This window comes from Poecilia latipinna, unplaced genomic scaffold, assembly GCF_001443285.1.
Source record: "Poecilia latipinna isolate Pla-1442-1.1 unplaced genomic scaffold, P_latipinna-1.0 Scaffold1275, whole genome shotgun sequence".
Lineage (NCBI taxonomy): Eukaryota > Metazoa > Chordata > Actinopteri > Cyprinodontiformes > Poeciliidae > Poecilia > Poecilia latipinna.
The window spans coordinates 124,095-187,643 of record NW_015113891.1 but is presented as its reverse complement, the minus strand read 5'-3'; the positions used below and the strand labels follow the sequence as shown (position 1 = coordinate 187,643).

Sequence of the window (63,549 nt, the reverse complement as noted above, 5' to 3'; positions counted from 1 at the left end):
TGCTAAAACTACACCCTCATAGATTAAAATCCTGGAGGTTGTGTAAGGTCCTCCTGTTCAGGCTACCACATGTCTAGGCTCGTCTGGAGTTTACCAGACATCATCTGATGATCCAATCGAGAAGGTCATGTAGAGAGAAAAGGTAAAAAATAATAAATAAATAAAACAAACAAAAGGAGGAGGGATGCTTTGGGGTAAATTTTCAGCAAAGCTGACAGGATGACTACACCGCACTGAGGAGAAAATGGATGGCGCCATGTATAGTGAGAATTTATGCTAACCAGATTGCCACTGGTTTGTAAAGCCATTACATTATCAGGTGCACTTAATCCGTGTGGGTCTAATACAAGGTATATTTGACCAGTTCCAGATGAATTACTGTAAGTGTAGATTTATTTAAAAAAAAAAGAATAAAAAGCACAACACTTTTTCCAGAAAGCTTGTGAATTTAAAAAAAAGTATTTTACATCAATCATGAAAGCAGCAACAGAAAAAAGAAAAACATTCAACATATTTTTAAAATATAAAATGTGATGAGAATACAAAATACCATGAAATTGTACAAATAATCCATATCTGCTCTTTCTCTCTGTGATATATAATTGCTGATTTTTAATAGCAAATAACTGACAAATAAGGACTTAATTCTTTCTCAAGTGCACTGTTAGGAAATCCTGTAATATCTAACATGACAACACATAACTGTACCGTTCAGGTGTTAATGAAAACATGACACATGCTGCCTGTGAATCTGATTGTCATGTTGTCACAATGGAAGCCTTGACCTAAAATGCTCTAAATATGTCTTTTCTCTTATGAGAACTTTTCTAAAATAACATGCACCAGTCCCATTTCTGTAAAGATTTTTTTGTTGTTAATACCTTATAATATAGGTGATTTATCTCGACTGTCAGGAAGTTGATCAGTTCATCTGAAACCCCTCCTAATGTCAACATAAATTTAAAAATCAGTGTTGCTATTCCTCTCTATTATTAGAAGTTCGATCCTTTGTTGTTCTGATGGCCAGTTTAAATCAGTACATCTGTAATTGATGATTTTTGTTTGACCCTTTTGTCATAATTTAGTTGAAAACCCAAAAGCAATGAGGAAAGCAGGCAAGGTAAAATTTGTGAAAGTTTTCACTCTGTTAATGAGTGTCACATCTATTTCTTCTGCCAGTAAGCAATGATGTGTTTGCAGATTTTGGATTTGTCTTGATCTCAGTAAGTTTATTCTTAAACCTTTTGCAATAGATTTTCCTACATTTAGATCCTTATTGTTTCCTGTTTTAGCTGAAATGCTGGAGTAACATCTTAACAAGACTCGGCATTTCTTTTCTTCCCTTTATCAGTTCCACACTCAATTAAAAGCAACATGCTTTCCCTGTTGTAGAAGCTTTGACATTTCCACTTTCAAACAATTTATTTCTCATAGGCTCAATTGGTCTCCGAAGCACAATACCTCTGGAAAATGTTATGCTTTAAAATAAATGTAGAAAGTACAGCATTGAACTCAGCAGCTCAGTTAATTGAACCTCCTTTAACGATAAATTAAACCTTCACTCTTTTCTCCTTTTTCTCCCTCCATTCTTTCATACTTTTTTGGTCTTACTTCTTGGATATGTAGAAACTATTAGTTGTTCTGTCTTGCTCTGTGAAAAGAAATTATAATCTTATGTGCATTTTCAATATACATCAGTAAGCTAATTTACTTGAATAATACACGTGAACAAATGAAATGTTACAGTACTTTAAAGCTTTTTACACATATTTTCCAGAGGTTCAATTAACGGTTAAACATTTCTTATTTATCTGACCTGGTTGCTCTCCCTCTTGTAGTGATTCATGCAACTGCTGCACGGAAAAGATTGAGAAAACTAAGAACTAAACATTAGAAAAAATTTTGATATTACTATATTTTTACCACTTATTTAAATCCTGAAGCTTTTTATCTCAACAGTTCAATAAATATTACTTACATTTTCAGATCATTAACTTATTTCCAGAGAAACAGGATGATGTTGTGAAAATGCACAAAGAAAATCTATTATTCTACTCTTGTCTTTGAATGTCTCGTGTGTGGCTGTTTCTAAGTTAACACACAATTCAGTAATAATATTTTATTCCTAAAACCAATTATTTAATTAAAATATGTTTTACTTTTAAGCACCTCAACAAAAAACAGAGCCTATAGCAGCAAGAAGTATAGAACACAAACGTGCAAAAAATAGCAAAATTTCAATTTTCACAGACTGAAAAATAAAATACTAAAAGATGAAGAGAATGTATTTTGTAGTTAATGATAAAAACAAAACATAGAATACATTGTTCTGATATTAATCATGATAATAACTGTAAATCTCTTAGGTCCACAAATTCCACCTGAGTTTGTGGAGGATAAAAGAATTTCATGAATTTTACAGTTTTATCAGTAAGTAGATGTAAAGTTAAATTTGTAAAAACATTTAAAAGCTGGTTCAGAGAGGCAGTTCGTGATCATTTTTGCCACAGTTAAAACAGTTATATACATTGTCCATTTTGATTTTCTTTCTCTGTCATCTGCTGGCTGCAGCAGGCTTTGAGTTGGACTTGGCAGCTCTGTCAACTTGAGCATAAATAGTTTCAGGCTGTGGGTTTGTGGAGGTTCTGGTTTCATTCAGCTGCACAGGAGGATTGGAGAACTGCACCAGTGCATACGTTGATGTTGGAGAAGGAGTTTCAGTAATTTCTGTAGGATTTGCATATGGGTTATTCTGTGGAGGTTCCTATAAAGACAGATAAAGAAAAAAAAAAAACATCTTTATATCAACATTCTCTGGGTGGCATTTTGGGGAAGCTCTCACTAAAATGTGAACACAAAGATCAGAGTAATGTTGAATTTGCTGCAAACTGTTTCTGCTAAAAATGTGTTTTTCTGCTCCTTTTAAACTTAGATTATTTTTATCTCAAGAGAGAGTTATTTTGTAAACGTCTTGATTATTTTGACAAGCAAATAGGGAGAGTTTTTCTTTTCTGCTTACCTGAGGAACTTCATACACTGTATTTGCGCTCCTCTTTCTTTTACCTGCAGGTCAGTCATAAAGAATAAAGTTGTGTAGTTTGAAGTGATTAAAATCACAATTTTATTTTAAAGTGATGCTCTAAACAAACTAACATCACGTAATAAACAAAGTAATTTAAGTGTTAAATTGGAGATTGCAACAGAATTTTATTGATTTGGGGGTTTTATCTTTTTTGCCAAAGTTAAAAATCAATGAATGAAAGGAAAATTGTTATAAATTCAACATCATCACAGAATAAAAACATTAAATCACAACTGGCCTTCAAATTGTTTTTCAAAGCACTGAAGTCATTTTACAACAGATGTTTCTTAAAAACAGGCTTTGGTGCAAAGCCTCAAAAATAAACTACCTCATCGATGTTGATGTACCACCTAAAACTAAACACACTGATCGTCACTACAGCAAACAGAAACATGTTAACTTGCCATCTTTTTGCCTTCACAAAGCCAAATAAATGAAAGTAGATTTTTCATCACCAGTGTTTAACAATGTTTTCCCACAGAATAATGAAAATAAATGAAATATTCAAGGAGAGTCCCAGCCCAACGTAAGGCAGAAGGACAGAAACCAAACCAGAGTTCACACTAAGGCTAAGACAGGCAGCTCTACTGGAGGCAGCAGGTAGACAGTCAAGACAAAGAACTTGGAGGGACAACGTTTCCCAGGTAAGAAAAGTTTTTGTTGTTGTTTTGTTGTGTCAGGGGAATAGATGGTGGTCAGAACAAAAGCAGAAAACACAATGTCAAACTAAATTCTGCCAGAATAGTTTTGAATTTAAATGGTTTGTTTGTTTGTTTGTAGTTGTTGTTGTTGTTGTTGTTGTTGTTTTTACAATAATTCATTCTCCACTGTGAGGAAAATACAAAGGGACTGGGCTAACCATGTAGTGTTTTTAAATCTCTCTGTAGAGTGCCAGTCTGTTAGGTGTCCAGGCTGCTGCTCTCAGACATTTCTCCTGATTTTCTTCTCTTTACTGGACAAATCCCACTAAACTACAGGCTGGAACACTTATTTAATTGGTAAAAAAAAGACTTACAGGATGATTTTACTTTCACAAATAGAAAAGTAAAAGTCAAACTAATAGTCTTAGACATATATATTTGAAAATGTATACACCTAACATAATGATGTTCAAGAATCATAAAGCAAATTTATTTGGTCTTCAAACTAAATGTGCTTAGAAATTGCTAAAGAAAAGAAAAACTCATCCCATTTTGCAGGCAAAATCTATTAATCTATTATTATTGTTATTACATAGTGTATGTGAATAATTCATTTTAAATAAACACACATTGTGATTGTTATAGCCCAATATTTTTCATACCCCGTGGCAGATTTCAGTTTAAACATTTTTTTTATTCAAACAGGAAGTTGTAAAAATGACAAGCTCAAAATAATTTATACCATTCTCAAAAAAATAGTTATTTCTATTGACAAAATGGCAATAAAAACCTCCTTCAGACCAGCTTTTTGCTTTTTGTTTTTCTGCTGGTGATGAGCTCCAAGTCTTTGAAGTTGAAAGGCCTCCTTGCCATCACTATGATCTTTAACTTGTTCCACAGATATAAGTTGAGACTCCAACACTTCAAAAAGTAAATATAACTTCCAGCCAGAACGAAGCATCATGATCAAATTAAAAGATTAGTTTAAACCTAAATCTGTCAAGGGGTTGAATCAATTTGTGCTTCTCTCTGGGTTGATGCTCTTACAGACAATAATCTGATTGTGAGAGAAAATTAAGAAGTACTTACACTTTATGACCACAAAGATTATAGATACCACTAACAGCACCACTAATGCTCCAACTGATATCCCAACTTTGGTGGCTGTGTTGGAAGCTGTAGAAAGACAGAAAACAGAAGAAAAAGAAACATCAGGAATGCTTTGGTCAAGTTCACTTTCTATTTTACAACTTTAATGCTAGGATGTCAAATATTCTGTCTGTCTGGCAGCCCAGATAAAATATAGTTACTAAAAACAAAAACTATATAGGCTATTTATATTTTCTCCATCCAATAACACTTTAATATTTGGATTTTTATACTGAAAGGCAGCATTAAAAAAGCAAAATAAAACTAGTTTTATATTTCTACACATTTTAATATACTCAGTGAATGCAGATTTGCATAAAAGTGCATTTAGTGAATGGTCAGTAGGCCCAGTAAAGAATTATATCATTTCAGTCCATTCACCATTTAAAGAGAAAGTGTCCATAGATCAGAACAGCAGCACTTTGAATAACTTTGCTTTTCCAATAAAAGTCTTTACACTTTCATCTGGGTTTTCAAAAATGTAAAATAAGAAGAAATTAAAAATAGGGAGTATAAAACTAGGGAAAACTCCTGATTACCTGTTAGATATAAATACCATTACTATACCAGTCCAGGTTAAGGTTGGGTAGGTATTAGGGTTATGCACAAATGAAAGAAAATGAACCTAATTAAGTTTCTTAGTGGTTTAAAATAGATATTTGTTTATATACATGCATGTGTGTGTCTACTCATACTTATGATGAATTGCTTTATGTTTTACGATGTAAAAGCACCTGGGTGTTTTCCTTAAATCTTACCTGGTAGATTTTTACAGAGAGAATGAAAAGGCTTTTCATCCTGTTTCCAGCTCACTTCGTTGCTATGGTTACAGAAGATAGAGCTTTCCTTTACATAGACGTTCAGAGATGAGTCCTTCAGGTGTGTTTGGTTCAGTAAATGGCAGGTTTTGTTGTCACATTGATAAGTCCCATTAATTTGAGAATCCACTGTTATACACGTTGCAGTGAAGTTATAGAAGTTAGGATCAATGCAGGTCACTGTTAGTTTCACTGGAGACACTGGATCTGAAGGAAAACAAGATTTGATTGGTTTTAAAATGGGATGCTATAAAAACATTTAGAAATGATTTCGAAACGGGAAGCAAATAAGAGAAAACTTACCTTGAACTATAACTGTGTATTCAGCTACAGTTTTTTCTGTTTTTCCATTTGCTGTTGCCTTATAGTTTCCAGTGTTCTTGTGTTGCACATTTCTCAATAGCAGAGAGTAGTTGTGTTGAAAGAAATCAATTCTTTCTACAAACAAGGTTGTAGTATTACTACTAGGAATAAATCTTACAAGATTATCACTGTTATTAAATTTCCAAAAAAAAATGTAATCTTCGCCAAATTCATTTGTCTTTACTTCCAGTAGGAGGTTCGATCCAGATTTCACAAACTGACGTTCAGAGCCTGAAAGACAAGAGTTTGGTTATGTTTCGATAATAATAAAAAATAATATCATGATAAGTCTCTGGAACATCATAACTTTCACAGCAGCAGAGCAGAGAGGAGGTTTAAAGTGTAAGTTACTATAGAGCTCTACAAGTTTGGTCAATTAGAATCAACACATAATTCATCTAACCATTTCATTATTTACATATGTATTGAATAGATAATATGGTGTCCGACTATAATTATATGTGAATTGATCGCTTCACTATAGTCCCTTATTTTATAATATGCCTACATAAACATAAGAGAAACCAGTGATAGTATTGACTTAATTGAATAAGTTTTTTTTTTTGTCAGTGCATGATAATCTTCTGTTATCACAAATCACTACATTTCCAGTCTTTATTTTCCTTCCCAACAGAAATCTTTACAAATCTAAAACCTTTCAATGATCAAACCAACAGATCCGTCTCAAAATGATTTTATTGTTGGTTGTCAGTTTCCTCTCCCCCAGTGTCTGTGAACATCAACTTTCAAGTCTTCTGCCAAAGTTCCCAACCGGATTTGGCCTGTACTTTGACAGGGTCATTTTAACATTGATATGTAAATTGTAGCTCTGTATGTTTAGTGTTTTTCTGCTGGAAGGTGAACCTGGACATCAGTATCAGGTCTTTCAGAGCTTCTAGCACAGGGCTGCTCAAGTCCAGTGGTTTAGAGCTACCGACCTGCAACTTTTAGATGCGTCCTTAATCCAACAGACTGGGATCAAATGGCTGAAGTCCCTCACCAGCAGTCATTAAGTTGTCTTTTCTCATAGCTTTCAAATTTCTGCTTCTCCATGATTTTATTTTTCAGTCTGGATATCTCCCTCATTCATCTTCCTGGGTGATCATGTTCCTGTTGGCTGATTCTCTTATTTTTGCTTTATTTGAAAGTCCTGTCAGTTTAGACTCCCATTTCTTGGCAGGTTTACAGTTGTACCACCTACTATTTCCATTTCCAATTTATGTATTGAGCATTGTTCCAAGAGATGTTCTGAATTTGACATATTGTTTTATAACTTAATCCTTTTTAAATTTCTCCACAACTTTATCCCTGTTGTGTTCCTTGGTCTTCAGTATGTTGTTCACTGCTGTTTTCCAACAAACCTACAAATAATTAGTAGAAAACCTGCATTTAAACTGAGATTGAATAGGAAACAACTGCTCTGCTTTACAAATTTAGAAACATCTAAAGTAAATGGGCTGCACTAAATTTATATAAAATTAAAAGTGGTTGAATACAAATGCACACCACACCTTTCTAATATTATTTGTAAAATATCACTTTTGCTTATTTTCCTTAGCCTACTGTTTTTTGTTATAATATGATTAATTGTGAAGACGCTTAAGGAGTATGAGTACTGAGTGCTTCCATTGAAGGAGTGAGAAGTGAAACAGTTTTTCTACCTCAAGATAACGTTTATATTTGGAATTTGTATGAAGTCAGCCCAGAGAACGTTTCTGTTCTGTTAAACTGAATTCTTTTTTTAAAACTGAAACTTCTCCGCAAGAGCTTTTTATTATTAGTCTGCTAAGAACCTGCTCCTCAGAAACCACTCTGACACTCTTTATTCAGCTAATTATGATGCAAAAGTAGCCATGACAGAACTAAGTGTGATCATGTACTGCTTCACACTATTATCAATTAATTTATTTATTATTTACCCAGGGAAAAAACTAAGATCAAAAGTCTGTTCTGGACAAGACAGCAGGACAAAACACAAAGCTGCACAAAAAAAGGCAAAAGTACATCAAGAAATCTCTGTGAGGCAGCAAAGAGCAGAGTAAGAAACCGCTCACTGATCTGAACCTGATCTATGAGGCTCAGTCAAAGCTGCGTCACAAACATCATCCACAGCCCAATCCTGCTGTCCTGCTTTCAAACACTCCGAAAAATATACAGAAAAGCTTTTTTTTTTATCCCAATCTGTGAAACCCATAAACAAGCACGTCAACCACCTCTTGTTTTCTTGTCTTCTTCTCCGTCTCTCCACTGTGTCTTAGCATTTTAGAGACAATTAAGAAAATTATACTTTGGTTGTACTTGTCCTGTACCTCAGAGAGAACAAACGGATGCTTATTAAAGCATTTTGAAAACTGCAAAAGGACAATAATAAATCTAAATAAACTAATCCAACACAGTTAGAACATGAAAAAAGTAGCGTTCAAGGTCTTTGCGTTGCGACAAGATGAGGCTATTACTGCATCAACCTGCAGTCCTAAAGAAAACTACTAGACTTCAATACAAGCCCGCCAAAAATAACCAAACAGAAATTAAACATCCATAAAGAGCATTTAAAGGTTTTCTCAGAACTTGAGCCACCTAAAAATTACTTGTCAGTGCTGAGTTTTGTAATTTTCAAAAACAAACCCTAATCAGTCGAAGCAACAGTTTTATAAAGCGTAAATAATTTACTGCCTTATCAGACAAGCCGAAGCACGGTGGTTAATATTTATATTTAACATCTACTTTAATTTTAAGTTGAAACAAATGAAGGGTGTTTCATTCACAACAATGTTTTATCAGTATTAACTTCACATTTATTCATCTGTTGCGAACCACAGACGTACATTTATGACTGATGGCAGCAGAAATGTAAAATCTAAAGCTATAATTAAAAAACACACCTATTTAAATGTTATCTTTATTTAACTTTGTTTTTTTATGTTTGTTATATTACTGAAATGAACTTTTCAGAAAAACTTCTACTACATTTTTCACAACACATTTTGACAGCTGAACTTTCTTTCATAAACGTTTTTTTTTCTACAGCTCCACATTTTTGTCATGTGAAATGTTAGAATGTTACAGCAGCTGTTAAACACTTTATGTAAGAAATAACATAAATTTTACCTTCAATTGAATCCACCAGTGCAAGGAGGAGAAGAAGCAGAACTACCGCTGCCATCGCTTTGTGTCAACTCTGAGGAAGTACATCTATCACTGAGCCACAGTTTCCTGAATTCAGGCGGAACGTTAAATAACATTTCACACAACCAGTAAATGTTCTCATACCCCCCACCCACACAGACATCTTGTGTCTTTTACTTGTAGAGGAATTTTTAGGGTTGAATAAACTGAAGTTGTACTACAGGATCACAATTGGATCCAGATCTGAACTACCTTCATTTTATTTTTTTTATTCATTTAATTTATTTATTTTCTTTTTTTTAGTCATTCAGAGATGGACTTGCTGGTGTTCTTTGGATAATTATCCTGCTGCACAACCCAACAGTTTAGGTCATATTGATGGCTGGACTTTTCCCCTTTAGAGCAGAATTAATGGTTCAAGTTGTCCAGGTAGAGAAGCAGCAAAGCAGCTACAAAACATTTCATTCTGGTTATTTCTGCAAACAGCCAGGGACAGGATTTTAAATCTTAAGACATAATTTCCAACTAGAAGGATGAGAAGATCAGATATCCAATTTAACTTCAGTTTTCTTGCTCAGCCAACAACAGCGTCACTGAGTTCATCCACCGATATTGTTTGAAAAGAACTTTGGGAAACTTCAGACAGATTTTAACTATGTCAGAAGTTTCAGACATAAGTTTATGTCTGAAGTGTGGTGTTGCATTATTGCAACACCACACTTCCTGTTGTCTTGCTGAACTTTCAGGCATCACTCCTAAAAAAACAGAGTTCTATGTGACTCAGTGATGGCTTGTGTTTGCGGGTTAATAATAGAAATATTTTGCACATGATGCTAATGCTTCCAATCTGTTCTTGAACTTCTTTTGATCTGGCCATAACTTGCTGCCGTTTGAGATGTTTTAGTTCGCTACATGTTGCCTTGCAGGTTTTACTCAAGAGATATTTTGATTCTGTAAGTTTGGCAGTGATCAGCTTTGGGTGTTGACTGTCCAAGGTGGGTGGAGTAGCCACAAAGGAGTCAACAAGTCATTTTCTTAAAAGGGCTACTCAAGAACTGAGTAACAACATCCGATCTAATATTTAAAATTATCAGATAAACAAAAATATAAATTATGTGCAAATTCTGGAATTTTCTAAATAAAAGACTTCAAAATTACAAAATAAAAATTTGGGCAGATCAATTGTTTTAATCTGAACTCCGTTTTCCAAAAAGCTGTGGTTGTTCATGTTCATAATTGACTGTTTTGGCTTTTCTCCTCCACTCTTAGTCTGTGAAGTAGACATAATATCTACTTTTAAGAGTAGATTTAAAACTTTACATTTTGTTAAAACTTTTAGTTAATCTTACTTATGTTTTCCTGAGTTATCTCTATAGTTATACTACTAAAGTCTTAGCCTGCTGACCACATTTTCTCACTCTGCTACATTTTCCTACCACTCTCTAATTTTGCATTATTTACTTTTATTTAAACTTTTAACTTTAAGTTATCTGTTTTTCTCTCTGTAGAAGCAGCTGGATGTTTCTTCCTGATAAAGGAGAGTTTTTCCTCTCTACTGCCGCTGCATGCTTGCTCCGCCATATGAGGGATTGCTGCAAAGTCAACAACGCAATACCAGCGATTATCCACTTTCACTACATTCTCATCCAGGAAGAATGAACCCTACAAGTTAATGACTTGATGCGATCTGATAAAGTCAGCACAATTTGAAAACCAACAGAATTATGACATTTTAGTGAATTGCTACTATAAAATACAGAACTGGATGATGATTTTATCACTTATACTTCACTTATACTCATCAGAAACGCATCACAGTTTTAGATATTTACTCTTTTTTTATCCTTATGCTCATTATTATCTGTTTTTTACAATGTCATTAGGTTTTGGATTAAATTGAAACTATTTGGGAATTCAGTTTTTATCAAATTAGAACAAAAGACACAAGCCAAATGTAATATTTCACAATAAGCTTTATTAGACCAGTTGTTAAAGAATGACCTCATTTGAAATATACAATTCAAAGAACTAAAAGAAGACACACCACACCTTATTTCTCATATCAGTCACAACCACCTTTTCTTTACATGGCATTCTTATCTTTACATTCTTATATCTCAGCCGTTATTGTTCAGATACTTTCACATTTATATGTGTAGAAGGAGCTTTGATAAGATGCTTTTGATTTTATTTCACAGAATTAGAAACTCCAATAATTCTTTATGCAGTGATTGCACCCAGCGCTTACAACAATCAGACTTACTTCACTGTTAAAGGCACAGATACAACATCTCTACATGAGTATTTACATCCACTGGAGTTTGTTCATTTGCATGTCACAGACAAAGGAACAGCAGGTTTCTGACTATCTTTTTAAATTTACAGCAGCTGTAAAGAAGCTGGTCTATATAAATTCAGAGTGCTTTCAGTGGAATATTTTACAAATGGTAAGGTTTGACAAATTGTCAACTAATCTACTGAAGGTGCAAATAATCATTATTTACTTCAATAAAGTGCTACAATGTTCATTTGATACAGAAACAGATGTCATATTGTAGTTTAACAAAAAAATTACATTCAGCACTAAAATGCACAATGAGAAACTCTAAAGTTGAGATACAACATTTCTAAATAGTTTCCACTGCAAACTTTGCAACAGGAAATTTGAAAATAATCTGATTTTCGGGAGGAAGTTGAGGGTGAGACTTTTGAGCTTGGTGCTATTTTTTCTTACCATGTAAGAAGAAAACACTTAAAGTCATATGACTTTCTGCTCAACAAACCGTAGCTGTGTGCATCTTAAGCAATTTCCCCTTTGGGATTAGTAAAGCACTTTTAAAGTGCAGAAAATTGCAACACATTCACTTGAACAGAGGAGGGAAAAATGTTTTTCTTTGAAATTGGGGGTATTTTGTGTTTACTTCCTTACTTCTGTTTTTCACATTTTTAAAAATACACATTCAGTTTGTCTCGCTTTTGAGTGAGTAAGTCTCTCACAAGGTGACGCTTCAGTGCTCTGGGAAGTACCTAAAGAGACCAGAATAAGTTTCTGACCTTTCAGCTTTTCCACCATTGTACCTCAGATAAATGAGTGTTTACGTAAATCAGCTTTTGTTGTCTACATTCACAAAACAGTTGTTTTCATGAATTGTCTAACAGCTATGTCACACTTCACATGTATGCAAACTTTGTGCTTCATTTGCTTTCAGAGATGTCTAGAAACGTCTTCTGACCCCTAGCGAAATACCAGATTTTTGTGACATATAAAAATTTGGCCAGGATAAATCCTTTCCCCCTTGGAGGTAACATAACCTTACACTACTGAAAAAGGAAAATAGAAAAAATAAAAAAGTTGCTGACATGTGCATAACCTTAATGAAAACCTTTAGGCACTTTTTTAAACAATCAGTCTTCTTGGATAAACAAAAATAGTTAAGCAAAAACTCATAAGCATTTGTCAGGAGGATTGTAGATAATAGATGTGTCATGCCACCGTAACGACAGTCATGCTACAAAAACAAGAACACAGAAGTATTATGGTCTACATGTGACGGCAACGTCAGGGACTTCTCATATTCCTGGGTAGAACTGCATGATAAAAGCATTTCCTTCAAAAGAAAAGTTCTGGCTAAAAGCCCGTTGTGGTCTGATGGAAACAAACTGGAACTTTTAGCCACAGTTACAGATGGAAAGTTTGGCACAAAAACACCACAGATCAGCAAATGAACACCAACCAAAGCGAAACATGGTGACCGAATCATTCTCTAGAGTTACTTTTCCCACAGATGATATGAGACTAGACTGCAGTTAAAGACATGAACATTTCCTCATGCTAGTTACATTTCACCCAAAACCTTCAGATGACAGAGAGAAACATGACAAAATCCAAAACAGAAACAATAAAACAGCTGATCTGACACAAGGGATAAACTAAGATGGCAAGAAGGAGAATAGAAGTAAAGAAAGAAGCAACAGAAACATAAAACTAAAAGTCCAAAGATCTATGGATTATAACAGAAAACTGAAGATGAAGAAGAATTTTATTTTTCACCATCCAAATAAATCAGTAAAAGACCAGCTTCACAGTTTTGCACGGTGTGAAAAATCAGGTTCTACTCGATTTTATAAATTGTGAGACTGTGAGCACAGAGGGCCTGGGAATGTTTCCAGGACAAAAAGTTGGATGATATTAAACTCATATCAAAGAAAACTGAATGCTAGAAACGAATCAAGAAGAGATTCAACAAAGAGTTTAAGGTTGAGCACACTTATGCCTCAAGGTTGTTGCAGATTTTTTAAATTCTCTCAAGTTCTTAGTAGGATCACATAGAAAATTGTCACAAAAAAGGTGGAAAAAGCTTCAAAAAGCTTTTTTTATACAAACATTATGTGTTAAAAAAGTTGCAGTTTCAAAGGTTCCAACATTGAGGTGATGTTATGACTTAATCTCACGCTATGCCATGCAGACACTCTGTCTGCTTTGATAAAGATTCACAGTGTGAGTGAATGTTTGGAGTGACTGACATGGTAGGGAGGAGGGAGACATTTTCTGAATAAATAAGATGAAAACAATTTAAGCAAATTGGAGGCACCTATAGACATGATATGGAGCTCTGAGCATTCAGCCCTGGATGGTCAGATCATCACAAAGTATGCAAGGAAAAATGTGATGGTGAGACAATGGCAAAAAGTATGAAGGTAGAACTTTATAGATTTCACATCAGACAGTCTAATCTGAGATGAAATATATTCGACTTACACTTAATTTCTTCCTTTTTTGACTCTTTTAGCATAGATTTAGCATAGATTTTTTTAGATTTTCCATCATAAGTGACAAGATGAGAATGAACAACAGCAGTTTTAGCAAATATTTCCTTACAAAACGCAGTACCATACGTATTTGCTTTAAGTCATTTTGATAAAAATAAAAAATAAAACAATCTTTGTCTTACATGTGTGAAAGGCTTCACAAACTCTCATGTTGTTTTGCTACAAAATGTTTGACTTTCAGCCAGTTTAGCTGCTCAGACGTTGCTGATGCGAACGCTTACGGGGCCGTCTCTGACTCGGCCTCGGTCTTCGCCTCGCTGCTCCCTGTAGCTCTGCTCCAGACGAATCTTCTCCGGGTCTGTCACCTCAGACACGGGTCCGCCTCCGTTGCTCTGGTACTCGTGTTGCGAACTGGACGATTTGAAGATGGGGGTCGTCTTGGTCTTCGCCACTTTGTCAAAGAAGGAAAAGTCCGCTACGTATTTGCCAGACTGGGAGAGAGAGACGACGGGGGGGAACTCGTAACCCCAGAGGATCTCGTCTGGCAGGTAGGAGGTGCGGACCTGGCAAGTGGCGGAGGTCGGCTCTATTGTGGCACTCATGATCACCAAGAGTTCAAAGTCAGCCAACACTGGATCTGTCCATCCACCACCTGATAAAGGAACATTAGCAGGTTAGCTAAAAAGGATGAGGAGAAACTGGTAAAGAGACAAGAAGGAATCAACACTGATCTTAGGGTGCTATGGATTTTCTCCAACTTCCTCTCAGAGTCCAAAGAAATTTATACTTATATTTGTATATTTTTACCTTTTAAGTGTCACTTTTGCAGGCAGCAAAAGAAGCTTTTCATCATACAGGAAAACATGTTTCTATTGTGACCAATGAATATTAAACTTTAATGCAAGGTTCATGGCCCATCCTAAACTGTCATTAGGTCTGAGTTTGTGCATGCATGATTGTTTGCTTTTGCTTTATCCTGTGAAGGACTGACAACCAGAGATGACTTCTGGCTCTACAAACCCTGCAAGGATTCAGCCAGTTCAGAAATGCATGAATAAGAAAGCAAATAAAAATGGGAGTTGAAGTAAATCTAGGAACATCCAACATGTAAAACGTATCAATAGATCTCCTCTAAATTCTTTTCCCATAAATGGAAAGATCTTCTACAAAAATGTGTTGCGCATTAAAGAAGTGAAGAGTGAGATGAAGTTTATATATAAAACACACTAACAGAGGAAGTCAAGGCTGATGCACTTCAACAGTCCACTAACCACCAAAAAAAGATTATTTTTATCTTCCCTTTTGCAAGTTCATTGCCCAACTTCTTCCTTTTGAACGCTTGCATCTGGTAGTAAATACAATCATTTAGTCATGTGTCACCCATTAATCAAACTCAAACCATCACTGCACAAAAACTAAATTTGCAGAGCATTGTGTTAAACAGGCATAAGGCAGGTGTAGGCTTAGAGGAAAAGAACGTCGGGACAAAGTTCCTGATCAGAGTACAGGAATGAAGGGTGAATCCATCTATTGGGGTTTAAAACTGAATTAGAGATCAAGGTTACCAATAAATTTACAAAACTGGCAACTTTTCTTCTGTTCTTGGCAATCACATATTTATAGTTGTTTTCTTCAGTATGTGAAGGCTGGTGAACATTCATTCACTGCTACTTCAATATTGCAAATGTTTCAGAAATGAAACAATAACGCTGTAGCTTAAACTTAATGTTATGCTGTGCAGACACTTTAAGTGTCACACTCTTGACCAAGGAGCCCTATTAAAATTTTGGTCTACTTCTGCTGTGAATGTAGCTTTTGAGAGCGTAGCAATGTTCCTTTCAGTTCTCATTTCTTAACAGCTAATGGAAAAATGGTTTTGTTGCCTAAGCAACAGGGTTTCTTAAGAGCACAGCCCTCAAAAGCCTCGAGACGTAACAAAACACCCTCAACATGTGGTAATACCAACAAAGTATTTTTTTTTTGACCAAGCTCACCCTTGGCGGCCCAGGCTCTCAGGGGGCTGGTGTCGTCGATGATGTGGTAGAAGATGAGGGGAAGGATGAGGAAGGGGCTTTCGCTGGAAGTGTCCACCTGGAAGGGCACGTTCCTCTGGTCCATACGAACTGTTTCACCTTCCTTTGTCAGGGACGTCTGCAGGAGTTTCCCTGTCACCTAAATGAAATGGCACACACTGCTTGTTTTGGTTTGACTCATTCTCATTTTGAAGAATTGCACAGCAAAAGAATTCAACTCTGCATGGAAATATTTGTTAAAAATCCACAAATCCAACAGTGAGTCAACGAAATATTAGTCTTTGACTCATTTTGTTCCTGTTTGTCTGAGAGTTGCATGTGCACCGACCTGGCATCCGAGAAGAAGACTCTTGCGCATGTTGGCCACCCGGATCATCAGGCAGGGTTGGCCTTCATAGGTCGATACAACAGCATGCTGGCTAAACTTCACCGTCTCACTTCGTTTCTTTGGCCGTGCAATCTGACCGGGAAAAGCTCAGTTTTTATTTTTCTCAGGTATTTTCAGTTAATTGTCTTCCTCTTAGACAAATCAGGATTCAGTGTCTTGCAAACATATTTACACTCCTGGAACCTTTTCTTATTACCAGGAGAGTTTACAGAGTTTACATGAAGTAAAAATTATACATGTTTTCGAACTGCAAACAGCTCTGGTCAGATGAGACCAAAGGAAAACTGCAGAGTCAAGCTACTTTTTTCTATCGAGCTTCTCACACTTGGAATATGATGCAGAGTGACATAAGGGACATTTCATTTCTAATCTCATTTAAAAAAACATCTTAAAAACTCTTGGAAAGTCAAAAATATCAGTGTTGATTACATGCAAATTTGTAAAGATTTTAAAGTTGTTTTATGCCTTTCTTAATACATCCACATCTCAATAGAAATTCACCTCTTGTCTATAATTGTATGCATTTACATGAAAATTTTCATTAATGCATATTGTCCCATTATTAAAAAATAAACTTTAATTTGAACTTAAAGTTCATATATGTGGCCCAATAGTGGCAAAAATGAACAATACGCATTCATTTGTTCCATTGAATGGTGGCAATGTTATTCTATGGGACAACTTTTCTTTATCAGGGACATTGAAGCTGGTCAAACTTAATCAAATGGAGCAAAGTGCAGAAAAGATTCGCGATTGGGCCAAGAGTCGACAAAAAGTGGAAAACTACAAGGGGTATGAATACTTTTGGCCTGTGCATCCCAACTGTTTGGATCATTGGATTGGACACCTTGTCATCCCACATTTCTCTATTCAGTTAATGACCTTGGCCAGGAAGCTGCCGGTGATGAAGATTTCCAGGAGCATGGTGATGACCAGCTGCAGGATGAGGAGGATGATGGCAGCCGGGCATTCCTCTGTGATGCATCGGAAACCATAACCGATGGTTGTCTGGGACTCCAGAGAGAAGAGGAAGGCTGCTGTGAGGGTCTGCATCTGCATCACACAGGGCATGTGGTTGGATGGCGGATCGAACTCTGGAAAGAAAACGACAGCTCATCAAGGCTGTGGTAAAGCAGCAGACGTTTCTTTGTTTAATGCCTACATTATCTGGTGGACTCTTGTAATGCCAAACAGTGGAAACATGAGTCATCAGAAGAGGAGGAGGAGGTGTGCTTTTCTTTATTATTTTGTGAGGATAACGTATTTGTATTGCACTCGTGTGTTTTTTGGTTTTACAGGAAATAAAACCAGAAGCTTCACTTCTTTGTAACTGTCAAAACGTCTTTATGTGCATGTATGAAGGGCTGCAAAGTAGAGCACTCTTCACACTGCAAAAACACAAAATCTTACCAAGTAATTCTGATCTGGCTTGCAGTGCAAATATCTCAGGACAATTGAAATAAGACAAGCTGTCTTAACAGTAACTTTTTAGCTACTTATAGAGGCTTATTTTAAGTAAATAAATCCTTAATACTGATGAAGAAGTACTAGTTCTATTGGCAGATAAATTAACTTATAACCTGAGAAAGATGTCTTACTATAAATGAAATAATCTGCCAAGGGAACATGCACTTTTTCATCAATATTAAATAATTATTTACTGAAAACAAGCCTCCATATCTTGCTAAAAAGTTACTCTTTAGTAAGGTTCAAATGTACTAAGTTATTTGCATTAGAAACTGGACCAAAAACACTTTGTAAGATTTTCTGTTTTTGCAGTGCACCCATGTTTTCATGTCTAATGATTTTATCATGTTAACAGTTTATCTATTTTCCGGCTTTAGATAAAAAAGTGCATCATGTTGATTCTGTTGCACAAACAGAAGGTGAAAAAAGCAGAAACGGATCAGACTATCAGTTCACACCATTCAAACTCTACAGATCTTCGTCTTTGCTTCACAGCGTAGCAACATCCGCTCTTACTTAACACAGTTTTTTACTATCTCACTTTTTATTTGAATTTTCCCACCTCTATAGTCCTGCAACAATGCTCTCAGTTTTGCTCACCTTATTTTGTCACTCATTTTGCTGAGCTGCAAAGAGACTGTTGCAAAACAAGTGAGGTTTAAACAGGAAAAAATAACTCTGACACTGAAACCATCAAGGACGGTTTTAGTGTCAAATTTTAGTGTATTTGTGTCAAAAGGCCTTTGAGTCAAAGCTGTATGGTAGGTTACAACTTCAGCACCTGATTCTCCATTAGTCATGATTTAAGGGAGGTTTTAAGAGATCTGAATCAGGGTGGTGAGTTATTGTTTCTCTGAAGTACAATCACCTTTTCCCATAAAAATAAAAAAATGAAATCATTGGTGCATAAATTTCATGGGAATTTTCTGCAAGCTATAACCATGTTCCTGTTTAGTGAACTATTATATTAAAATGACTTTGGGGCAGTGAGGGGATTTTAGATCATAGGTCAAAAGTGTTTAGATCATAGGTCAAAATTACTTTATAGTTCACTGAAAAAGATAGGTTCAAATATTTGAACCTAAGATTCAGTTCCCCTCTCTCTGATGACAACCGCTTCAGACGAGGCAGTTTTATTCTTTCTCTTCACCACACCCTTCCTCTCTCGTATTTATTCATAGATATGTGCAGCTCTGGTCTTAACTCAGCAAAACCTCGCCTTCTTACATTCTTAAAGGTGGCCTATTATGCTTCCTTGAACAGGTTAGGATAGATCTATGTGCTATCTAAACATGTCCATTACATTTTTTGCACAAAATCACTCATATAATGAGATTTTATTCTTTTCAGTTCTACCTGCTTCAATACTTAGCTAACTAACTGGTTTAATACAAACCAAAAGTAGTGTGAATGTAAAATCTAAAGCAAAGATTATCATCTATTTTATGTTTTAGGCCTGTTTTAGCTGCTAAGAGTACAAAGCAACTTCAAATGTTGGGGGCGGCGTACCCTAAAAATTTTGCATGAAAACCTTCTACCCCAAGGCAAAACAGTGAAAATGTGTCACATATGGGGTTCCCAGCTCAACTAAGAACATATCAGCAAAACCACAAAGCAAATTGAGGTCATGAAGTGGCTAAGGCAATCTGAACTTCAGACCCAATCAGTGAAGGGAGGCAACAATGACAGCTAAAGGGGGAGTGGGCCAAGACTCCAACTGAGAGGTACTCCAAGTCTGAAGACTGATTACAGGGAAGATCTTCCAGCTCTGACTGCCAAAAAGCTTGTTGTAGCTGTGAGACTAAATACCTGTTCCACTCAGCAGCATGCAAATAAACATTTAATTTTACATTTGTGTGTTAAATCTGAATTTTCTTGGCTGATATTCTTTTATTTTAATTAGATAAATAAACACCTCACCTTAAATCTGTTAGGAGTAAAATAAGATTCTACATTCCCCAGATGTAAAAACGTCCTACGGCCCTGCATACTTTTGTGAGAACTGGAACTATAATATATGTTTTATGATTAACAATAACTAAGGAATGTCTTCATCATAAAATGTATAATCTTACATATATAAACATCTATATATAAATACATATATGTAAACCTTTTCAGTTAGCTTACTTTTTCACTAATTGAAAAAAAGTACTTTTTAACTTTGATATGCATATAGATAGAAAGATAGATATAGTCTTTGTCTCTTTAAGATGCTTGCATTTGTCTGTTCAGAAGCTTCAGGTCTTGTTTTGATAAAAAAAAAAAAATTTCTTCAGTTGCATTTTCTAGTTGACTCATTATGAAACTCGTAATGACACCCTAACTGAGCTGAAAGTTTCTAGAGTACTGAATCAAAGTTTAACTGAAGAATTTGACTTTATTCACAACTTAAACTGTGCTTGTTCATAAAAAAAAGGCAGGAAATCTTCACAGAAATGTCTGAAATGTAGCCTGATACTGCGGGATAAACCCTGATGTTACTTCTTAGCAAAATCCTGCCCTCAGATGGAATAGATATGGAAACTCTGTGGTGCATGGGTGATCTGAGGGGGGTGTTAAACTGTAAAGGTACTTTTTTTTTTATAAAACCTCTGCTCTCTCACCCAGCAGGTCTCCATGCACCAAAGCCACGAGGTACCACACAACCCCAAACAGAAACCAGGTCCCCGCAAACGTTGCTGTAAACAGGAAGAACTTGTAGCGCCAAGGCATTTCAAGAAAAGTTGTCCAGAGGTCACGCATATAGAGAGCATTCCTCCCACTGACGTGCTCGATGCGCATGTTGCTTCGGCCATCTTTGGACAGGATGCGTCTCCTCTTCCGCACAGTCCCGCCTCCAACAGAAGCGCCGCCGCCCAGCAATGGCTTCAGAACATCGGTTTGGGTCTGAGAGTGGCAAACCTTTTGAGGGGAAGAGCTGCGAGAGCAGGGTGGGGTAGCAGAAGTCATCTGTGAAAAACAAACAGGGAAAAATGAAGTTGAAGTCTAACTTCCCTAGATTGATTCACGATCTATTTCATCTCTATAACAAACTTTAATGACACCAGCAGAACTATGACACATGAGTAGACACAAAAGTACTGGTTTACTGTTAAAGTTCAGTGGAAACCACAAACGTTTAACTGCACATCACTTCCCAGCAGAGAAATTCTTCCTCAAAATTAAATATATCTGTTACATACATAGAAATATCTAAACTTACCAGAACACATTATTTAAATTACATTTTGTGTTGTTGCTTTGATTTTATTTTGTTTTAAAGTCTGGGAAAACCACATTTATATTCAAGCAAAAAGTTAGATTTGGAAATTTTTGAGGTGTAAAGCTGTCATGGGAAAAAACAGTTTTTCTTCTGAATTTGATATCTGTAGCCACGATCAAATGATACCATCACAGGAAGAAGATCTCGTTCTGCAAACATTGTAAAATTTTAGCATGTACTCATTCTCTGCAAATGCAAATGTAATAGGATGAACTCTCTACAAGTTTGAAAAGTAAATTCATCCTCAGTGTTAATATATAAGATTAATGACAGTGAGACATTTTCTCAATAGGCAAATTGTGTGCTTCTGTTGACGACCACAAACATATTAGCAAACCCAAACCACACAGTCGAGATAAACAAGCAGAAAAACAGATGTATAATGTCGAGACTAAATTCTACAATGTCTGCAGAAGAGGAGACCTGGAGTTTGCATTTTTAAGAGTTTTATTTCTACTAGCATGTTAAAACTATGAAAATCCATTACTTTTACATAAAGTTTTCCATAAACCCTCTGAATACGCTCTTCAGAGGAAATGAAAAAAGTGAAAAGTAAAATTAAACAGAAAACCATGCATGGGGACACAGCTACAATGCTTAACAGGAAACATTTTAATCATAGCTGCAGAATATTTCACCTAGTTTTGCATGAAAATCAGTGAACAGTTCAAAAGCCTTTCTCTTGCATGGGTGTGGCTGTTGCATGGCGTGTGCTTTGCAGATCATTTCTTCATCAGACTCAAGTGTTTTGCTTTATACTTTGCCACCTTCTGCTTCACTAGTGGAAGTTCAAAGAAAGCCAAGAAAGTATCTTATCGACTACATGAGACCTTCACAAGTTAAAGTAATTTTGAAGATATAAATGGACAACTATAAAACTGTCAAAATGTTTAAATATTGGCTGCAGTCATTTATCTACTGACGCTGACATCATGTATCACTGTCTTTATTAATGTAAGTCTCCCGGTTTGTCCTATAGATAACTGATGGATGTACTAACTGCTCAATAGTTTGATTTGCAATTTGTGACTTTTATTTAATAAAGCAGTGCATGATAGAAGAATCTACAGATGGGAAGGTGGAGATAATATTTATATTCTGAATGTCGCTCAGTGAATGATTGGTAGATGTAGTAAAAGCTGAATGTGCTAAGGAGGATAAAGATTTACAGCTGCAGAGAGGTTTAAAACAAAAGAAAGTAACATCAGATATCTGGAGCTCAAAAAACTGCTTCATTTGTAGAAGTCTTGTTTTTTATCTTTCACTGTCATCAAAGACCTAGATTGTTATAACTAGGCCTTCTTATCATTGGTGACTCATTTCCGTTTAGTTTGGTGCCATGAACACCCTTTCTGAGGTTTTCTGTGAACTTTTGATGCTACAGTGCACAGCTAGCTGGCGGAAATATGGAAGGCCAGAAGAGTCGAGATAAATAGATGAATGAGGGACGAATGAGACAGGTGCAGCAACAGTTAGTTGCTGTTTTATTCCTGTCTTTTTAAAATAATTTTATTGTTTTATTTAATTGTACTACTAATTAACTTTTCACCAACATATTTCCTCCTGAGTTGACAAAACAGCTTGATAATCTAGCAGAAACATGTTTGTAACTTTGTAAATATAACGTTTTTCATTTATTGCATAACATAAGCCTACTTATATGAGCTGTCTGCAGTCATTAACATAAACACACCCTATATATGCTACCTTAGAATAAATTAAATATACCAAGTATTATAAAAGCAGTTTGATTTTTATGCAGTTTCTATCTCTGTGTGATTCAGTATCAACAAGGTCATAACTTAATTTGGATATGGAACTCACATTTTGCTATTTCATCACAAGTAAAAACAGTGTTTCTTCTGCTATCCTCATCCTCCATCTGTCTTCCTTTCTCTTGCACATTTTCTTAGTAAAACCACACTTTCCCTCTTAAATTGAGCTTCATGTCACAGACAGTAAATCTCTAGTTTTTAGAGCAACACATGTGTAGGACGGAAATGTTGGGGGTGAATTAGCCCACCAGGGAATGATGCTGTAATGTCATGTTCCATATTTAAGGGTAAATTGACCATGAATGACACTGCAGTGCTCTGAGTGCCACCAAGTGGTCACTTTATTGCTGAATTACACAGAAAATATAATGCCATCAGTTTCATTTTCAGTTTTAAGCATCCAGCATCCTGAGGTGAGCAAGTCGCTATTAGCGCAGCCATTGCTGTAATATATAAATAGCTGTAAAAAGCAAATAACATTTATTATGAATTGATGCTGTATGAAGTTAGTAGTTGTGTAAATTCTGCAGCAGTGGTTTAAATGTGCTTTTATGTAAAACGTAAGAGCTGCTGCTCTCATGCTGCCACTAGAGTAAATTAAACCAGGCGAAGAAGCAACATGGTGTGCTATTCTTGAAAAACTTAAACATTAAGAGACATTAAGTAAGAAAAATATAATTAAAATGATCAAAAGTGTTGAGAGCATTTCCAAAACACAGCATGAAACACTTGCCAGGGTAAAACCTTTGGTTCTATGATTACAATTTGCTTAGCTTGTCATCAGTCTCATCATATTTTTTTTTCTATTTAGAGTTCACGGTGTGTTTGCTGGAAACATCTGTTTATATTACTTTACAGTAGAACTTAGTTCATGCATCAAAGATTTAAATTCAATCAGGATGAACTTGGATTTTAGTCAAGTAGTTGCATCAACTGTTTAAAGAAAACTATTAATAAACTGCAATTAATTAAGATTTTTGCTTGTTCTAATTATTAATCACAATTAGTTTACTGTGAATATTTGAGCAGTATCTTATTTAACATATGCATCTTGCAGTCGTTTAAAAGCAAATCCACCCAAGTCACAGGAGTGTCTTATGCTGCCAGTGGTGTTCACTCCTGTAAAGTCAAGACTGTAATCCACTCCTTTCACCCACAGGCTGTTACTGTTTTCTCCACACATTTCAGCGGCATTCAACAGTCCCCAGAGGCCAAAGAAGAGGACACCCACAGGGGAGTAAGATAATGAGAAGGAAAGAAAAGTGAAAGGAGCAGAATAAGATGCATTAGCCCAACAAAGCGCCCACACAGAGACTCATTTGTGACTCCGAGGGGAGAAGAGACAACTGAACGCATCAGTTAAGGTGCTAATCTTTGGCAAAACTAGGACTTTTACCTAGATAAGGTTTGTTTTTAAGAAGCTTTCTATTTACTCTAGGTGGAGACATTTAGTTGGACAAAGAGTTGATTCCTAAGTAGAAACTCGAGATAGCAGCACTGAGAGTGAGAAGTCTTAAACTTCTTCTGCACTTTTAGGCTACAATGTCTCTGAAATTTTCTCATGCAAACAATGTTTAGTTTTTGTTTGGTCACAGCACTTTTGGTCAAATTTAACAATTATATCTCTGAGCACTGTTTCAGTGTAAAATGTTTTTTATGTGAGTGGGAGGTTTCTGTCGGGTCTTTTTGTGGGTTATGGAAACAGTACAACGTTCAAAACCCTGGATTTTGAAAAGAACATTTCCGTTGTGGTGAGACCTATTTAAAGGCGAGGAAAGGTGTTTTCCCAAAACTGATGGCAGTTTTTAATCTTGTGATAAGCAATGCATTAAAAATGACACAGATAAGAAAATGAATAATTAGAGGTAAAGTATTGAAAATAGAAATTAAACTCTTTGGAAACATGTTAGACTAGAGAGCCCTTGAAATTGATTTATTTAAAATGTATTTCTGTTTTATTAATTTTACATATTTTTATGCATAGCTACACTGCTGTTAAAAAATAATATTTGACATATCTTGATTACATGAATTACCTTGACACTGTGATTACTTACTTGTATAAATAGCAAACCTGCTAATATTCTCAAAACTCTCCCTCAAAATCAACATTAAGGAGAAGTTAGCAGCAGCTGGCACTGCTGCACTTTGCTCATATAAAAATAGACGTGACCTCTGCAAACCAAACCCATTGTTTTGTTTAATTTTATAGTTTTACGATGCTCAGTCTAGAATATTTAAATGATTAATCCCAGATTTTTGCTTCCCTGGGTTACAAATATGGCATGACACAGATTATCTGTATTAACATGAGAATGGTGTCAAAACAGGTTTCCTGCTCACATAGACTGATTTGGCTACTGAAAAATATCTATGCTGCTAAATTTTCTAACCTTCTATAAAACTCAATTGTTCCGTCTGCAGTTTGATTCCCAATTCTGAGATTTTTTCTGCATGTCTGTCTTCCACCTTATTTCTTTCATTCCTGTCTGATCTACTGTGAAAACCTTTTTTTAAAAAAATTTCTGTCCTATCACAACAAACATAAACCTGTAGAGTCTGATGAGACAAAGACTGAGCTTTTCAACTTCTACACACTCAGGGCGGATCTGGCATTGAACAAACAATGAATATGTTAATGAGCATTTTATCTCTACTATTAAGTATGGTGGAGGATCTGTGATGCTGTGGGTTTGACCCAAAATATATGGCTGAATCCACAGAGAAATGGTTTACTGGACAAAATCTACCTTATTCTGGGGTCATCTCAGTCTCTGGACCAAAAACTTATAGAAAACTTGGTTTAAGTGAAGAACCCACAAGAGAATAAAACTCTAAATGATTCAGAGAGACTATGCAAAAACCAAGTTAAAGCAGATCTCTTAGATGGAGATAGAAACAAAATTGTTTGGATTAGTGCTAATCTAAAATGTGGTGTTTTTAGGTTAGCTTATGCTAGTATATAGGGGTTTAAAAAAAGCTATATGTAAATTAAAACACTAAATATAAAAATAGACACCCCAACATTAATTTTCTTTTTCTATTCTTAATTTCTCATTGTAATAAGTTATAATTTAATGTGATTCCGCTTACAACCGCTAGGGGGCGCGTGTTCACCGTTAGCATAGAGAAAGTTGGGCACAGAGAAGAAGAATAAACCTTCCTGTTAGATGCTAATGGAAACTCAACGTCTGTGTCTCATCTTTTCTATATCACAGGTCAGTAAATTGTAATTTGATGCTGGTTACCTTTAGGAGTTGAAGAAGTTATTGAATGGAGACTCAACTAATGACTCACTTCATGCAATTTGTGATTATTGTGTAGAAAACGGCTCATATTTCTGGAAGCTAGTTAAGGCTAATACTAGCAGACTTTGTACATGTATATTGAGCTAACTGAGTAGCGCTAGCTTCACTTTTAACTTATTGTATTTTACACATTTTAAAACGGTTCTCACATAAATTACATTATTTTGGTCTCCTTAATTGGACATTGCATATTTATTGCAAAAACCTGAAAAACCATATTGTTATGACTTTCAGTAAGTAGGTAATGGCTGCCTATGTGTGAAGTTTAGTAAAGTGACGCATGATTAAAGAAACATTACACCTTTTTCATTTCTGTAGTCAGTTTTTTCTGTAAGAGATAAAATACTGTTAAACTGTTAAAACAATGGATACAGTTAAAAGCTAAAAAAGTATATTTTATTTGTACATAATAAAAGTTGTAAAAGCTATTAAAATAATTAGAAGCAAATTCATATCTTTATTTTGTTAGTTAAAAACACAAAAGGTCTGAGAAAAAAGGACACAGATTTTGAGTTAAAAGCACTACCTAAAAAATGTATATGTTTAGAGAATTAAAAACCATCTGTGAATAGATTTTGTCATTTGATAAAATTCATGATGTTAAATGGAGCATGTTAAAATAATTCTTGTTCGGTTTAAAGGAATATTACAGCCATTTGTGATGCACTGAATCAAAGTGCTACTTATTGCAGCTACTCAGTGATACCTGGAGCATTTAATATTAATCATTTGATAAGCTTTGTATGTAGAGTATGTTCATTAAGAAGAATAAACCTTCCTGTTGAATGTTAAAGGAAGCTTAATGTGTGCATCTCATTTTTTCTGTATCACAGCATCACACATTGAGAGAATAAAATAACTACATTACCCTCAGCCCATCAAGGTTCTGTTGGGAAAGTTAATAAAATGCACTTCCGATCATTTAAGATTGACTCTTATTCTGCATATCTGCTTATGAAAATATTAAATAGGATGAAATTATTGGCCATGAGTAAGGTGGCTTGTAATTTTCCTCAGCAAGTGTTTGTGCTTGTGTGTTCATACTCCAATGTAAAGTAATTGCCCAGAAAAGAGCGAGTACGTCCACACACTTAATGAAATTGTGCATTTGGAATCCCGAGCGTGGCTTACATAACCAGTCACTTTTAATTACATTGCTTTGCTGTGATTATGCAAGAGTGAGCTTCGTAATTACAATGACACCATTGAAAGTGTCTCACTCTGTCAACTCTGACTCACCCTCACCCAGTTTTCGCTTGTCGCCTGAACTCAGCACGGCGCTCACGTGTTCGTGGAGGAAAAACAAAATCCACCTGGGCCGTGTATCAGATAACTGATGGAGCTAATGGAAGCAAATGGGATCAACCTTCCCCCGCTGCCTGTATCCGGTTTCCATGGCAACGCTAATGTACACCCCTGCTTCAAATGAAGAAGAAAAAAAAACTGAATTAAAACTTTCGTCTTTGGGCCAGACAATGGAGTGCTGGATGTTTTCCTGATCTCCCTCCCCTCTTCTTTTCTTTTCTTTTATCTTTCTCTCTCCTTTTCCTCTCCCTCTCTCTCGCTGCCTCTCTCCTCTGTGTACACAGGAATGCTTTGTTGGGAACTGAGATAAAAGAGACAAAAGATGCCATTCACAGAAACGACTGTGTCCATCTGCGTGTGTGTGGACGTGTGTGAGAGGGAAAGCAGTTGCACGCATTAGTCCTTTTTTCTTTTGCATATCTTATGTTACTGTATGAATGTCTTTTCTTGCAAAAATATTTTTGTTTTAGTCAGATTGAAAGTGTTTTATCCTTGATTTTGAGGTGGAAAAACACCAGACTTTGTTTTGGGATGGTGTAGGATGTGGTTGAAGGTTAATGTGAGGAATTTTTAAAGATGTGTGCATGAAAGATAGAGTGAGAGAACATTATAAAGGAAAAGAAAGAGTAAAAAGATCTGTGACAAAAGCCCTCATTAATATTCTGAGCTGAGAAGTAATCCTCCTCCGCCTCTCTTTTTCTCCCCCCTTCTCGCTTTTGGATGCACTCACACACCCTGGCATGTTTTCTTTCATTTCCACAACAGCTTGTTTTCCTCTCACCTTTACTTTCCTTGACTCACGTGAACTCTGCATTACAAGAGCGTCATAATTTATCAAATTCTCTCCGATTTAAAACTTTTTAAAATAAATATTAAGCACTTAGATGTACTTCCTCCCACTTCCTGTGAATCACATGCAAAAACAGCTTGTTTTGCGAGAAACATAAGCAGTGAGAACGCCAGTAAACATGCTTATAATGTAGCTACAGATATTAAATTCACACCGGATGGAGGTTACAACCAAAGTAATGTACACACACTCAGAGATCAAAACAAATCAGCTGCTAAACAAGACAGACATTAAGTACTGAGTAAACATGCTCCTTATCTGTGCAAATTGATATCAACTCGTTTAGACCTATAATAAGGTTACTCATCACCAAGGCAACACACCATTAGCATTTTATGCTCAGTAACAGCAAACAACCCATCTAAAGTCTTTGCTACATTATTGTTGCAAAACATACTGATGACTTTGGCAATAGATACTTAATCTTCTAATTATTACTGTGAACATAAGTTGGAGCTTTAATCAGGAAATAAACAACATAATTTCATTATAAATCAGCCACCACCAGGTGATAATCAAAGATCTTTAGGAAAGGACTAACAAAAATACAAGAAGAGCAAAGAACCACCTGCAGAGAGATTCAGAAAAACGTGGAATTACATGGATGTAATGAATGCGTAAGACTCCACTTCTGAAGAAAAGGAAATTTGAAAATAATTTAAAGTTTGCTTCAGAATATTTTGACAAGCCTATGAAATGCTGGTAGAAAACATAACAAATGGACTGTTTGGATTCCACTGACAGGACCGATTGGATCAGAAATGCTCCTGCATGTCATCCAAAAACCTGGATCCCAGCAGTGAAGTCTGAAGATGGGAAAATCATGATGCAGAGCAGCTTTGTTGCTGTTATAATGTAGAATGGTTGAATGTAGAAATGTACCAGAAGAAGATGATTTTTTGTTTCATTAAGACAATGACCCCAAAAAGACAACCAATGAAACTCTCTACTGAGATTAGAGAATGAAAACAAAGCTGCTATAATGAGCCAGTCGGTTAAATTCAGTTGAAAATTTATAAAAAAGTACTAAAGACCAGATTCTGTAGCAGATATTTGCTGAATCTTTAAACATTTTGTGTGGAAAAATGGTTAAAAATCACACCAGAACTACTCTATTAATTAGTTTTGTCTTCAACAAAAGTTTCTCTATGAAGTAATTTCAGCCAGTGCAAAACGTGATTGAGTTTAGCTGATTCCACTACGTTTCTCAATTTTTAAAGAAAGTTTTGCTTTTGGTGTAGATTTATCTTTGAAATATATATTTATTTTAAATCTATGTTGGTGTATAATGGGTTCTGATGTGTTTTATGTGAAAGTTTCTTCCCACAGTTTCTTATTCCAAGCTGCCGACTCTCTGAACCCAAATACAGTGGAGGAACATTTTCAACTTGGCTCAGTTCACTGCTTAGTGCTGAAACCAAAGCATGAGCTTTGGACAATTCAGCCATTGTAAAGAAAACAGTGTCTATTTTCTGTTTTACTCTTTATAATGCCACTTATTGTCCTGCTTTTGCATCAAATTCTTGCAAAAATATCATGAATTCTAAAAAATGTGGCAATATCACCACTTTTTATAGAATGTCAAATAAATTCAGATTCAACTTCATAATGTTTTAAATGTACACAAAGAATGTATTTAAAAATATGTGTACAGAGTATAGTAACCATATTAAATTTCTCTAATAGAATCAAATAAAAAAATGAAGGCAAATGAGCAAGTAGGATTTTGAGGGAATATTATCACCTGCAAAAAATGAGAATCACATCAGTTTGATTTCTCCACCCACTCTTGATTTATTCCTTCAGTTTTATTGAGCTATGCTGATAAATGAATTTTCTTACCTTCTCAGAGCAGACTGTAAGCTAATTGTCACGTGCAGAGAGGATTTTGGAGCCCAGAGCCTCAGCCTTTTGCTCTACATGTCTTCTCTGTTGTCATACGCATGCTCACAGGACACCCTGTAATTCTGCAGCCTGCGTCCCACGATACTGTACACCACTTGAGCAGAATTATGGGGCCTCTCATTGGCTCGTTTGGGCTCCCGTTTCGGACCCGAAGCCCGCCGTCTCACTGCCCGTAATTTCCTCCCAAAGTGGCAGGACTTGGCTTTTATAAAAGGCCTCCCTCTCTCAGTTCCCTCTTTCCCTTCGAGTCCCTCTCTCACTCACCCTGAATTCCTGTTGTGTACGGATTATGTCCTGTGTAATTGCTGCAATAACTGATCATCGTTCCCTGGTGGGCCAGTTCACCCCCAAGATATCAAATGTACTGCACTGCCCATTCATACTGTACATCATTGTCAGGGAAGAATGGGCTTGAATCTGCATCTGTGGACTTCATTTGCATTTTATGGTAATGCATATGATTATATTTTACTTTAAAAGTGTTAGTGTTTGCTTAAAACTTCCTGCACACATGCAAAGAAGCACATGTTTTGGATGTTCCATGTGCGCAGGCCAACACACGGCTCCCCAACAAAAAAACCCTGCACACACACATACACACACACTTCCGCTCATGCACAAAGATGGAACCACAAAACCCCTTTTCGGCAACCCACAGAGCCCCCTATTCACACTTTCTGTGGCCGGCGTTTGCTGTGTCCAAGAGCATCTGTACCGAGCGTCCTGTGAGGCTCCAGCACATAAAGGAGGGACGGCCGTGAGGTGAATACAAGTCCTCCTCCTGCACCAGGACAGGGTGACAAAGCACTATTTCAACGAAAAGAGGGGAGCAGATGAAGACCACCTGCCAAATGAAGGGCTTCTGTGACACTGCATGGTTCAAAGTGCAGTATAAGCATGGTTTAGCTCCACATCCTGTATCATTGGACCACTCTTTACCAACAGCACTCTGGGGTGGTTTTACCGAAAAAGTGCAGGAAGTGGAAAGTGTTTCAGTTCTCATGGTAAACAATTTATAGAAAACTTTTCATTTCTATACTGCTCAGACACGCAATGAGGGATTCAAGTGATAGACCAACAAAGAGTAATTTATAACTGTGGATTGGAAAAAAGGTGATAAATGTATTTCAAATTTTTTTATGAATAAAATCTGAACATAATAATTTGCACAAATGCATTTCTGTCGAAACCCTGTGGAGTCAATACTTTGCAGACGCTTTTTGTTACAATTAGATTTCAAGTAAAATGGAGCATAATTTCTAAAGTCTTGCAGCAGATTCCCAGATGAATTTAGGCATGGGCTTTGACTGGGCCACTGCAGCACCTTGATTTAAACCATTTCATTGTTGATTTGGTTTAGATTTATTGCCTTGATGGAAGCTGAACCATCAAGATTTCCTCCAGAGTTACCCTGTGTTTCACTGCATTCATCTGCAGCATGATGCTGCCACCGCCATGCTTTGCTGTGGTGATGATGTGTTTACACTGATTTGTTACTTGTGTTTTTCAGGTTGACCAGGAAGTGTTATTTCACTGAACTCTTTCTTCCACATATTTGCTCTTTTCCTACTTTACTTGCAGGCTTCTTTGGCTGTTATTTTGAAATAACTTCCTTCTTGCCACTCTTCAATTAAAATAAGATTTGGGTAGAGAATGTCTAATTGTTTTCCTGTTAACAGACTTTCCAACCTGACTGGGGGATTTCTGCAGCTTGTTGAGATTTACCATAAGCCAGGGTTTCTTCCTCGTGGTCTTCAGGCCCACTATCCTGCATGTTTTAGGTGTTTTCCTGTCTCACACCTAAATGAGTGAGTAATTAATATTCTTCTGAAGTACTTGATGTCATGCTGAGGAAGCAATACAATCATTTTAATCAGTTGTGTTGGAGCAGTGACACATCTACAACATGAATGATTCAGAGTTAATAAACACTGTTATAAGCATGTTGTTTCTTGTCTGATAAAGATTTATAGTTGTCCCGTACTCTTCCTATTTTCAGATTATGGATTAAACAAAGCATTCTGTAAGGGTTACAGAGCTTGTTGTATTGCTTTATTATCGACACGTTTTACTGCCAGAGCTTGGAAATAAATTCAGGAGCAGTTTCTTAGATGCAAAACTTGTTAAAACAAGAAAACATTCTTATTTTAATAAGATTTAAATCTCATTAAAACCAAAATATCTTCTCATTTAAATAAGAAAGTTGTATCAGTAAAGCAGCAACACCTCTGAGAAGACAGTCAGAGAAAACTATCAGATCGTATTTTTATATCTTAGTGTAACGAGCGACTTTCTCGTTATAATGTTATGACAAGATTTTTATCTTGTTAAAACATGAAAGTTTCTCCTTTCAACAAGATGCTGCTCCTGAATTAAACATTTTCATACTTTATAACCTTTATGTTTCTCCACAACTTTCTCCTTGACTTGTCTGCTGTGTTTGTTGGTCTTCATGATGCTGTTTGTTCTCTAAGTTTCTCTAATAAACCTCTAAAGCCTTCGCAGGTCAGCTGGATTCATACTGACATTAAATTACACACAGGTAGACTCTGTTCACCTGCTGGGCACAATTACTTTAGATTCAGGAGTATCTCTACACACATTCACAGTAAGTGTAGAGAAGTACTATGGGTATAAATGCTTTTACGTGAAACTGTGCATGGGGGCCTCACTAAAATCAAGCACAAGGTAAAACTGCGTCATATTTCCTCTGTCGGTTGAACCTTCATTACAGGAAGTTACTCAAAGTGGTTCTTTCTGAGAAACCCTCCCACCATCACTCATAAAGGCCACCTGTCATTAACTGTGAACTTGAGTCAAGTTTCTGTGAGTAAAATATGAAATATATTCAGAGCAACGGCTTCCTTTAGAGCTAATGTATTTTCGACTATAAATTCATAAGAAAATCACACAATCTAAAGGTTTTGTAGATGATTCAAGCAGATCTGATGTTTCTAAATCTCTACACTGTTACAGCATCTGCTGATAATATGAAGTACAGCTGTTTTGATATGAAACTGTCACTAAAATGTTGCATTTTGTGGTTAATGTGGCGCCACCTGGACTTTTGAAGGAAAACTACGTGCTATTGAGCAACAAGCACCTTGCTTTGATAAAACTATGAGCAGAAAAACGTAAGGTGAGAACTTCTCCGTGACTCTCCGCTGCGGTCGCAGAGCTCGGTACACCCAAGAAACGTATGCATGTACGCAGCTAAACCAGCCAGTTTCAGTTTTCTTTCTCTTGTGGTTCATGTCCCCTGAATTCACAATGACTCATAAAACACACAACTTCATCTGGATTTTTACTCCCCTTGTCGGATTCAGTGCATCAAAATTTTTCAGTGATGTTATTTGCTGGAAAAGTCCTCAAAGTAAGAGAATACATGAATAAATTCAGTTTTTTTATCACACACACAAAAAAGTGGGTAACACTTTATTTGAAGGGGGTTGAATAAGACTCATGACACTTTTAATACAAAGTTGACATTATTCAAAATGTCTTTGTTATGACAACTTGACATTAACCAATAAATCATTACTGATATAAATTTGTTATAAAATAATTATTGATTTCACTTTAAAAATTAGGTAACTTTATGTTATTAAAGGTAAAGTTTAAACAGTAATGATTTCTTGGTTAATGTCAAGTTGTCATAACAAAGACATTTTGAATAATGTCAACTTTGTATTAAAAATGTCATAATTTACCGAATGACGCTTTATGACAACAGTCATAAATATTCATGAAGGCTTATTCATGTTTATGACAGGTGTTATGTCATGTTTATGAAAGTGTCATGACAGTCTTATTCACCCCCTTCAAATAAAGTGTTACCGAAAAGGGTTATTCAGCTGTCCAAAACTCTCAGCATGAAGTGTATCTCTCGTCTTGTACAGAGGCATCATGCCTGTCCTCTGTTTGTCCATCAATGCAGAGAGGATCACCATGGCTGACCTTTCCTCCATCCATGTACAAGCTAGTAGGGCAGTTAACGTCTCAGCAGACCCCACACATTCTGGACACAAACCGCTTAGACTTTTAACTTCGGGTTACAACAGAAGCAGCCCCCACAGAGACATCTTCTTCTCTGATGGGCACTTAACAGTCCCATGATCACTCAGTTTGAATAAATGCACAGAGGCACTTATTCAAACTTGTTTTCTTCTTCTGTAAAAACACTATATTTATGCAGAATATACAAAGCTGTATATTCCACCATTTTAGAAACTTATATTTACTTTTAAAATATCTGTACACTGGGGAAAAAAGTAGAACCAAAGTCAAATTTCCTGTTTTTTTTATTTGCTTTCTTGTTGTTGTTTTTAACAAACCTAACTTGTGATAAGGTCACAATGTGGGTGTTGTGTTTTTTGTTTGTTTTTCTCAGTTTAGGTGTCATTTCATTACAAATTGTGACACTTGAAAAACCCAACATGTTGCTTTTTCTGGAATATACTCACATGTGATCACGTTTTCATGTGCTTGTGAGATCAGCGTGGTTTTTACCATCAGGCCTGAAAAAGAAACGTTTACCACATCCTGTGTTCATGAAGTGAAGGGAAAATGGACTCTGTTTGAGAGTGTTTGTGTTTTCTGGGGTCAGCCAGTGCTTTTGGCTCTGAAGGCGCTGTTGGTGGAGTTACCTCTGTTTTATTCTTGCCTAAAAACTCTTTTCTCTGCCTCTCTCTGCAGTCTTTCACCCAGTCTGTTCTGTTCTCTTGCATATAAATTTTCTGTTTCGCCTGTCGTTTCGCTTCCTTCCTGTTCTGATTTAAGTCGGCCAGCTGGTAAAAGCAGAGACATCATTACGTAAAGAGTTGCGTGGACCATTTGCAAATCTAAAATAAAATTCACGTTTATTTGTTTTATTTATTGGTCTCTTAGATGAAATAAAGTAATTGAAAATGACAAATTAAAATGAAATGAGTGCAGTTTTCAGTAATGCTGGTAAACTGCAGCCCCTAAAATCTTTTAAAAGTTTTTAAAAGTATAAATACTAACTTTAAACATGATACACATTCATTGTCTTCTAAATGAATGAATTTCACAATTCCATTTTCTTGCGCTGCTCTAATTTGACCACCAGAGGGAAGCAGATATCAGTTTTTCAAGAGCAGTCCTTGAACTGAGACTCTGTCACAGTGATTCTAAATTAAAGCTCATGGTTCAGGTTTGTTTTATGTTTTTTCTTTGTGAAATAAACTTAATTAGGTTGACCTGAGAGGAGAGACTCATTTTCAGAATTGGGTTGGTATTAATTAATGGACAAAAGTTTACAAAACATTTCCTAAAATAGAGGTGCTTAGAAATTTTAGAAATTAAGCATGAATACCTATGGATAAAACTGTTTTATTTAATAAACAGTGCTAATTATTTAAATTAAAATGATCTGAATTTTTTATTTTTTGTTTTTTTGACATGTTGCTAGTTTTTAAAATTAAATACATGTTTTTACATTTTTCTCAACCTGCAGCACCTTTTAGTAAAATGTGTCTATAAAACCTTCAAAAATGCAGGCAGGTGTAATTGATTTAACATGATTTGATTGTGACTGAATTGAACTGAAATTAATTGATTTCAATTAAATAAAATTTTACTAACTGTAACTGAGTTGAATTTAACTAAGCAGACTTCAATAAGACCTGAAAAATAATCTAATTAAAGTGAATTAAATAGATTTATGGGGCCTTTGACCGAGTTTAATCACATTTATTCAGTTAAACAAATTAAATTGAACCACATACATATAAAATGCCTTTAGATCGTATTAAAAAAAATAATACAGTCTACCTGTGATTTGGCCTGATCATTTCAGCATTTTATTTTTATTTTAGTACAACAGGAGCTTGAAAGCAGATCAACAACATTTAAAACTTGCATTTATTTTTAGATGCTTAACTAATATTGAAAATTCTGTCTTGTAAAAGACTTCTAAAGAAATGTTTGCTAAATTATGACATAAATGAAAGAAAATAAATTTAACAGACAAGAGTGCCGCTGCTCAAACTATGAATATATTTATCCAGGTAGAAATGACTGTCTGGTATCCATGTGCAAAGAAGCTCAGCTGGTAGAAAGGATGAGATGAAATGAGGAGCATTTCCTTCTGTGAGGCTAAAGCACAGGATCTGGATATCCTGAGAGTAAAAGAGAAAACAAATGGCTTGAGCATCAGCACAACCTCCAGGCAATCAGTTCTTCCATCAGAGGAATCCATTGCGTGCAGAAGAAAAATACTGTCAGGAGCAAACGTTGGAGAAGATTTATGGCTTAATGTCTAGTTGGATTCCTTTTCAGTGCTGCAGCGAACTGAATGCATATATTGATTCATGCAACACAATAAGTTAAGACAAGGATGATATGTAGAAAAAACTATAAGGAAGCTCAAAATTATTACAAATTTAGATTCAGATTTTATTTTCATGTCACAAAAAATGTGTTTAATAGGAAACTAGACAAAAATCTTTCAATACTTTGTGTTGTTTATATGTTATTTTGAAAATTGATGTGTTGAAAATGATTTACAGCCTTCCTAGTAATCAATGGAAATCTCTTCGTTGTCATAACAGAAATCAATCTCTTCTTATAATTACTGAGCTGTGTTTTTTTGTTTCTATTATTTTGAATATTTATATCTTTGGTGATGATATCTAAGTCTCTGAGGTTGGAAGGCCTCATTGCCATCACCCTAATTTTTAGCTCCCTCCACAGATTTAAGTCAGAGAAAAATTTTGTAAATTTAAAAGTTTACTTTAAATGTATATCTACCAGAGGAAAGAATAATTTAGGTTATAGTATTTCCACATTTCCTCTTGTAATTGTTTAAAGTGGTTTTGATTGATTCAAGCTTTTTAGTTATTTCACTCTGTTTTAGTCCATGTAGCTCAGGGAACAGTTTGTGCTACACGAGTTTCACAAGTGGAGGACAAAACAAGAGATTTCAGCACTTAAACTTCTTCTAAAGCTGTTTTCTGTCTGCTTGTCTTTGAAGTCAAGCATTTTTCATACAGTCAATAAAAAATTAAAGAATAAATTGAGTCTTGGTGACAGTTTGTTGTGACTAAAGATGCATTAAAATGCTTTGTTGTTTGTTTTGCTTTGTCAGAAAATTTTATTTTCTGACAAAGCAATTGTCACAGACTTATTCTTTGAGTCTGTGAGCCCTTTTAATTGTCTGAACAACTAAAATAATAAAAATAATTGATCTAGAAATGGTCTGTTACTGGACTAAAAATGAAGTTAAAAAAAAAGCAGTGTAAGACTTTTACAAAAACAGAACTGTTCGTTCTGATATTTCTTGGCATTCCTGCAGGTTCTAAAGCTCACAGTCTGTACTTGTGCCCGAAAGCAACATTTGTTATGAGGAAATTTCAGATCAAACATTCAGAATGTATTTTATGCCTCTTGGCCTCCCAGGTGAGTGAAAACAAAATGTTCCTCATCTTCTATTTGCAGTACACGGCTTGCAGGTCACTGTGAGCCACACTAATCAAACAGAGCAGGGAAGTCAGTCAGTGCTGATTTTCTCACCATGATTTCAATGAAATATTCTACAATGTTATACCTTAATTGTCTGGTTTCAGTTTTTCTTGAAAGATGCAGTCATGTGATAGAAAAGTTTCAATTTCTTTGTTGTTTACATACAAAACATAAATCTGCTGCTCTGTAGCTGTCAGCAGGTGTTCCACAAGGATCTGTTCTCTGCCCACTGCTATTTCATTTTTATTGCAGCTGATTTCAACCCATATTTTTTATTGAAACATGCGTCTGTTTGCTGATGATCCAGTAACTTATACCAATGTTTGCAGTGTAATGTAAGCTCCAAATAATATAAAGTCTATACTGGATGTTTAAGTATTGTTACGTTACACCCCTGCTGCTCGAACCAAGTTGTCTAAGTTTTCTTGTTTGCTTTTAGAGTGTCAAGACATGTGTTTTTGTATTAGTGGATAAGCTGTTTTTGAAGTATATTGAAGATTTAGTTGAAAATAGCTGTAATTACAGGATCAGGTTCAGCTCTCACATGTCAGGTTCATACAGGTTTCCCATGTGAAGAAAACCTCAAAGAGACTGGAGATGAAAAATGTCCCTTTGGCCAAAGTTGTCCTGGATCCGGTTCTGCCTGAGGCCGAATTCCCAAATAATGACTTCTGATGTGATATGAGCTTCGCGATCAACTGCCAAACTTTCTTACATAACAAGAAAAGCCCGGACCTATCAACGCAGGTCCAAGCCTCACTCCAGCCAATCATCATCCAGGCTCTGGTTCAAAAGGACCTTCACTCCCAGCCTCCTCCGCTTACCAGCCCCGATCAACCCACCGCCACCCCACCTCCACCTTCAGCTCCCGGCTCTCAGGCCTCATCATCCTCTGACCGCCGCCACCAGCACAGGCCCCGGGGGGTTTACATTCCCTCGCTGCATCAGGAATGTTCATCGAGCTTATCGAAGTCCAGCTTGACGTCCCCGGCCGGGGCCTGATCGCCAAAGAACTTGTGTTTATTTTCATGTTATTTTTGTCATTAAACCCTTTTAACTGCTTCCCTCTCTCTGTCTGAGTCTCTCCAGATTGAAATCACATTCCTACTGGTAATAAATTGTACAGTATGTGTGAAAATCCTTTGGACTTGCTATTTGTTTTGGTGCTAACTTTGACAAGCAAGACAAGTCATTAAAATTGTATTTTTCTACTCTATGTATTCCAACATCAAATTAACATAATCACAAACAGAAGTTGCAATAAATACACTTAGGAATTAGTTCACTAGCATCTCCTCTTTACTCCTCAGAGCCTCCTTCTTAGATTCAAGAAGGTGTTGGAACTGTTCGTTATGGTTTTGGTCCAGTCTGTCATGAGTGTATCATTCAGGTAGAAATATAATGAATAAGACGTCCTGGAGAGTAATTAAAAAAAAAAAAAAACTTTTAAAGGTTACCTAGATTAAACTAAAGGGAGATTAAGCAAGCAGGATTTTTGCATCTTTTCACAGATTCAGTTAGGCAGATAAAGTTACAATAAAGGTTCACTACATGTTATATGTTGAATAAAAACGAGTCCAGAAAAGCTATGTGTGCACAGAAATATCCGCTTGCATCTGTTCTGGGCTCTCTGTGTAAACTTCCCTCTTTGGAGACACTTCCTCTATTTGTCTGCAGTCTGAGAGCAGCAGGTTCAGGAGAATACACAACAGCTAAACTCTGAGAATATAAATCAGCAGTTACATAACAGCCAGAGTCAAACAGAGGCTGCTCTGTGCTGCTTCGCTGGGCAAATGAAGCACGGGACCTGGGAAAGATATTCAACCTTCTGTTCAATATTTTCAGACACAGATTTTAACAAGAGTCTAAGAAAATAAATACAAATCTACACAAAAAACACACACACAAGAATAAACAAAGAAACTAAATAAAAATGAATTAACTCAAGGCAAATACAGAAAATTTAAAAGAATTTGGCAAAACCTGTTTATTTTTTCCTTATCACAGAAATCCAAATAAAATATATCAAGTATTATATTATTAAAAGTTTCTAGTTGTAAAGTGACCAAATGAGAAAAGTTCTGCTGCACCTTAGCTGCAATGTGGATGCGTGAAAAGCACTTTGCACAAACTTTTCTGTCACAGTTAGTTGGTGTGATTACTGGTGTTTTAGGGAAAACCTACTGTGATTACTATTTCTGCTGAAACATTTTCAATTTCAAAAATTAAAAGAGATAGATTGTGTTTCATTAGTATAATTGTTTTGTCTTATCCCGTACATTTTAAAGTGACTCATATTCCATGACAAATTCCTGCTTTGATGGATTCTTGGAGCTGTTCCTATTCACATTTGGGGACGTATTAAAAAAGAACATCTATGCTTGTGGTTAGTGAGTGAGTAAAATGGAATGTCTCCACCCACTTTATTATCCCTCCAGCTTTGCATTATTTCATTAACCCATTGCTGAACACAAACGGGATATTTCAACAATAAGTGTGAATAACATCATATTTTAATATTCTTTTAAATTGTTTCCCTTCACTGAAATCTGAAAAAGAGTAAAAGGAGATAAATTACTTTGGGCTAACAAAAAGAAGAAGAAAAAAAGCTACCTCAGTTAGGTGATTTATTTCCAAAGTTGCAATATTTTTTAACTTTTTAAATCATTATTTGATTTGCCTATTTTGGGATTTTGGTCGTTTTAAATCTCTTTTTTTCTAGTGAGAAGCGATTGCATCAGCACCAAGGGCAACACCGCCATGCGTTCCTGTGTTGCCTTCACTATCGTGTTCAGCATATAACTAAACGTCTATATAAGTTCTGGGCTGCATGTTTTTACAGCAGAAAATTTATTGCACCAACTTAACAAAGATCATATTATAATGTCACAACCTGTTTAATTCTGTATATACCTTTTCTTATGCGGTAATTAATATCGACAAGTAACCCTATTGTAACTTTTACAGACGTTCCTGAATGCACCACTAGTTCGGGGAAAAATGAGTTCCTGGTACAGCGCCTACACCTCAACCAATCAAATAGATTTCTGAGAGCAGATGCAGCACGAGAACCCAACCTTAAGGGTAGCGGCTTCGTCGCCATATTTTGAGTGGCATCATTTTTTAAATGTATGAAAAAAGCCATTCAAGACACTTTTGTTCCCATTTTTTAGGTCAAGATGTGTGACTGTGTGGTCATTTTGATTTATTAAGACCATCAAAACCTTCACATGTTCTTTTGTTGTTCAGATTTTAAGCTGTTTATGTGTCCTAAGAAAATAGATAAATAAAAGTAACTCTGAATGTCAGGAGTTAGGTAGCACCTTAGCCTGCTAAGTGAGCACTAAATCCTAATAAGGGCCAAGTCTTTTGTCATACTACTACTACTAGTACTACTACTATTACTGCTAATAATAATAATAATAATAATAATAATAATAATAATAATAATAATAATAATAACAACAAAAATAAGATATGGTATTATTTTGTGCTTTAGTATTTTTTGAGGTAAGGTAAGGTCAATTTGTATTTTGTTATGTATGTGTGTATATATGGCACCAGCTCCCAGTTTTAGTTTGTGAAGCAGACCGTCTACTTTTAAGGCCAGGCTTAAAACTTTCCTTTCTGATAAAGTTTACACTTATGCTGCTTAGGCTGTTGTGCTTCTATAGGACCTTTAAGCTGCAAAGTCAATGGTACAATGCAGGCAATTGTCTACGGTTGGTGTGTTCTGATCCAGAAGTAAATACGGAAAACTTTACTTTTTAAAACTAATTTGAATAATAAGCTGAATTTGACCGCAGTGTTTGATAACTAGGATCAATTGGATGTATGGTTGGATTGAATCGACTTTTACTTCTTTGCAAAGTGCCTTGTGATGTCGTGTTGTGAAATATAAACTAAAGTGAACTGGTTTCTCAGCCATGTCTGTGCTAGTCCTAAGATGAACTTGCCACTCACAATATGGCGGACAGAGTTACGTCGTCATGCCTTCTCTTTTATTATGCTGGATGTGACGTACAATGTGGGGGAGACCGGAGCGGGTGGAGGCATCTAAAAACCGGTTTCCATCAGGAAACCAAAACAACGCTGGAAGACACAACGAAACACGGAACAACCTGCTGAACTCATCATCACATTTCATCATGTCTCAGAGCACATTTAGGTGAGCGAAAAAGTTATTATTTTACCAGCCTACATGGTTCTGATTAACAGTTTCAATAAGCTAAACGAGATGTAAGCGCTCAGTGATAAACCATTAGTTAAGTTTAATCATCTCAGAAAGTGATCTAACTCTTTCCTCCTGTGCTTTTTTAAATCTGATTGTGGTTTAATACATCTGCGAAGTGACGGAAGACGTACCCTCGAAATCGGTAAATCTCGGAATTGTTCGGTTCTGAACCGCTCAACACGTGAATCGATTGCAGTTGGCCATCTTTCTACCGGTATACGTCAGCTATAACCCACCGACTCAGTACCAGCTTCTGTATTCGCTGTCTTCCCGCCCTCTGTGTGTGCCAGATCCGGCCACATGTGGCACAAAGGAGTCCGCGAATCAGTCAGAGCTGGCAGAGCCCCCCGCTGTGAGTCAATTGGGTTCCTCAGCCTCCATCAATCACCAAAGAATCTGTCGGTGACTGAGAGCACGTAGCACTCAGGATGGGGGAGGCAGAACAAAACAAGACAGATCGACCCCGAAGGGCCAGGAAACAATAACATATTTAGATCTGATTATTACTTTTTAATGTTTAATCAATCAGCTTAAAGTCACAGCTGGTGTAAAAGGCAACATGTTGCTGTTAGATGACTTTATATGTTGTTCAGGTGCAACATAAAGCAGCTCAAATGCTACAATAAATGTAGAGTAAATGTTTTAAGATCCAAAAATGGCTTTAAAACTGACTACAATATGGGGAAGTTAACATCTTTGAAAGTCCAAAGTTTTGAAACATCAAACGTTTAGGACAGGGTGTCCCAACTTTTTGTTAATTGGGCCAAAATCATCAGGAACTTGTGGCCTAACTTTTATTTATTGAGACAATAACAATAAATAAACAATAAATCAACAATAAACAAACTATGAAATATTCTAATTAGACAATGAAAATAGACAGTTTTCTTTGTAGGAAAGGAAAACTGTGTGAATCATTGTAGATCCAAAACTTCAAAAAGCTTTCACATTTTTTGTTTATTGGAAGAAGGCAACCACTTTGCTAATTCCTTTCTCAGCAAAAAAAATAAAATAAGAGAGAGACATGATTAAGGTCAGTTTCAACATTTTTGTCCTAATTTATTAAAAAATAAAATAAAACGTACGTTGGCATTTACAAATCATGTTAACTCTTATGTTTTAAAGGGCTTACTAATTTACGAGAGTAACAATGTTATTAATTTCAATCCTTTAACAGTCTTTAACACTGTTTGTTTTCTCCTTTTGTTATTGTTAAATGTTTGGTGAAAGGAATTAGACAAACAAAACAAAATAGTCCAAAAGTATTTAGCTCCTCTCATTCTTTCCCATGTCACTCTTCTGGCCATATTAACCCAAATTATACTTTTATGCCTCATTTGTTGTTGTGTTACATAAAACAAGTTGATTGTAATAGTTTTTTATTATTATTATTTTAATTATGGCAATCACAAATTAAAATCTTTGGTTAGAAGATTTATTGTTTAGTGTTCCAGTTGGGTAACAAGCAGATAAAAGGGTTTCTATTGATTTTTAAATTAGGACTTTAATGTGTGTTAAACAGTAGAAATGACTCATTTTGTAGTCGCTGTCATATTTGGGGCCCTTTTGACATTTTGTCTTTCCTGCAGAATTGATCACCTGGTAGGAAAAATCAAATTCATCACGAATAACATGAAATACTATTGAAAATAGTTGTGGCTTTAGTCACAGTGAGTCTCCCCATGAGATTTACAGTGTTATTTTGTTCTGCTGTCATTCCTACCCTTATTTTATGCAATAAAACAAGCCAGACAGGATATAACCTGTCCCTACTACTGTCTGTCTGATTATATGTTCTTGTGAATATTTCCAAAGCGCAGGGAAGGCATTCATCTGAAGCCAGTGCCTGTACAGTTTCCTCTGACTCATTTCATTTCCTTGTTTTGGCTTGCTGTGTGTGGTGTAAGTGGAGCATTATTGAGCATACAGTAGAAGGATGTGAAATCGCTCCCTCACTGTTGGGAATTGAAAAACTGTAATGTATTTGGGACATTTCAAGCATTACATGCTGATCCTGCTGAAGAATTTGCTTATTGTTACAATCTGCGTTGCTTATCTCTGTTTTGCTCCCTTTCTCAGTGTAAGCTATGAGGAGTGCAGAGCCACAGCTGACTGGCTGCTGAAACACACCCAGGTGAGACCTACCGTGGGAATCGTGTGCGGATCGGGCCTGAGCGCGCTGGCCGACATGCTCAAGGATCCGCAGGTCTTCAAGTACTGTGACATTCCCAACTTCCCCAACAGCACAGGTATGAGCAGCAAAGGGAGGAGAAAGAAACACCTGCTAACACTTGCATGCTAAAAAATAAAAACACAGCAGTTCGGTCTAACATCACGCGTGTGTGTTGCAGTGCGCGGTCACGCTGGCAAGTTGGTGTTTGGGACACTAAAAGGGAAGCCGTGTGTTTGCATGCAGGGCAGGTTCCACCTCTATGAGGGCCACCCAATCCAGAAGGTGAGTAAAAATACAAACATGGTGCTTTGGTGAAAGATCCATTAATCGACTTATGATTAATGATTTATTAGATTAAAAGTAGTTCCAATGGATTAACTATTAACGTCTTGGTAAACCTTCTTTCAGTGTTGTGGCTGCCGCTGGTCATCCTTAAGCAGAGCCAGTTTATACTGAAATAAAGATGGCGGGGCATATCAAAACAGGAGAAACAGTCCAAACAGAGTCCATTGTGGGATGCAAAATGCATTTTATGTCCTTCCGTTTTGAAATGTAAAAACTCGACAAACTCTTGAAGCTTCACAATATTCTTTTTTTATTCTTTTTTTTAAAATCCAAAATATTATGAAAACTTTTGCCCATTATGTTATGGAAAGACTGTCGACCCTTTTCATTTAAGAGAAAACTGGTTTTTAAGAAAATGGTCGCTTAGTAATAAATTGTTAGTCGATCAATAAGCTCAATTAACTAGATTGATTTATTAATCTATAATTTGCATTACTAATGCAGAGGCATGACTGCTGCAAGTCAGTTTTAGAGCTAAAACATTTGAAAAGTATCATCAACACTAGGGCTGAAACGATTAATAGGATTAATTGTGATGAATCCATTATTGAAATAACTGTCAACTAATTTGCTAGTTGATTAATCAATAACTGAAATATATAGACTTTAAAAAATGCCATTTACTGAATGAGCAACGCATACAGAGTTGTGACTAAGCAAAACTGTTAAAAATATATACATTTAGCTTTGAAGGTATAAAAAAAACCTTTGTCTGTTCTGTTCTACCCAAAAACCTCTCAAGTGTCAGTTTTAACGTCACTTGGTTAAAATTCTGTAAACAAAAAATATATATATGTTAAACCACATTTTTTGAGCTTTATATCATCTGATTAATTGTCAGAATAATTGAGAGATTATTCAATTAGTAATTTATAGTTGCAGCCCTAACCTAAAATCCTTGACATAGATGAATTTATGTGTCATTCCCATGACAACAAGACCAACGAATTTTACTAAAAATGTATCTCTTACTTTTGAGGTCATCACTACTTATCTCAGATTTTTCATTCTGTTCTGATAACATTTAATAATGACACTTTTAAGAGTGATTAATTGTCTGTTTTAATCCAACTCAGATTACACTACCCATGCGCGTGTTTAAGCTGATGGGTGTGAAGACGATGATCATGACCAACGCTGCAGGAGGCCTCAACCAGGACTACAAAGTGGGAGACTTCATGATCATCAAGGATCACATCAACATGCCCGGCTTTGCTGGAGTCAACCCGCTCTGTGGGCCCAACGACGACAGGTAGCTGCAGGCCAGAGACGAACCCAAACAGAAACTGAGGAGGATTTCTGTTCAGAGTGGCAGTGGGATTTCAATTTTTAATCAAGTTTATTGCAGGGTCTCTAATTAATTAGTCGCATTTCAGTTGAAAATCATGTAGTCAACTAAATAAGCAACATTTTCAATTCACAAACCCCTTCTGCTGCTAAATAATTAAATAGATAGACATTTGAGCTCAGCATCAAATATATTTATTGTTTTTAATTTGTTGCTTAAGTTATTCGCCATCAGATTGTACACAAGTACAAAGGTTCTGGAACTTTTGTATGTAAACAAAAAATGTGATTTATTAAATTAAAATATTTGAATATTTAAACCTACTAAATGAATTAATTGGGATTAACGGATTAAAGTCCGGGACTGGTTTATAACTATGTTAAGTTTTATTTGGCTGCATAACTAGCCCTTTGAAACTCTCAACATCCTGTTCTTTGGTTGGTTTTGGGTCAAGGAGCACTTTATAAAAAAGGAACAAAGAGTAAATTTAAGGATGTAAGTTGTGTTTTCACATGTTTGATTGAGGTTTTAAAGCTATTGTTGTATTTAATTGTGCTCTATTGGTGACAACTTTTTGGTTTGACAGCTCTAGATGCATACTTGTAACTTGGTTGCACATTATTAACTTAAATCACTTTTTATTTTGATTGGAGCGACTTGCAACATGTTTGTAACTCCCTATGACTCTCAAAATGTTTCAAGTATATAAGGACTTCATTGTCATTTGAGAAAAGGTTCAGTTACTCCAGCTTCTCCCTTCTACATGAGATTGTTTTTTGTTTATAGCCTTCCTCTTCAGTTCCTACATGACCTGCCTCTCCAGCTGAACACAATAAGCTTTTGATACTGGAGCCAAGAAAACAACAGATATCACATGACACTTATTGAGCCGCACCCCAAACCAACACTAAACAAAATTAATCCACTGTTAAAATTTGTTGTGTAAAGTGTTAGTGCCAGGTAATTATGGTGTAATAATTCAGTAACCACATAGTAATGCCCTTTTATTTAATGTATACGGTAAATATTTACTCAATTTTGGACGTCTTATTAAAAGCTGTAGCTGTAAATAAAATTACAAGAGAAAAGTCAGAATAATGTGAGAATAAAGTCATAATTTTACAACTTTAATTTTGTATTATTTCGACTTTATTCTCATGTTATAGACCTCATTTTTGAAATTCTATGACTTTATTCTTGTAATATTATGACTTTATTGTCGTATTATTATAACTTTATTCACATAATTTTATGATCTGATTATTGTGATTTTATGATGTCATTCTAATGATGTTATGACCCTATTCTTGTTATTTCAACTGTTCTTGTAATATTATGACATATTTCTCACATAAGTTTATTCTCGTAATTTTATGTTTTTATTTGTAGTAATGGAGCATCCTACTAACTATTCATCAAGGCCAGTTTTCTCATTAAATATTTTTTGCATTCTTTACTGAACAATAAGTTACATTAATCCAGAGGACTGTCTTCCTGGCGTAGGTTTTATTTTACTGGAACATCAGCAGTTATAATATTACAAGAATAAAGTCAAATGAGAAGTTACATTATTACATTGTTGCATCTTGGAAGATTCCAGCATTGAGTCACTGTTCTGTTACTTTCTACCAGCGGCTGAAGGTTTTTCCTCTCGCCTTCAGGTTTGGCGTCCGTTTCCCCTGCATGTCCGACGCCTACGACCGCGAGCTGCAGCAGCTGGCGCACGACGTGGCGGCCGAGCTCGGCTTCAGCAACTTCCTGCGGGACGGCGTGTACTCCGTCATCGGAGGGCCGTCCTTCGAAACCATCGCCGAGTGCCGCATGCTGCACTGCCTGGGGGCCGACGCTGTTGGTAAGTAACTGCATCAAACACATTCAGACTCTGAGATTTCATTTCAACAGTGTGATTAAATCCTTACTCACACAACACAGCTGCTTGTGCAAATGTGAGGACCTTTAGAGATGTTATGTTTATGTGTGTGTGCAGAAACACTCACACAAACAAGGAGGTCAAGTAAAATAGACCATTCCGGCTGCGTGAGTCAAAGAGCCAGAGGTCAGGAGAAGGTCAACAAACATCCTCAGTGTTTGTGTTCAGATTCAGTTTGTGACATGTCCAGAATTACCAAACACACACAAACACACACTCCCTGGAGCAATCCAGCCGGCCGAAAGGAAGGAAGGCGATGCCGTGCTGCACTGGGGACCAGAGGCATTCTTTAATGTCATGTTTTAAATTTAACGTGCAAGAAAATGCTTTCAAAAGAGGATTTAACAGAGCAGTTACCCAACTGCATCATGGGAATTATTCTGGACTTGATTATGTTGTAAGCTCAGATGAAGGCTACAATGCTAACAGATTAGCATTGTAGCAATTATGAAAGTTGCTGCTGCGAAACACTTATGTTTTCTTTTTTTTTATCATGAAATTATGTTTTGCCTGCCAGTAATACAGTCCTGATTAGAATCTGAAGACAGGAAGGAAGTTATTTTGGGTTTCATGCTGCTGCATCACAAACCGTTACTCACTTCAAAATGTGACAAAAAAACAGGAGAAAGAGAAAAAAAATAAGTTAAATTCATCAGCTGATCCAAAAACACCAAGATACACAAACTCACACTCATGGGCAAGTGGAGAGATTAATTAGCAATACTGACCACATGCTGAAAGACTTCAGGTCAGGATTCAAACCCATCTTTCTGCTGACTGAGCCAAAAGCTCTTCAAGAAAGCAAATAGTTGCTGCAGAAGAGGATAAATGTCTATTTTTATTTATTTATTTATTTATTTTTATTTTTTTGCAGTTTGTCCACATGGTAAAGCTAAATAAGGCGTCTGAAAGTATTTCCTCTGATAAAATGAGTCCATACAGGAAGCAGAGTTTGGACAATCAAAGGCAGGAAGAAATACGAAGCATTCCAGGAAATGAGATCATCCAGAAACAAAATGCATACAGACAAAAATACTGGAGATAAAAATAGGCATTATAATGAAAGCATGACTCTAAAAGCCTGGGCCTTCAGTGAAATATTCCTCAAACAGTATTCATAATCTCTCTCTCTCTCTCTCTCTCTCTCTCTCTCTCTCTCTCTCTCTCTCACACTCTTTCATCACGTAATTAGTTTTTTACAAATTGCTTCTGCTCCAGGCAAATAGTGTAAAATATAATTTACTGTAATTATTCTGATATAAAGTCTTTAGCAAACATTTACAGTAAGTACATGTTAAATATAGTATTAGTTACAGTAATCATAAAGTGTGCATTCTGCTAAAATAGTATGCAAAGCTTCAGTGGTGAAGCAGTTAGCAGACGTAGAAAGTTGCACACCATCATTTCTCACACAGAAATGTCTGTTTTTTACGATCAGAGGGCCGTTTAAAGTTTAAACAGTCAGATGTTGTGAGCTGAAACTTTAGTAACATTTTATTAGCCAGCTGACTGTCAGTAAGGAGAAACAGGTTGGGGCAGGGTGGCACTTTTTCTACACATTAACTTTTTTTTCTAAGGAAAGGAAATATTTGACTAACCTTCTCTCAGCAGGTTAACAGAAATAGGTGGAGGAGGGGCAATACTCTATGTTCCAAGAGCGTAGGATTATTAATGTGCTCCTTAATGCAGCACAATAATAACCCTGTCACAATAATCAATTAATCACATGATAAGTTAAAATGAGGTCAATAATTTCCATTCTGATGAAGGGCAAATTTATTAACAGAGACTTCACAATCCATTTTATTTATGGTTTCAGTTGTGTGTGATTTTTATTTCACATTTTATTTACGATTTTTGTTTTAAGTAAAGAAACATTTTAAGTCAGTTCAGCGATGTTTTCCTGTATCGGATCGTATCGGCCGATACTAAACCTCAGATATCTGAAGTGAAAGAAGTGGATCGTTGCAATGAACTAATAATTCTGAGAGAATTTATTGTCTAGCAAAACTTGGTATCATGACCAGCCTGCAAATTGAGCAGAAAGCTTTAGCGATTTTGAAAGCAAAACTTTTCCAAACCTTCCTACGCGCCGACACCAAAAGGTCTGGTACTGATAAATCAGACTCATCTCCTCGTCTTCTCCACAGGGATGAGCACCGTCCACGAGGTGATCGTCGCGCGCCACGCCGGCATGCGCTGCTTCGCCATGTCGCTGATTAGCAACCGGGCGGTGATGGACTACGACAGCCGGGAGAAAGCCAACCACGACGAGGTTCTGGAGACGGGCCAGCTGAGGGCCAAGCAGATGGAGGTTCTGGTGTCCACCATGGTGGCCCGGATCGACGACGACGAGAACGAAGACAAGAACAACTCCTAAACCCGACGACGATTTGTAAATGTTACAGTTTTAAACCACGAGAACAGTAATAGAAAAAAAACTTCTTCTGACTGTTACTTTAAAATAAGTCAAATACTGTTTGAACAAATCGACTTTGACACACTCCTCTTCATACTTGAGTTTTACAGACTGTAGTTTTTCACAGATTCCTGCTGTGCTGCTTTGCACTGTGTTCACCTGACTAATTCAGCATTTTTGTAACTTTATTTTACAATTATTTATTGTCAAAGCTGTAACATTCCCTAATATCGGTACAAAGTGGAACAACTCACTGCACGTCTGAAATGTTGACAATTGTAAAAGTGAGATGCAAAAGGAACTAAGATATTTATGAGATGTATTTATGTGGTGGTTCGGGTTGTTTAGAGACTTATTTTAAGTCTACACAGCCTACACAGCGCGACCGTCAGTGTATTTAAATGTGGTCAATGAGTATTTGTCAGTTTTACTTTATTTTTACAATCATGGCTTCAATTTTCTAATAAATTACCTGGAATCAAAGAGATTTTGTGCCTCAAATTTAAGTTTTTTAGCTCTTATGTAAGGTCGAAAATGTTGAATTGTGCATCTTTCTGCAGCAGTTGTTAGTCACTACCTACGTTAAGTTACAGATTTAGGTGGTTTCTATTTGATATCATACACTATAATATCAAATATTATAACTCAAAACTTATTTGCAGTTTTTGATTTTGTAGATTACTTTGAAACCATCAAGACCAAAAGTTATTTATGTTTCAAAATTTTAATGCTTTTGTTAGACAGGAAAATTTCTTCTTTTATCAAAAGTAAACAGAATCATACAAAAAATGTCAAAATATTATTAATATGGCAACAAATGCAACAAAAATAATGATTAACTATTTCTTTGAATTCAACAGTCATCTTTGTTTTGTACACGTTTATTGTACTCGGCTCCAATAAAATATGTTTTGTATCTGAAGCATCTGAAACGTCTCCAAAAACAGTTTAGATGTTGTCTTTTAAAACTACTTTATCCTTTTGGGAAAAGTGCCAAAAATCATTTTTATGCAATTACAATGAATCTTCAGGTTTGTTTCTATTTTCCTTATTTTCACCTCAAAAACTCAAAATCTACCAAATGTTTTTGATGCAGTTTCTAGGAAAACTAGAAACTAGCTTTGAAATAAGACCAAACTCACTTACAGGTATGTTTTCAGCAAGATAAGGAGCTTATTTTAAGTAAATAATTCTGAAATGTTTTATAAAACGTAATAGTCCCACTGCCAGATTATTTCACCCATACCTGGGAAATATGTTTTGTCATTGGTGCCATAATCTGCCAGTGGAACTTGTACTTTTTAAATCAATAATAAGGAATTATTTACTTAAAGTAAACGTCTATATCTTACTGACAACTTACATGGAAGTTAGTTTTGTCTTTTTCAAGTGTACTAAGATGTTTTTACTAGAAACTAAACCAGAACTATTTGCGGTGTATAAACTCCAGCTTGATCTCGTGGGCACTTCACTCTAATTCTGTTTCGATTATCTTTCTTAGTTTATATCCCGTTGCTTCTTATTCAAGATGGGGGAAAAAAGTTTCCATGACGCTCCGTTTTCTATTATGGCCATACAAGGTCCTGGGAATTTCATGAGCTGAAAGGAGGAGCTCCAGGTGTCCGAACAAAATGTACTAATTTAGTGAAGTTCAAGGCTGCAGCTGTGCTCGCTGTGAAGGGAGGCTTGTAACCTCCTTATGGTTTAGCTCTGATTGTTTCCAGTCTTACAGAAAATATCAGTTTTCCTGCGTCACAGAAAAGCGTCTAACAGTTCAGAGCTTTGATGATAACGGCGCAGCTCTGCAAAACATTTTTCACTTTAGCATTTCTCTGCAGGTGCTGATACTAAATTCTTTGAATAAAAATATATCTTCAGATACTTGATTTAAAATGAATCTGCTGCTGGAAATGATGAACTGTTTGGAAGAAAAACAGACAGGGATGTTGTTATTCAGATCAGGACATCACAAGTATCAGCATGCAGGACGAAGTCAGACGGTTGTTAGTGAAGAATGTTTGGAAATTACACAACATTGCTGTACTTGACAGCTGTAAATAACCAACAATTAGTTCTTCATGTCACTATGGAGAAATGTTGGCTCACTCTTCTCTGCAGTACTGTCTTAGTTCTGGAGAGTTTCCAAACATAAAGTATCTCTTCTAGGTCAGATTTAAGTTTAAAACACAAAATGTATTCTTGGTCCAGTTTCTGTGAAATTATAAACATTTTAAATAAAATAAAACTAACTTAAAAGTAACTTTTCACTTTGTTTTAAGTTAATTCTTTTATATTCATGAAAAAGTTTTAGTTATAAATGAAATAATGAAATAATCTACCAGTGGAATATGCAGGAATTTGTAAAGCTGTTGGTGTTTTGCACAGTTTTTAAAATATACATAATAATTTGAAACGTTCAAGAGGGACAAAAAAAAAGCAAAAAAATATGAATCTACAGGGGTGAATAGTTTTTCTACTGCTTTGTAAATCTACACCAGTTTTTCCAAGAGCGTTTCGCTGAATCCTTTGAAATCACATCACGATGACAGCTGCTTCATTTATTTTACAACTTGTTTAGATAGCGTCTGCAGAAGAAGGAAGTGCTGACCAGACCAGGACAGATCGATCCCGGCAGAGCTGAGAAACCTCTCAGGTCGGACAAGCAGAGTGACGCCAACGCTTCGAGAAAGAGGAGATTAATTTAAAACGAGCAAAACAAAAAGCAAAATACGTTTAAAGCTGATTGAAAGCTTGAAATCCTGATTAGAAACTTTCTACTTGCACGAATCAAAGTTGGGAAAAAGAAAAGTTTTATTATGCACACCTGTTCAAAATGTGAAGGAAATCAAGTTAAAAAACTATGAGGCCAGACAAGCTGCTCTTAGTATTTCAGGAAAAAATTATCTACTTTCACACACCCATATTTTTAGCTTGGGTTTATAAAAAAAAAAGAGAAAATATCCAGTTATGTGGATCAACATGATTTATAGATTTGGTCAGATGAGAAATAAGCAAAGAACAAAGATATTTCTAACATCCAAATGATGGGTCACAGCGCCCTCTGCTGTTCTTTTTTTTACAAGCTTCAATAAAGGTGAAATATTAGCACAAACATTTAAAACATTTCAGCTTCCCCACTGTTTGTATGTCTACAACAACATTTACGGCCATTGCACACAGAGATTAAAAAAGGAGAACATTTCTGTCAAAAAAAAAAAAAAAACTGAGACATTTTGAGGTTAATCTCAGAAAATGTTTAGACTGGAAAATTTCTGAGTTTGGAATTTCAAAGCTCTAAGTTTTTCATTTATATTTGAGAGTTTTCCCTCATGTGCAGTTAATACAAGTTTGTATTGTTTCACAGATATTGTTCAGTGTTTTTCAATAAAATAAGATTGTGACTTTGAGGTGTATTGTCACAATTTAACCCCTGACAATATCAGTTATTCTAAAAAAAAAAGAGAGAAAACAGTATCAAAATGAAATTAAAGATTAGCGATTGGCCAGAAAACTACAATCAGTGCACCTCCAATTAAAAAGGTAACTTCAGAAACTCAGAGACCTGAGCATTTCTAAAAGGTCAACACATTTTTCCTTTAAATCAGAGTCAACACAGAGTTTGTTTTTCAGGTCTGTTTAATGTAAAACACAAAGGGATTTTGTGGACATTGGTATGCTGGCATTAAAACCTGAGAAATGCTTCAGGAGGTCTGAACAGAAAGGAGCTATAGGTCAGGTGTTACAGGGATAAAACACGGAACAACGTGTCGGTTTAAATCCTAACAGGATGCGGCGCTCAGAGTAAAACCGTCTCTGTGCAGGTACAGGTGCATCAACACACCTCTGCTGAAAAATCAGACAAACCGTTTCAAAAACGACTCACCTGAGAAAATAGAATCAGTGTTGGGATGAGGCTCGTTTGTCAGATTAAAAGTAACTTTTTAAACTTAATACTTTTCATTTAGCCCTCAATTACGTATTAATAACGTGTTTTTTATTGGTCTGAAGTAAAATTTTAATCTTAAATGTTTTGCTTTCATTAACTTTAAGTGCAAAATCATAATTGATAAAAATATAAGCTTTAAAAACAAAAATCTGTGCGTATTTTTTTAAAGGGTTTGAGTTACTGAAATAAATGAGCTTTTAATAATATTCCTATTTATTAGGTGACTGTATTTATGCTTTTCGGAGGAATGCGTTTTGGTCCAATGGAGCAGAGGTTTGGCACAGAAATAAAGATCAGCATCAAACAGTACAACACGGTGGAGGCAGCGTCATGGTGAGGGTTTACTTATCTTCAGGTTGAAATAGATTTATTTTGTCAAATTGGAGAAGAATTTTTTATTTTTTTTTTAAAAAGGGATGTGGATGAAATTTGTTCTCATAACTTGATAAAACAGGAGAACTTCTGCAAGTTAAAGTGTGCAGGTTGACAAACTGCAACCATAGAAGACTGAATGTTGGAACTAAATAAAAAGATTCAGAACATTATCAATGCAAACGAAACAGTTTTTGATGTAACTTTCTTACCAAAATCAGGTTTATTGAAAGTCATATTTTATACGATCTAATTTTTTGCAGCAATCTGGCTTCACAGACAGGAGTGTGTAACACGTTCTAGATCAGGGGTGTCCAAAGTGTGGCCTGGGGGCCAACTGTGGCCCTTGCATCGATTTTATTCGGCCCTCAACTGCAGTTGAAGAATGATACAAATTTGTCTGGTTCAGCGCAACTGGATGGCAGAAACTAAAAGTTTTTATCTGTAATCAGAGTAAAATTATTACTGACATAATTTTCATGCAATGAAAAATGTTAAGTGCAACACAAAGCATTAATGTGTTTTTATCAAAGCTTTGACAATAAGTAGAACCTCAACAATCCAGAGTTTTAGTGAAAAGCTCACTTCTTCAGCTTTTATTTTACTTAGAAACTTGGTTAAATGTAGCAAACATGTTGAAACAAATTCTGTTCCGACAATTGAGAATAAATTTATTCAACTGAGTCCAAAAGAAACTTGAAAACTAAATGCCTAACTTTTAATAGAGTAAACAGTATTTTTTTTTTTTTTAAGTTTTGGATCTATGATAAACAACATTCCTTCCTTTCCTATTAAAAAAAACAAACCAAACAAAACAAAATAATGGACGTTTTAGCTTGATTATAGTTTTTTCTGCTTTCTTGGCCTGTAAGTATTTCTGACTCGATGACAAAAGGTTTGGACAGCCCTGGTCTAGATTCTCTGTAACAGTCAGATAAAGGTGGAAGGTTTTGTTTGAGGGTCCCACATCTTTTGCTTTTTTTTTTTTTTTTGGGATTTCTAGCTTCAGACATTTCTCACACAACTCACTGTCACTTTTTTTATCATCATGAAACAAAAAGTGGACCCATTCCTACGACGGAGTGTTAGGGCCATGCTAAGAAACAATGACAAAAATAAGAATAAAATAATGAAGTCATAATAATCTTAGAATAAAGTCAAACTATTTTGAGAATTAAATCGAAATAATAGGAGAAAAGTCATAATATTACTGGAATAAAGGAGCACAAGAATAAAATAAATATGAGAATAAAGACAGGATTTAAAGAATGAAGTCATATTATAGAATAAAGTTGTACAAAATTAAAGTCAAAATAATATAGTAATAAAGTCATAATGTTACGCCTTTAGTCTTGTAATGCTACGACATTATTCTCATATTATTTTGACTTTATTCTTGTACGAATTTATTTTCATAATGTTAAAACTTTATTCTCATAATTTCATTTTTTTTAATGTTTTTAGCGTGGCCCTAATACTCAGTCCTAAGCCCAGATGGATTCAGTAAAACAAACAAACAAAGGATCTGTGGTTCATTGGCTTCTCTCATTGGTTGTGTCGGCCGCCGGCGCCTCAGCTGTAGGTGTGGATGATCCTGTGTCGCTTCAGGTGGTGCATCATGATGAAGGACTTCCCGCACTGCGAGCAGCTGTAGGGTCGCTCGCCGCTGTGCGTGCGCTGGTGCACCCGCAGGCTGCTCTGCTGCGTGAAGCGCTTCCCGCACTGTCCGCAGCCGTACGGCTTCTCCCCCGTGTGCGTCCGGTGGTGGATGCTGAGGTGGGACGAGCACTGGAAGCTCTTTCCACACACACTGCACCAGAACGTGCGCTTCCTCCTGTGACTCTGCTGGTGCAGCTTGAACTGGTGCAGGCGGCTGAAGGACTTGCCGCACTGGGAGCAGGCGTAGCCGCGGGAAACGGGTTTCTGGGGGGCGTGAGTGTAGAAGCAGCTGGTGGTGAAGGCGTTAGGCGGCTGGGTGGCATTCGCTCCGTCCTCGGCACCCGCCTCCCTCTGCCGTTCCTCCTGCGGCGGGCCCAGCTGGGTGGCGTGGGAGCCGCTCCGTTGCAGGAACAGCTGCTCCTTCTGCTTGTCCTGTGCTCGGGGCTGGAAATGCGACAGCTGCGCGTCCTTCTGATACTCGCCGCCGTACACCCCGTTGCACAGCTCCTGGACACCGGGCGACTTGCTGGTGTTGGACGCCATGTTCGTGGCATCCGAGTGCTCAGAGAAAGAGCTGGAATATTCCTCCACCACGCTGGAGAAATCAGGAAACCCGGCGTCGATTTCATTCCCTTCGATGAGCGATGACCAAAGCTGACTTTCCCGCTCGTCCACGGGATAGTCGACGGCGGTGGGAGTCTGCTTCCCCACGCGGTGCTGGCATCCATCCTGTCTGAAGGACAGCTGGTCCTCCTCCTTCTCTGTCTTCACTGTGAACTGAAGGCTGCTGATGTCAACTGGCGGCTGGCCGGAGCTGAACGGGCCGCTGAACTCTGCAGGCTTGAGTCTGGTAACATCTGGATGGATGACCTGCTGGCTCTCCTGAGCAGGATACGGGACAGCAGTACCTGGAAAACAAGGCATGAGTCAGCACTTTCTGCCTGTAGAGATTTGAAGGGGCAGCATTATGTGTTTTCCAGCCACATGGTGCCTTTCTATAGCACAATCAAGTAACTATGCTAACTTCAGTTGTTAAAAAATGCTACATATATCAAATATATGTACAGATTGTGTAACTTTTTGGACACTCTGAGGCAGTTTGAACATCCATCAAAAAGAGAAATAACGCCCACTTTAGACATGCCAGCTTCTTACAAATCAAATTGTCAGATTATTTGGGTGAAAAACCTTTTTGTGAAAGTGCCTGAAGCATTATTTTTATCTTTATTTTTTGTTGTGTTTGTGTAAAAACAGTTGTACTCACCAATGGCTGCAGCAGAATCACTGATCCACAGCGCCTCATCTGGACTTTCTTCCTTAATTGTGAAGGAAACACTGGATCCTTCAATCTCAGGAAACTACAACAACAAAACTAGCTGTTAACATTTGTAATATGTGGTTGTTGCATTGAATTATTATATAGAGATATGTTTCAATTGGAACTCTAATTTAATATGATTTTAATAAACTGAGCTGAATTTAACATACTTTACAACAATCCAGGTTGTTCACATTGGGGATTATTTTTGTCTAGGCCCTTTTAATTAATTTCAGCCTTTATACATGTGTATTTTGCTAAAGAACAACATCAAAGTTTCGAATAACAGAAAAAGAGAAAAAGAGACACTTACCTTTAAGTCTCTAGAGGGATGTGAAACGTTTCTTCCTAAATCAGTTCCTCGATCCATGTAGTTTTCTAAATGAAAATAAGTGATTTTACTATTAAGATTAGGCCCCAGCTAGAACAAAAACACATATATTTCAAGAAAATTCAACTGAGTGCAAAGATTTTACAAAAACAGTGTATCTTAACAGGCTAATGAAGTGATGCTACTGATGAACTCGTACATTGAAGGAAACAAAACAGCTGAGCATCTTACCGAATCCCCGCTGCAGCTGCGCATTCTTGCTCTCCATCAGCAGCAGCTTCCTCCTCAGCATCTCATTCTCGCTTTGTTTGCGGGATATTTCCAGATGCAAGAAGGCACATTTGTCATCCACCAGCTTGGAGATTTGTGCCACTGCTGCCTTCACCAGGACCTCCATTATTGAGGATAACTGTGTCTGGAAGGGAACGCACGAAGCCATGTTCACAGATTTAATGTTGGAAGCAGGTAAAAAAAGGTGTAAATTCCAACGTTTTTCCACAATGTACCGATAAATTACTGAAAACAAAACATACGACGACGTGGTAGACAAGCTTTACATCCCTGCGTGTTTGTGGCAGCTAGCTTAGAGCTTTCTTCCGTGTGGTGGAGAGCTCTGCCGTAAATACACGAGTAAGAGCGCACTCGAATTTACCGCTAGAGGAAAAGAAAGTTTCCACCACTTAACAGTTAACGTGACTTAACGACGCTGTAGTTTACTTTTAATTCAGTAGTCCAGAAAAAGGGCAATATCTGAGCTTTTTTTGATAAGCGGTTCCAAAATGTAGGGTCAGGTAACTCTTTGTGGGACAGTAAACACCAAAGGACGGGTCCTAACACAATTCTGCTTTCTATTATATTTACCTGAATTTGAATCAGCTTAAAATGAGTTCAGGATTTTCAGTGTATGTTAAAAGATATTATATTTTTTATAGATATATATTTCCCTCATTATTTTTCCCATGCATTCAAATGCTTTAGGAACATATTCCCACGTATTTGCCGTATAGAAGTGTGTGCCATTAACCATTTGAGATACAGTAATGTGAAAAAGTATTTCACAATTATTCTGTTTTTGCTATATTTTTGTTTAATGCTCAGATCTTTAATCACATTTTAATATCAAAGAAAGATAAGCTGAATATATACAAAATGTAGTTTTAAAACGATAAATAATAGAAAATGTGAATAAATAAAGTTGATTGATTGAAAACAATTTTGCAAAGTTTTAGGAAAAGTTTGATGAGTCCCTAGAGTGTTTTAGAGCTTTTTTGATATACTGTGAAAATAGACATGTTAAAAATTAACTTTGATTTTCTGCTAAAAATGTAGAAGAAAACATGTAAATGCTCTTTTACTTTATGCTACTCAATTTTGGAAAAGAGTGAGATGTTTTGATGTAACTTTTAAAAAAGTTTCTATATATCTATAGATAGATAGATAGATAGATAGATAGATAGATAGATAGATAGATAGATAGATAGATAGATAGATAGATAGATAGATAGATAGATACAAAAAAAGTAAAATAAATTCTATAAAATAAAATCAGTTTAGAAATAATGGGAAAGTGTAACAAATAGAACCACCCAGACTTCAGAAATCATCTGATGTTTATTTAAAAAATACAAAAAGACATCAAATTTACCATATGCATACTTATTCAACATATTCATCCAACACAAATGATTATCATTGTCACTAAGTGATTTGATCAGATGTTTACAAAATATAAAATAAGAAATGAGGAAGCATTATAGTTATAAGAGACAATAACACTAAAGAGGCAGACTATGGAATCTGTTGCTGTTTAAATTATTTTTGTACCTTTATTTTACCAGAAAATAACAACTTTAACTGTCACCTGGTACAAACCATAACAAAAAAAAAGCAGAAAATCTTTCATATCAGTCAGGTAAAATTTTGTTTGTTTGATCAAAGTTTAACTTTAAATCTCAAAATTATGACTTTTTTGACATAATTCTGACAGAATTAATCTAATAATTCTGAAATTAAAGTCAGAATTCTGGTGAGAAAACATTAGTCATCCATTTAAATGTGCAAAGTGTAAATATAATGCTGTATTCATGCCAAATGCATACAAAATGTCTCCACAGTTCAAAAACAGCATTTAGTCTTCATTTTCACATTGACTGAAGCCTTAAAACATAATCTTACTTTTATATTATTACAGGTTTGCTGTTTCCATGGAAACAAATTTAGCAACCTTGGTACATATTTACTGAATAAAATAAGACAAACAGGATTATCTGCTTTTCTTAGTTGGACAGACTTTTCACCAGAAGGTAACTTGAATAACATTTTTTTTTACCTTAAAAGCTTATAATATAAATACTTATTTCAACACCAGTTAAAATATGGAAAAACCTGAAATCTGATTCACCATAAATGGGCTTCACTGTGTTTTTTAATACAAAGACTGATTTGATTTCAGTAAGGATGCCAAGTTAACATGTAAATTCATTGTAATTTAAATTACACACTCCCAAGGTATTAAATATCAGGACAATCCGGTGAGTTTCACGTATTAAAATAGCTTAAATATAACCTAAACTAACAATAACACACATTCTGTATTGTTAATATTTAATAAACAAAGATGAAGCCAAAATTAAAAAAAAAAGTGTAGAAAAATGCACACACTCACACATAACAGTAATTTAGGGTGTTTCCAAACCTGATAGTCCAATAGACTTTGGATTGGGAGTCAAAGTTTCAACATTTGTTACATTTTCAGCTGATGCGGTTTGTTTTCACACTGCACTGTCAAACAAGCCAAACCCTAAGAGAACCTGTTCTTCTCTTCACCTGTGGGGGCGCTACACCAAGAACAACTGAAGGAAACAATGCAAAAACCTCTGAAGAAGACACTGAATGCAACTTCCTTTTTTAGAAAATGTGAACAAAAATGGAGTAGCGACAGATTTTAGAGATTGTATGCTTTCTCTTTTGTCTTTCTCTCTAGCGCTAGACTTTCATGTTTGTTTTGACTGTATTTACCCAGAATGCTCTGCGCTGTAGTTCGCTTCCTGCTTTTGGAGCAGACTCTAGTCTGCTTGGCGTTCACATATTCATTTGAACTGCACCAGAGTTCACTTCAACCGAACCAAGACCTAGGAACCACCTCCGCAAACAAACTAGACTTTCTAAGCAAACAAACTAGAATTTGATTAAAGAGGACTAAACAGGACTGGTGTGAACGCTCCCTTAAAGACACCAGTTAAACTAACAGTTGTGCTTTTGGACAGAGGGCAGAAGCTGGAATACACAGGAAGTTGCTTTCTCTCAAAGAAGAAAGCTTAATTTAGTCTGTTTCTAACTGAACTGTAATAATCTTTAATATTGAACTCTGAAACTGATCTGGAGTTGGGCTTTTTGTCTTTTTTTTTAACATTGAACATTTGGACTTGTGGGTGATTCTTCAGGGACGTTGACTCCTGGGAAGACTTGCAGATGGAAATAATCGTGTTCTCTCCGGTTTTATCAACTACAAATTTCCAAGCAACAATTGTCTCTCAAAGGTCATTACTGATGTCTTTCCTCTCTCACATTGTATTAACACACACACACACGCAATTACAAAGCCGCAAACTGCCAAACACTTGCTTAAAACTAAGCAATCAAGTGTAGTTGATTAGCACCACTTGGCTTTAATTTTGTTTAGTTTCTACATGAAGCTTTTTCATTTTTATTTTGGCTTCATCTTTGTTTTAAAAATAACACTGAAAATGATTTTGTAAACTTAAAGGTACATAAATGGAGGGGAAAAAAGAACATTTAATTTTTTATTATGCCCTTATACATAAAGGTCTAGTTGAGAGAAGCTGTACTTTCTTTTTGTCACAGCTGTGCAATGGGCTCATATTTCAGGAAATATGTATTTTTTGTAAATATCTTAGGAATATGGTCTCAAGTAATAAGCAGATGATTCAAATGTGATTTTAAGCTTTAAGTTTCCAGAAGGTTTCTTGGAAATAAACAGATTTCTTTTCTTACATTTTACCAACAGACAAAAACAGACAAAAAGCAGAAATGATGTTGGTAAACATGAGGTATTAATAATTCTTTACATTTTCTTTGATTTTTCTTTATAAAAAAACAAATACAGTTAAAGTGACAAAAATGTGGCTAATACAAGTAAAATTAATGTTTTATCTTTTTTTTTTTCTTGCAGCTAAAAACAGTGAAAGACAGTGAAAATGCACCTAATATAAAAGCGGCATATTTATTTAGCATGTAGCTTAAGGTGCAGCTTCAGGATGCTCAGCTGGTTGAAAGTTTTTCCGCACATCTCGCAGCTTAACGGCTGCTCTGGGAGTTTCTCACACTGATGCTCCTGGAAAATATGGAAACTGTCAAAGCTTTGCCCACAGCTGGAGCAGATGTAGTTCTGTCTGGCAGGGTCTGCGCTGCAGCTGTCCTCGAAGCTGTCCGATGCTCTCAGGGTAAACTCGTAGATGCCATCTTGGTTCACGCCCTCGCCGCTCTCCGAGCAGAAATCCCTTCCAGCCAGATCGTGACTTAGATTTGAAGTCCTTTGCTGCAATCCCACAGCCGAAAATGGATCCTCCTTTGCTTTGTTGTCTATAAAAGCCAAATCCTTTATGGGTGAGGTGAAGCACTGCTGCTCACTGGCTCCCCCTGCAGGAGAACTGAGGTGGTACTTCACGTCTTGTAAAAGTACACTGACCGGTTGATCTGGGCTGTCGATGCTTTCCTCCACTGCAGACGTCCACAGTAAACTTTTGTCTGCTGCTGCGGCTCTGTTGTCCGTCCCCACCTGAGACACAGAGAGGAAGTTTTCGTCGCTGGGCTCCAGCTTCACCGCCAGCGGCTCCTCTTTGATGGAGTGAGTGTACGCCGGGGCGGGAAACGGCTCGTCCGCAGCTGTTGGTCCGTCACTGGTTTCCACGTAGCTCTCCATTAGCTGATTGTCGGACACTGAGAACATCAGGTGATGGGCCTCCAGCATGTCTGTCGTCGTCCCTTTATCATAAAAAAATATATATATAAAAAATTTGCATAAAATCATGTTCTGGATTTAAATTTTTAAAAAAAGTGTGCTTTTCTCTGGGTTTGTAGACTTTTCTCAATAAATTTAGAAATGTCTCACACACCTAACTGGTATTTTATTCTGTTTGTTGGTTTATTATTTCTTGTGCAAATGTTTTCTTTTGTTGATGTTTTTGTTTCTGTCCTGTGAATTATGGCGTTTTGTTTTTTGGGGCAAGCAAAAAGCTGGGACAAGTTAGAAAATTTAGCCATTGTGCTAATTCCTGAATATTTACAGTAAGTATTCAGTTACGTTTTTTTTTGGCAGAGTAAATTTCCACCAAAATAATTTGAAAATAATGTGGTAATGTTGATTAACATGCACTGTTCTAATCAAATAAACTTAAGTCTGTTATTTAACGTTCTAAAATATAAGCCAACCTTTTATTTCAACAACTCATTGACACATTATTACATTGGAAAAAATCCAAATAAATCATGTTAAGGTCGATTATCTTTCTACTCAATTTAAATGCCTAAACAATATAATCAAAGAAAGTTACAAAAAAAATCTCTTAAATGTTTTTGCCAAGTTTTCTGGAATTTAGTAAATAGAAATCATTTTGGTGAGTCTAACTGACCTAAAACAAGAAAAGTTTCCTCTGATTTAATTCCAGACAGTGAGAATAAATATGTCCATGCTTATTTTTGGGGTATGATGGCCAGGAGTGAATTTCTGCAAAAAAAAAAAAAAAAAAAAAAAAAAGAGAGAAAAAGGAAAAAAAACAATTGCAATT

At 36.1% G+C, this 63,549-nt stretch overlaps 4 protein-coding genes and 1 long non-coding RNA gene across 5 annotated transcripts in view; 2 read left to right on the top strand and 3 right to left on the bottom strand.

Moving 5' to 3' along the window:
* Positions 1-1,690: 1,690 nt before the first annotated feature.
* On the bottom strand, positions 1,691-9,277 carry LOC106961184 (uncharacterized). The gene is made up of 6 exons (XM_015054735.1): positions 9,162-9,277; positions 5,994-6,284; positions 5,631-5,897; positions 4,813-4,899; positions 3,020-3,063; positions 1,691-2,764 (listed from the first exon to the last, which is right to left on the bottom strand). Exons 1-6 carry the CDS (start codon positions 9,214-9,216, stop codon positions 2,555-2,557), a joined length of 954 nt encoding a protein of 317 aa, XP_014910221.1. The 5' UTR covers positions 9,217-9,277; the 3' UTR covers positions 1,691-2,554.
* A 3,924-nt stretch (positions 9,278-13,201) lies between these two features.
* LOC106961177 (ATP-sensitive inward rectifier potassium channel 10-like) lies at positions 13,202-30,445 on the bottom strand. The gene is made up of 6 exons (XM_015054726.1): positions 30,183-30,445; positions 20,444-20,789; positions 17,253-17,464; positions 16,311-16,442; positions 15,944-16,121; positions 13,202-14,601 (listed from the first exon to the last, which is right to left on the bottom strand). The coding sequence occupies exons 2-6, from the start codon at positions 20,787-20,789 to the stop codon at positions 14,204-14,206; spliced, it is 1,266 nt and encodes a 421-aa protein (XP_014910212.1). The 5' UTR covers positions 30,183-30,445; the 3' UTR covers positions 13,202-14,203.
* LOC106961178 (uncharacterized) lies at positions 17,471-36,341 on the top strand. Its single transcript, XR_001427723.1, has 3 exons — positions 17,471-18,854; positions 29,565-29,577; positions 36,327-36,341. It is a non-coding gene; the product is annotated as an uncharacterized LOC106961178 (long non-coding RNA).
* A 5,426-nt stretch (positions 36,342-41,767) lies between these two features.
* LOC106961183 (purine nucleoside phosphorylase-like) lies at positions 41,768-50,603 on the top strand. Its single transcript, XM_015054734.1, has 6 exons — positions 41,768-41,895; positions 44,041-44,210; positions 44,313-44,416; positions 45,556-45,731; positions 47,429-47,619; positions 49,848-50,603. The coding sequence occupies exons 1-6, from the start codon at positions 41,876-41,878 to the stop codon at positions 50,075-50,077; spliced, it is 891 nt and encodes a 296-aa protein (XP_014910220.1). The 5' UTR covers positions 41,768-41,875; the 3' UTR covers positions 50,078-50,603.
* A 4,436-nt stretch (positions 50,604-55,039) lies between these two features.
* Positions 55,040-63,549, bottom strand: part of LOC106961176 (uncharacterized) — a 22,505-nt gene continuing 13,995 nt past the window's right edge. The window contains exons 7-11 of the mRNA XM_015054725.1: positions 61,987-62,746; positions 57,974-58,293; positions 57,725-57,789; positions 57,358-57,451; positions 55,040-57,001 (exon numbers count right to left, since the gene is read on the bottom strand). Of these exons, the coding sequence (XP_014910211.1) occupies positions 56,007-57,001; positions 57,358-57,451; positions 57,725-57,789; positions 57,974-58,293; positions 61,987-62,746 (2,234 nt within the window). The 3' untranslated portion in view covers positions 55,040-56,006. The remainder of the gene's footprint in view (positions 57,002-57,357; positions 57,452-57,724; positions 57,790-57,973; positions 58,294-61,986; positions 62,747-63,549) is intronic.

Coding starts and splice junctions, on each gene's coding strand:
- LOC106961183 (XM_015054734.1), top strand. CDS start 41,876: ATGTCTCAGAGCACATTTAG. Junction 44,417..45,555: donor AGGGCCACCCAATCCAGAAG/GTGAGTAAAAAT, acceptor AATCCAACTCAG/ATTACACTACCCATGCGCGT. Junction 47,620..49,847: donor CCTGGGGGCCGACGCTGTTG/GTAAGTAACTGC, acceptor TCTTCTCCACAG/GGATGAGCACCGTCCACGAG.
- LOC106961177 (XM_015054726.1), bottom strand. CDS start 20,789: ATGACTTCTGCTACCCCACCCTGCTCTCGCAGCTCTTCCCCTCAAAAG. Junction 17,465..20,443: donor GGTGCATGGAGACCTGCTGG/GTGAGAGAGCAG, acceptor TTTTCTTTCCAG/AGTTCGATCCGCCATCCAAC. Junction 16,443..17,252: donor CCGGCAGCTTCCTGGCCAAG/GTCATTAACTGA, acceptor TTTCCCGGTCAG/ATTGCACGGCCAAAGAAACG.
- LOC106961184 (XM_015054735.1), bottom strand. CDS start 9,216: ATGGCAGCGGTAGTTCTGCTTCTTCTCCTCCTTGCACTGGTGGATTCA. Junction 3,064..4,812: donor AATCTTTGTGGTCATAAAGT/GTAAGTACTTCT, acceptor ACTGACCTGCAG/GTAAAAGAAAGAGGAGCGCA. Junction 2,765..3,019: donor CAGTGTATGAAGTTCCTCAG/GTAAGCAGAAAA, acceptor CTGTCTTTATAG/GAACCTCCACAGAATAACCC.